Source organism: Diceros bicornis, chromosome 15 (assembly GCF_020826845.1).
Source record: "Diceros bicornis minor isolate mBicDic1 chromosome 15, mDicBic1.mat.cur, whole genome shotgun sequence".
In the NCBI taxonomy this organism is placed as follows: Eukaryota; Metazoa; Chordata; class Mammalia; order Perissodactyla; family Rhinocerotidae; genus Diceros; species Diceros bicornis.
Genome location: NC_080754.1, coordinates 51,504,285 through 51,565,232, shown reverse-complemented (window position 1 = coordinate 51,565,232; position 60,948 = coordinate 51,504,285). Strand labels below are relative to the sequence as shown.

The 60,948-nt window shown below is 39.1% G+C and overlaps 2 protein-coding genes across 3 annotated transcripts; both read left to right on the top strand.

Annotated features, from left to right (window-relative positions):
* The first annotated feature begins 245 nt into the window (after window positions 1–245).
* SKIL (SKI like proto-oncogene) lies at window positions 246–27,214 on the top strand. 2 transcript variants are annotated; one of them, XM_058556364.1, is made up of 7 exons: window positions 246–445; window positions 2,073–3,850; window positions 16,316–16,413; window positions 17,938–18,170; window positions 21,384–21,625; window positions 21,921–22,145; window positions 22,802–27,214. In XM_058556364.1, the coding sequence occupies exons 2-7, from the start codon at window positions 2,753–2,755 to the stop codon at window positions 22,958–22,960; spliced, it is 2,055 nt and encodes a 684-aa protein (XP_058412347.1). In that variant the 5' UTR covers window positions 246–445; window positions 2,073–2,752; the 3' UTR covers window positions 22,961–27,214. The 2 variants fall into 2 exon arrangements, with proteins under 2 accessions (XP_058412347.1, XP_058412348.1); XM_058556365.1 differs by lacking the exon at window positions 246–445 and adding an exon at window positions 1,036–1,326.
* A 16,483-nt stretch (window positions 27,215–43,697) lies between these two features.
* Window positions 43,698–58,298, top strand: CLDN11 (claudin 11). Its single transcript, XM_058555589.1, has 3 exons — window positions 43,698–44,102; window positions 47,675–47,839; window positions 57,026–58,298. Exons 1-3 carry the CDS (start codon window positions 43,874–43,876, stop codon window positions 57,256–57,258), a joined length of 627 nt encoding a protein of 208 aa, XP_058411572.1. The 5' UTR covers window positions 43,698–43,873; the 3' UTR covers window positions 57,259–58,298.
* The last annotated feature ends 2,650 nt before the right edge of the window (window positions 58,299–60,948 follow it).

The following is a 60,948-nucleotide window of genomic DNA, read 5'->3' as shown; positions in this document are numbered from 1 at the left end:
CCGCAGACAGCACCGCGCGCCAGCCGCCCAGACGGCGCGCGGGGCCGGGAGCGCCGGGCGCGCGCCTGGGGGGTGGGGCGCGCGCGCGAGACGACGGGGCGGGGGGAGCCCGGGGGAGCCACAATAGGCCAGACGGCGCGCGCGTCCCTGAGGGACTGGGAGCTTCGAGGCCAGGGCGGAGACGGCGACGCCGGCGGGCCCGCGCGCGCGGTGCCGCCGCTGGCTCCGTTCCCTCCCCTCCCCTCCCCCTCCCGCCGCCCTCGCTCTCCCCCGGGCGGCCGGAGACGGCGGCGGCGTCTGCGGGAAGCCGTGTGTCTCCGCAGTGACGTGGGCGGGCCGAGGGCTCGGTGACGTCAGAGGGCTGTGTGTAGCGATGTGTGTGGGGTTCGGAGCGGCGCCGGCACAGCCGAAGGGAGCGGGCGAGCGGCGGCGGCGGCGGGCACAGGTGCGGCCCGGGCTCGCGAGGGGGACGCGGCGGGAGGAGAGGGGCGCGGGGCCCCCCGGGAGCCCGACGGCGGCGCTAGGGGCGGGTGAGGAGTTAACAAAGCTCGTCGAGCTTCGCCGGGAGCGGAGGCCGGAGTCGGGGGTCCGGATGCGCGGGTCCCGGGTGGGGTCGGGGCCACGGGCGGCGCGGGGCGGGGGTCCCACGGCGGATCGTGCCTCGCTGACCCCGGGCGGTGGGCGCGGGCAGGGGAAGGGCGCTGCACTTGACCGGAGCCGTCGGGACCCCGGAGACCAGCACGCCCGTCGCCGCCTCCCCCACCTCCGGCGCCGGTCTGCGCTCGGTGGGGATGCCCCGAGCTCGACCTGGTCGACCGGCGCCCGGCGGCGCGGGGATCCCGGCTCGGGCGCCCCACCCGCCCGCTGACCCCTCTCCCTTCTGGCTCCGGGCGGGCGGGGGGAGGTGCCGTCTTAGGGGTGCTGGGGTAACACCCGAAAACTTCCCGGGGAGAGGGTGCGCGGGGGATTTCCACCGTCCTCCCCGCGGCCCCCGCAGTGGGGCCGTGTTGCGAGGGCACTTGGGGTTGTCGTGAGACTGCGGGTGGGGGTTGGGGGATTCCTCTTCCTGCACTTCCCACTCCCCCCTTGCACACCCCAAGGCGTCCCGGGTGCCTTGTCTTCGACTCTTCCCCTCCCCCTCGGGTTTGAGATGGGTGGGCGGCTTTGCGTGGGCCGAGGATTTCAGGGTTTGGGGGGCTCCCCGGTTCTAGGTCATGCCTGCTGCCCTCTTCCTTGGCCTGCGTTGGCTGAGGTGTTCCTGTGGTGGGCGAAAGTCAGTACATTGGCTACTGGCCTTGGTCCTTAACCCTTTGGGTCTGTTTTAAGGTAAATTGCTGGGAGTTTGGGAGGCAAAAATTTCTATTTATTGGATTTCTTTTGGATTTTTCTGTCAAGAAGGAAGTGGAAGAAGAATCTTTTCTTTTTCCCTCTTCCTCCATTTGCATTCTTTGTGAGGTCTGTCTGCCTTGTGCTTTTTGTCCCGGATTAGTCTTGTTCAAGGATGGAGATTCCCAGGAGTGGAGTCTCTAGCTTTTGGCTTCCATTAAGCAAATTCGCTAATCTTTTAAAGGGAATGTTAATTTTTGCCTGCAGTCATTCCAGAAAAATAGCATAAACTGACCAGATGAATTGATGCACTTAAGATTGTAACTTAGTTACATATGGTAGATATGTTAACTCGTGTCTGATTTTTTTGGATCAAACTGGTGTTTTTTTTTTTTTTAAATTAGGAGATGAAGTAATGGATTATTTTAGTTAAAATGGCATAACTGAGAAAGCCTCTAGTACTGAGTTTTGGGTGAGATGATCTGTTTAAGGTTCTTCCAATTCTGAGTTGGGGTAGCCCTCACCCTCTTAAGGGATATTACTGCTCTCTTTACCCATTCTCCAAATTGCTTTCCTATTTGAATGAAGGTTCTTCTAGTTAACTGGTGTTAGATTTAAAAAAAAATGAAGTGTCACCTTTGGTAAAGTGAACTTAGTTTAAGATTAAGAAACTAGTTTCAAACTGAGCCTTTGGCCTCTGGAGCAAATTCAAATGTAACTCTTCCCCCATCCCCATTCTCTTCCAGATTCATTAAAAGAAGAATGAACAGTAATCCTTGAAGATAACTGGCCAGTTTTTCTTTAGGTATCATTTTTAACTGTAGAAGTTCAAGTGGAGTGAGAGGCTCTTGCTGGTGTGAGGATTTATTCAAGTCTTCAGGTTGTCGACACAGACCAACAGATCATTGTTTTTAGAGAAGAATTTTTTTTCTTTTTTTGGTGTCCTTGGTGCCAAAAATTAAATTTGGGTGCATCATTTTGACTTGTGTTTGTGTCTAGGTTTTATGATACAGTAATCACATAAACTTTTCATGTGTTTTGCTTAAAACCAAACCAAACCATTGCATTGAACCTGGACATCTTGAATTGAGAGGATTGGTAACTTTATTTTAATACGTATATCCGAAGAATTAAAAAAGAAAAAAAAAAACTTCCTCAGAGGTGTGCCTCTTCAAATCATATTCTTTATTATTAAAGACAAAACAAGGAATTTTTAGCATTTGTAGTGAAATTATACTAGAGTATAAGCAGAACCAAAACAAAGTTGCAAAATCTATTCATTAGGGAGATCTCTCTTTGGAAATTTAAATTTTCTATGAGAGTAAATTACCATAAGTATTGGTGTATATCGCTTTTCTCTCTTCAAATAAGCAACTAAATAACAATGCAAATCTCAGACTTACTTATTTAACCGTAGTTTTTAGCAATGGAAAACCTACAGACAAATTTCCCCTTGGTTCAGGGTTCCAATAAAAAACTGAATGGGATGGGAGATGATGGCAGCCCTCCAGTGAAAAAAATGATGACAGACATTCATGCAAATGGAAGAATGATGATCAACAAGATGCCAACAGTAAAGAAGGAACACTTGGATGACTATGAAGCGCCCATGGAAACTAATGGAGAGCATGTCAAGCGAACCTGTGCCTCCGTGCCTGAACCTTTGCATTTAAATCCCAGTTTGAAACACACTTTGGCACAATTCCACTTAAGTAGTCAGAGCTCTCTGGGTGGACCAGCAGCATTCTCCGCTCGGTATTCCCAAGAAAGCATGTCACCTACTGTATTTCTGCCTCTTCCATCTCCTCAGGTTCTTCCTGGTCCACTACTCATCCCTTCTGATAGCTCCACAGAACTCACCCAGACTGTATTGGAAGGGGAGTCTATTTCGTGTTTTCAGGTTGGAGGAGAAAAGAGACTCTGTTTGCCCCAAGTCTTAAATTCTGTTCTCCGTGAATTTTCACTCCAGCAAATAAATACAGTGTGTGACGAGTTGTACATCTATTGTTCAAGGTGTACTTCAGACCAGCTTCATATCTTAAAGGTCCTAGGAATACTCCCATTCAATGCCCCATCCTGTGGGCTGATCACATTAACTGATGCACAAAGACTATGTAATGCTTTATTGCGGCCACGTACTTTTCCTCAAAATGGCAGCATATTGCCTGCTAAAAACTCATTGGCCCAGTTAAAGGAAACTGGCAGTGCCTTTGAAGTGGAACATGAATGCTTGGGCAAATGTCAGGGTCTGTTTGCACCCCAGTTTTATGTTCAGCCTGATGCTCCGTGTATTCAGTGTCTGGAGTGCTGTGGAATGTTTGCGCCCCAGACATTTGTGATGCATTCTCACAGATCACCTGACAAAAGGACTTGCCACTGGGGCTTTGAATCAGCCAAGTGGCATTGCTATCTTCATGTGAACCAAAAATACCTAGGGACACCTGAGGAAAAGAAACTGAAGATAATTTTAGAAGAAATGAAGGAGAAATTTAGCATAAGAAATGGAAAGAGAACGCAATCCAAGGTAAGTTTTTTTTTTTTTTTTAAATAGCAATTTTGAATAACGGTAATGGTTTACTTTGAAATCAAAAGTCTATTTAGAATGTAACGTAACCTGTGTGTTAAACTGTTAGTGCTCATATAACAACAACAAGAAATACTGATCTATGTGATATGTTTGTTTAACACATTTTAGGCTATAAAGTGCTTTCCTGTGTGCGTTCTCATTTGATCTTCCAAACAGCTTAGTGAGAGAAGTAGAATTATTCCCATTTTACAGGTTCAGAGAGATCAAGTGGCTTTCCCAAGATTACATAGCCAGAGAGTGGAGGATTTGGGGCTTCTTTCTCAAGTCATGTACTCTTTTTCACGCGTCCTCCTTTTTGATGACTATATTGGTTGTTTTCCTAGGAGTGAAGATAATTTACACTTCGGTGTTATTTCCATTTGCAAATGGTATAATAGCTAGCCAAAACAATTCTGGTGGTGGGCTCCTCACAGCATTTTTTCAAAGGTACATCTACGATTTCTGACATTATTTCTATAGTTGGATGTTTGGCCTTGATCAATATTAGAAACAAATGGAAAAAACAGATGTATCTGAAGAATTTGTGATTCTTTTTTTTTTTGTGAGGAAGATCAGCCCTGAGCTAACATCTGCCAATCTTGTTTTTGCTGAGGAAGACTGGCCCTGGGCTAACATCCGTGCCCATCTTCCTCCACTTTATATGGGACGCCACCACAGCATGGCTTGACAAGTGGTGTGTCAGTGCGCGCCCGGGATCCGAACCGGCGAACCCCAGGCTGCTGCAGCGGAGTGCGCACACTTAACCGCTTGCGCCACCTGGCCGGCCCCTAGATTCTTTTTTTAAAAAGGAATAATTTTAAAAAATTATGACAGATAGAAAAAAGAAAAGATTATTTTAGACTAAGTAAATATTAATATAAAAATGTATCAGTAGAGTGATCTTAAACTTACTATTTTTCCCACTGCATTTTCTGGTAGGCTAAACTAATATCTTCATTCTAAGAGTTTGAATGCCTGGGTAATAGACCAGATTTGGGTTATTAAATATTCAGTTTATTGATCTGGTTTTTAAATATATTTTCCTACTTGTTTAAAATCATTATAGTAACGAACACTAAGTGTTTAAAATGTGGCAAGCATTATTCTTGAGCAGTTTTACCTGTATAATTTTATTTGATTCATAAACTAAGAAAAGGTTGGCCATGTTTCATCTTAAAAATCGAATTTTTCTGCTATTAGTTTTTATTCCTTGAAATAATCTCTGCCCTTTCTACTTCACAGAAGAAAGGAATGAAGTGTATTAAATGACCGAAGGTCATTCACAGCAACGTTAGAGCTTGGGCTAGAACCTAAGATTTGGTGTCCTGTGCACTGTTATGGTGCCTTTAAGGTTTTGAGGGAAATTTAGTTACAGCGTAGTTTTAGACGGTGATTTGCTTCTGAAGCCCAATGAAGATAATTTTAGACTCTAATTCAGGGTGGTTTGCTACTTGCTGCTTCCAACGGGTCAGCACTTCTTTGAAATTCCTTGCCTGTGGCTACTGGATAAGTTTATATTGTTCAGGTGCAGTTATTAACTGATTTTGAAGCAGGATTGACTTTAAGCCACTTCTCAAATTGCTAGACTGGCTTATAGCTGGGCTGGTCCCATGCTGAAGCTTGTGCTTAGAGATTATCTATATTATCAAAATGTGGAATGCCCTTTTTGATGTTTATATTTTGCCCTAAGCTAATTAGGGGCTCTACTTTACATGTCCATAGGTGGCCACGTTATTTGCCAGATACTCTTGCTCCAATCTTCATTGCTCTGACATAAGCATTTTTGGAATAAACTACTTTGCCTAAATATTCCTGCTCTGTGTGTGAGAAAAAAATATCTGAGAACCATGAGAAAGGTTAAAAAAAAAAGATGATGAATTTACTTAACTGAAACTAAATGTGCTAGGGTTTGGTTAAAATTGAAACCATCCTTCATCTGGCTGTAGTCCTTTATTGTCTCAGAACTTATTAATTTGAATTCATTTTTTGTTTGTGAAAGGTGTGAGATTTTTTCATCTTTTTGCTATGTTATTTTTTGCAATATTTGCTACAGTGTTTCTGGTGTATTTTGGTATTGTTTCCAATTTTATGTGAATTCTTGACAATTTAAGGAAATTTAAGAAAATTTCAGCAATCAAACCTTTAAGAAAAAATTTTTTTGGGTTCGCGTGTAATACATACTTGAGTAGTTGTTTTATTACTTGCCACTTCACGTTTTAAAAATTTACTCCTCAAAACTTTGTGAGGTGGTTCTTTTTTGAAGTTCTGTGAGCAGGGTTTCCCAGATGGGTCACATGCTCCTGGTTGTATAACTGGTAGGTGGGTAGAATCAGGAGTTGAATGCAGATCTTTTTACTTGAAGTCTCGTATTTTCACTACTTTTCCCTAAAGCAAACTTCGTAGCAGAAACTGAATTTGAGAAACATTAACTTTTCTTATCAACTTACCTTAATGTAATGGTTCTTAAACTTTATTAACTTGTATATAGACTAAGGTATTTTACTGGGAAGGGGGCAAGAAGATGGTCCTTGACTGGGGAACATTTTTCATTATTGTCTGTGAGTCACTGAGTTGGTTGCTAAACAAACCAAACAGATCCAGAGGATGCTTATTTTAAAAAGTCCGCAGACTTTTTTTTTAAATAAAAGAATATACTAAATGTAGTAACCTCTTATATAAAGGGCATTATGTTTAGTGTGAATACTAATGTAATTTGATGTATTTATATAGTTAATGTAGTCAAAGTATTGTTTTTGGATTTAAAAAAAACCCTGAAACTCAATAGGCAATTGTTTGGAATGTAGCAACTGTTAAATTATTTCTAAGGATGTAAATCATATTAGTAATGATCGCTAAACCATTTGCATAGCTAATAGCTATATTTAATTTGCATAGTTAGTAAGCTATGTTTAGATGAGAGAAATCAGTGGTATAAGGTCAGTGTTCTGAGTGAAGAACTGATGCTGTTCTTTGTAGAAACTAAAGGTATGTTTTGAACTCTTTCTTACTCAGGTCACCACAAGAAATACACTTGATTTTAGATCTGCCTAGGTTGCTTTGCAAGATGGTGTTACCAAACTATTCATATCTTCATATCATTTAAGCTTTTTGTGCTTTTTATTAGAAAAACGGTTATTGTATTTTACAGTGCACAAATATATGCAAGAGTATTATATTTCTGATTCTTTTCCAAATCTTCAGTGGGTATTATTTATTTTATCTAATTCCGATTTTGTTGAATGTTACGTTTCTGTCTATGGAAAAAAGGTTGCTAAGCAAATTGATCATTTGTAAATAAAATTTGAAGAGTGATGTTTACATAAGATTATTTTCAAGCACACTAGAAAAGCCCATTTGTAGTCAATTGGTAAGGTAATTGTAGGAGATTCTTTACTGTTACAGCATTTGGCTGACAATCTCTACTAAGTTAAAGATGGTGTATGCCGTTATAAGTGTATTTTTTTAAAAATTAAAATTTAGATTTCTGACATTCAGACTTGGCTACTCTTAGTAAGTAAAATGATACAGTTTTTACTCTGCTTAGAGAAAAAAAAAAACCTATAGATTATCTGTGATGCAAATAGATGACCTAAAGATGTCAACTTAAAAATTTTCCTCTTAAAGCCCATTAGGCATTTCACTGTTTTTAGTTTTGCGTTTTCCTTTTAGTTTGTCATTTCTGCAGAGGTCGTTCGGGTAATAATAATAGTACAAAACATTTCTCACCTCTTGTAAGCTATTTTGCTTTTGTTTAGGAAATGTGTTTCTTAGTGCAAACCTAGATGAGGTAAGGAAATATACTAGAGAGAATGGGCAACTGCAAAGAGTAGTGTTGGGACAAAATGTGTTCCAGTAATGATTGGAGTAGATTTGGTGTAATTTGTTACATCAGTGGTATAGTTTGCATTTTGTGATTAGCATAAATTTTGATCAAGTGGGGATAAGGTCAGAATCAAATGAAATATTTGTGCTTGTATAAGGGACCAGTATGAATATTTTTGTCTAACTTTCTAAAATTAATAACTGTCCTTGTGAGTTTAGAGACTATCTTTCTCCTGTTTTCCCAGAACATAGTTTAGTGCCTCGCATGTCAAAGGCAGTCAGTGAAATCTTTTTCTTTTTAACTGAACAGATTTTTGAAAAACCACACTACATTATATTTTAGAATATTTGGGATTTTTTTGAAAAATGATGCTTTAAGCTTTAATAAACACATGTAATTTGCAAATAAACTGTTGAATAAGATAACTATCACATGAGAGAATACATCTGAAAGCATTTTGGAAGTGAAGAGTCTAGGAATGTAGGATAGTAGTACTTCAAACTATTACTGAAATATTTACTAATTGTATTTGGGAATTTTTCCTTTCTTCAAACATTTTGTTTACTTATCTAGAGTTATGTGAAGATATTTCTAAAACAAAATAACTGAGTATTGGGTTCAAATGTATCTTGCTCTTTGTTGTTTGTACACAACAACTAAGTATACCAATGAGTAATCATACTAGTTGGACATTTGTTTACTTACTAAAACGAAGTATACAAGAAGAAAGCGTGAAACAGGTTTGTTATAAGAATTATGTTATAAGAACATTTCAATGAAATCTTTAGAATGGCTTTGGGAATAGTGCCCCCTTATGGTTTAGGAAATACACAGTCTTTATTCATTTTTACCATTAAAAAATGGTAGAACATTTAAAAATGTTAACCTTTTTAAAAAGGCTTCTGATAGAAAACTTAGAAATTTATCCTTTTGGTCTGAGAAATGGGAAAAAATTAAGAAACTTCAAGGAAGAAAAGAAGAAGAGTAGGCCTGAATCACTGTGTAGTTAGCCTATAGTGTTCTCATAGCTGTGCATACATTAGTTTATGCCACTGGGAGAACAAGGAAGTAATCAAGAATTGGGTTAATTTCAATCCCTTTAGAATTCTGGGAGTGGAAAATGATTGTGGGGCCAGAACTTAACCTGTTCAAGAAAAGAGGTGGAACTAGTTTGGGAATATCTTTGGGGATGGCTTGAAACCTGTGTTTTGTCCATATGTAGAATTTTGGTCTATTGAGGGTTTATATCCATAAAATAATTTAAGTATTTTGTTAGACTATAAAAAACAAAAAGATTATATAGTTAAACCATAAACCTTTTTTTAATGTGTGGTTTGCTTCAATCACTAAGTAAAATATTACAGCACATGCTAGGCAGAAAGAAGAATGAATAGGCAAGATAGAAAATTAATTTAAAACTCATTTTGATTTCTAGACTGCGAAGTGGGTCACAGAAATATATATCTAACGACTAGTTGGAGGCCCTCTGGGGCAGGAATTTATCTAGTTTTCGAATCTAAAATGTGGTAGATGCTTAAAAAAGGTTTGGATAACTGAATGAAAAGTCTTAGTAGCCCTGTAAAGTTACCAGTGATTTTCGATGAGGAAAACAGATTTAGTTTTAAGGCAAAGTAATATTTCATTTTTATTTGTCAAATTCAATTTGTTTGGAGATTTCAAATAGCATTTAAAGTGCATATTTTGTTTATCTTACGGGGACAAGGAATAAAAAAGTTTAAGAAACTTACTAAAGACCGTTTTGGTAGGACTAGGACTTTTATTCCATGTTATAAAAGTTTTTTGGTGTGATTATGAAAGCAATTTAGACCCATTGTAGTAAATCCTAAAAAGTGCAAAGAAGAAAACAAAATTTACTCATATTTTCACCATGGAGTGATAATTACTATTGAAATTTATTCCTTTACATTTGTAATACTTTGTACATCTGTTTGTGCAAGAGCATCTGTAGAGTGCACAAGTGTTAATTAATACCGGGCTAGTTGTTGAAATAATACTTTTGGACCATTTTTAAGACAGTTCACTTAGAGCGGTGTTTTTCAAATTGCACTTTGTCACCCGTGCAGCCTTTCTCACCTGGGGTTCCATGAGAGGAGAATGAAGCCCTACAGAAAATGATTTGAGTGATGGTTTTGTCAGTTCTCCCAAGGATGGCGTATCGTACCATTCTCAATGCTTTGAAGAGAAGTTAATTCATTGCGTACAATGGATGCCTCGGGGCATTTGGGCTCTTGAGAACCCCAGTGGAGAAGGGCCAGGGGGTCATGAAATCAATTTAGTGGGTCACCAGCATTTAAAAAAACATGAAACAGAGTAAAATAAAAATAGAGTACATTGTATATAGTAAAACTAATTAATCTACAATTTGTTATTATCAGTTTACATTAGTTGAAGGCCAAAGTAATCCGAGATCATAATTTTTTTAAAGCATATATGCTGAAATGGGATAGAAAAGGAAAGCCTTAGATTTATATAGATTAAAACTTTTGACAACAAGTGTTTTAGTGAAAAGATATATATGACATGGAGATTTCCAGGTAATTGCAATATTAAATGGATAGGACACCATAGAATTCCAGTATAAAATTCCAGTATTTTTTAACAGTCCCAGGAATTGACAGGATTTTTTATCAGTTTGTTCAAAGGAACAAGTTGTAAAGGGAGTGGCATCATACTACAGACTTCACATGGCTTTGTTTCCATGAAGGATTTAAGATAATAGTTGCACGTTATAAGAACGTGAGCCTTTGCTTTTCCTGTGAAGATTTCTAAGCACTTTAAACTTAAAATTGGCACTGTGAGGTAGGTGGTATGATCTTTCAGTGTGGGGGCATTGCTCTAACTCCTGAAGGTCTGTCTTTAATAAGTTAGTGGAGGTGCTTAGATTATATTGTTCCAGTTTTGCTTTAGGTCGATTAATTCTAATAATTACAATGAACTGAGGCAGAAGACTAAGCCTTAAAATCTCTTAAGTAGCTATTTGCTACCTTGTAACACTATTCCTGTTTCAGTTGTTGAAACATTGATTCACAACATGGGGGAAGTTTTGAGGAAACCTGATCCTGTACTCAGAGATTGAAGTTTCTTTCAGTAAGAGTTGTTGGCAGCTGTCTGGTACAGTGTCTTTTGTGTCCTTCTGAAATCATTTATTGACCACTTGAATGTCCTAGTGTTATGCACAATAAAAAGACCCTGACAGGTATATTCACTTTATACCTAAGGAGTTATTGCTTAACTGTATTCAGTTATGTGTTTAGTAAGATTGCTAAGGATTTATGTTGGGTTCGTACAAAGTAATGTGTCTTTAATATGCATTATATTTTATTTCTTGTGTAAGCACACCACTAGTAAGATAGACTAAGTTTACCAACCTACTAGTCCTTTGTATGCTTACTGTCTTATGAATACCAAAACGTAAAAATTAATCTTTATCTTTCATAGCACTTTCTAAATTCAGTTTTTAGAAATAGTTTTTTCCACTTTTTTTTTTTAATTTGTTTATTTATTTTTCCCCCAAAGCCCCAGTAGATAGTTGTAGGTCATAGTTGCACAACCTTGTAGTTGCTGTATGTGGGACGTGGCCTCAGCATGGCCGGAGAAGCGGTGCGTTGGGGCGCACCTGGCATCCGAACCTGGGCCGCCAGTAGGGGAGCACGTGCACCCAACTGCTGAGCCATGGGGCCGGCCCCCACGTTTTAAAAAGATTTAATTCTGGGCCGCGTCCCACATACAGCAACTAGAAGGTTGTGCAACTATGACCTACAACTATCTACTGGGGCTTTGGGGGAAAAATAAATAAACAAATAAATAATTATTAAAAAAAAATAAAAAAATAAAAAGATTTAATTCTGACTTTTGGGGGGATTTTGGAAATCCCACTGATATTTTGAGGCATTGTCTTGATTTCTTTAGTTTGTCAATGTTTGTCATTAGGACTTAATTGAGGATCATAATATTAATCTGATACTGTAGTTAAAAACTAGATTGCCAGGGCCGGCCCCGTGGCATAGCGGTCAAGTGCGCGTGCTCTGCTGCTGGCGGCCCAGGTTCTGATCCCGGGCACGCACAGACACACTGCTTGTCAGGCCATGCTGTGGCGGCGTCCCATATAAAGTGGAGGAAGATGGGCATGGATGTTAGCCCAGGGCCAGTCTTCCTCAGCAAAAAGAGGAGGATTGGCATGGATGTTAGCTCTGGGCTGATCTTCCTCACACACACAAAAATAATAAATGTTTTAAAAAAATAAAAACTAGATTGCCACCTAAAAGCAAAGTTTATTATTGAAGATAAGCCTAGGGATTTTAAAGGGTTTTGATTTTTTTTTTTAGTACAAATTGGAATGTTTGTATATGAATAGTGCTGAGTGGGTGGAATTGCTTTTGTATCTAGAAAGTGGTAACAAAAATCCTTATTGGTTTTTTTGTAAATGAAATCAAGTTCTCTAAATTATTTGTCATTGTGAGACTAGTAAGCATTGTACTACCAAAATACAAGGGTTCTTTATTAGGAAATCTGATTATCAAAGGGTCATGTATGTATAACACAGTAAGTTGAAATTTAGAGAAACTTTCATGAAACGTTTCCTAATTTTTTAATAAGGAAATTATTATTTAAAATTAACTTTTAATTTAACCTAATTTTAAATAACCTAATTATTTAAAATTAACTCTTTACGTTTTGGGATTGTTTAAATTTTGCTTTCATAGACGTTATTTGTTGTTTTATGACTTAGAGAAAGAACCTTTGGAATGAAATAATATATCTGAAATTTTTCTTATGTGTTTCAGATAAGATGCCATCTGTTCATTTTGTGGTAGATAATGGTAGGGAAGTTGGGCGATAAAAGCATTTTAAAATGTTAAGGCTCTAACTTAAGCTACTAAGTGATCTACTTCTCTCCTTTTCCAAGTAATGTAATGTATTTTATTTTAATGTTTAAATACACAAAGGAAATTAAATTATTCCCATATTGAAAGCTAAGATAAAAGACAATAGATGCTCATATCACGGTATCTTATTTTTATTCTCGATCAGTACTTAGCATTACTGCTGTGCCATTTAATTATATTGTTCTTTTTTTTGAAGACCTAATTTGTATGTTGACACAAATGCAGAATGGATGAGAAAATCTGGCATGCCTGTGAATGTTCTGTTGAGTAATGTGTGCTTTTCTTAATTGTTTTTAACACGCAGTTAGGATAATTTGTTATAAATGTGTTTATGGCTTACCACAGCGTAATAGGTAAAATTAACTCCCAACATTTTATCATGGTTATGTTGTGCATTTCCCCATCGTTTGTATTATTTAATTTGTAGATCTGATCTCTAAAAATAGATTCCAGAGACTGTTGGGCTTCTTTGGTACTTCATGGAGTAGAACGGTATTGAACGTGAAAGAGACTATCCTTGTGAGTTTTGTGGTAGCAGAGTAACCTTATAAAAGGCGACCCTGGGTATTAATGAGCTGTGCTGTCATTCAGAATTCATTCAACAAATATTCATTGAGTCCCTAGTATATGTCAGGCATGGTGCTTGGTACGAAAATACAAAAGTAAGAAAGTCCTTGATCTCAAACTGCTGTTCAAGCAGAGGCTGGATAGCCACTTGTCAGGATTTCGAATAGGGATTTCAGACATTGGCTAGAGGACTGCACTGGGTGATCTTTAAGGGAGGTTTTTTTTTAGAACTCCTTGTCTGTGACTCTGTTAGTGGGATGGTGCAAGAACAGGAAATAAAATAAAGGACAGAAACTAGAGAAGAATGGATGTTTAAAAACAAATGAATGTGCTAGCAATTATTTAAGGAGGCATCTGAAGTTTAGAGACATCATACAATTAAAGATACACTGAGTTTGGATATGAATAAAAGTAAAACTTAAATCAAGCCTGTAGAGTTTTGAAGTGAACTTGATTATCAAAATTAAGTCAGATTTCAAGTCAAGATCTTTGGCTGAAGAAGTTTAGAATTTGCTATTCTCATGGGCCGGCCCTGTGGCTTAGTGGTTAAGTGCATGTGCTCCGCTACTGGCGGCCCGGGTTCGGATCCCGGGCGCGCACCGACGCACCACTTCTCCGGCCATGCTGAGTCTGTGTCCCACATACAGCAACTAGAAGTGTGTGTAGCTGTGACATACAGCTATCTGCTGGGGCTTTGGGGGAAAATAAATAAATGAATAAAATTAAAAAAAAAAAGAATTTCCTATTCCCAAGATTTGAGATTCCAGATCGTCATAATAGGGAAAACTTTTAATATGTAAATAAATTTTAGTAATTTTAGTTAAAAAAATCTGGAACGATTTATTGGGCAGTACATCCAGAATTGTTTCAGATATAAAATTGATTTAAAGTGGAGCTTTATTTTCTAAATCATGAGTTTAACAAATAACTTCTAGAAAAGAAATTCTCATTTAATTCAAGCTGATTTTATATTTCATTGATTTGTTACAGTGAGCTTATCCATGCTCATTAACACCTCTTTTATCATACAGTGTTGGGGTGAAAAATGTTCTGCCTACGTGAATTTTCTAGATACTAAAGCTGTTCTTTTCAGCACTGTGTTTTTTAAAAGTAACCTTTTTCATGAATTCTAAAATATCTTAGTTTTCAGTCTTTCTAAGTGGTATATAGTATGGTATATATGTATATGGTATACTATTTATATAGGGTATAACTATAGAACATAGTTTAACTATGTCATGTTGACTCGAGACTTTTTTTTTTTGTGAGGAAGATCAGCCCTGTGCTAACATCTGCCAATCCTCCTCTTTTTTTTTTTTTTTTTTTTTTGCTGAGGAAGACTGGCCCAGGGCTAACCTCTGTGCCCATCTTCCTCCACTTTTTTTTTTTTTTTTTTTTTTTTTGTGAGGAGATCAGCCCTGAGCTAACATCCGCCAATTCTCCTCTTTTTTTGCTGAGGAAGACGGCCCTGGGCTAACATCTGTGCCTATCTTCCTCCACTTTATATGGGACGCCGCCACAGCATGGCTTACCAAGCAGTGCGTCGGTGCGCGCCCGGGATCCGAACCAGCGAACCCCGGGCCGCCGCAGCGGAGCGCGCGCACTTAACCGCTTGCGCCACCGGGCCGGCCCCATTCCTCCACTTTTTTATATGGGACGCCGCCACAGCATGGCTTGCGATGCGGTGCGTTGGTGTGCGCCCGGGATCCGAACCAGCGAACCCCGGGCCGCCGCAGCGGAGCACGCACACTTAACCGCTTGCACCACCGGGCCAGCCCCAAGACTTCTTAAATTTCAGTTACTATACTCTGTTATGATGAGGGTAGGGGTCAATTGAGATATATTAAATTATTTGCCCTGGCCTATAAAAACCCTCAGATTGTCTTGCTTTTTGAATCAGTTTTTATGTTTGCATCTTGTAATTCTCTCTCCTTACGCTGTCAGCTGTCACCTGGCAACTATCATTTAGTATTTCTGTTGCCAGCAGTTAGTTCCTTTTCTAATTTACTGGTAGAACTAAACTGTAGGCTGAGAAACTATGTAAACAAGCGATTTGTTTATTTTATAAATAAACAATTGATTTTACCCCAGATTCTGAACTTCTTTAGAGTATTTGATCAGGATTGTGAGGTTTTAAAAAACATTCTACTCTAGAGGCTAGAGGCCCTCACTGAATACTCAAGTCTTAAATCCTTTCAGAATATTATTATTTTCCCTATAAGCTTGTGGTCTTGTTAGTCTTTCAGATTCTTTTCCCAGTAATTCTTAACAAAAATGTTGATTTCCCACCAATACAAGTTACTGTATTTTTATTTTTGGCTTTTAATTGGCCTTAAGTCATCTCCTGATTGATAAAGTTGTGTAATGTGTGCTCCAAAAGCTGTTTCCTTTCCATTTTCAGTCCATTTTGTTGGGGCAGTGGGTTTCTTGTCAGGACTCTCCTGCGTTTCTTCATCCTCATTGGTTTCCTCCATTGGTGTGAGCTCCTTAATTAAATCATGGACAGTTTATGACTTTTTTTTTTTGCATATTTTAATGACTTTTAAAAAAAAATTTTTGTTTATTGCAGTAACATGGGTTTATAATATTGTATAAATTTCAGGCGTACATCGTTATACTTCTGTTTCTGCATAGATTACGTCATGTTTACCACCCAAATACTAATTACAACTGGTTTATCACCACATACATGTGCCGAATTATCCCTTTGACAGTTTATGACTTGATTTTGCTTTAATCACAACTGCTTCGCGTCTGGAGATTTGTTTCTGTTCCATTTTATCTAGTTTCTCGGTTCTGAACTGGAATATTAGGACATCAGGTGAAATAGTTTTCCGAAGATTTTGGCATTTAGTGGCGGTCCCCTGAGTGTAGAGTAGTAATCAGATAAGGGTGTCATTCCCCACACACCTTGCCTAGTTGCAGAAGGGAGTGGAGCCTCTCAGAGATAGGGTTATAGTACTGTAAGGAAAGACTGCCTTCTTAGAAGGTGACTCTTAAATAATATAACTCTTCTTTATTAGTCAGGATTTTCCAGAAGCACCCTATGGCCCTGTAAAATTGACACACAAAATTAACCGTCAGAGCTTCCCTGAATAAACTTTTTCCCTCTGCATTTTTCTACAGATAGATACACCATCAGGAATGGAATTACCATCATGGTATCCTGTTATAAAGCAAGAAGGTGACCATGTTTCTCAGACACATTCATTTTTACACCCCAGGTGAGTGGATATTGGCTCGTTTGTTCATTATTCATTCATTCAACATCTATATGTCAGGTACTATTCTAGTTCCTGGGAATTTATTATTTAGTTTTAGGCTTTCTTGTTAATCAGTGAAATGAATTGTAAATTGTGTTGAGTATTTGAGAACCTTTTCTTGATGTTATGTTTTTTCTAGAAATAGGTCATTTCCCTTTTGCCCCAAAGTAAAAAATGAAAGTTTTCTTTTAATATCCTTGCTTCCCATTAAGAGATAAATGAACTCTTTAAGAGTTTGGTGTGCAACTTTGATATTTTAAAAAGAAATTTTTTTTTTTGAAACTTACAAGCTTTCATAGTAGCCACACCCCTCAAAATCAAGTTTTCTTATTTTCGATAAAAGTGGACCTTAGATTATAAACTTTTTATTTATTGAATCCTAGATTTTTGTCTGTTGCTGTAAATGTATATTTCCCCCATGCATAGTGATGAAGAGTCTCAGTCTTATTTACATTTACACAGTTCCACCATTCCTATTGAATTTGGAGTAAGTCTTTGGAAGGTATTAAACCTGTCAGTTTTCTTAGCAGAGTACTGAGTTTTCATCCTCAGAATTCAGGTTATTGGTAAAGAGGAACAATATAGATGTCCTGTACAAAGAAAATGAGATGTAAGAGGAGGTTATTTAGAGTTTAGGAGATGAAGTGTTTTATCAGTTAAATTGTTGCATCTTTTGGCTAAAGGTTACTTATGCAAATTATAGGTAATAATATGGTACCTAAAGATCTAGCTTAAATTTGTCCCATGAGTCTCTCAGATAATTGACTGAACAATTTTATGTGAGTTTTGAGCAAAATTGGTAGTTATCCCTTCAATCTTAGTTTTGCATAATTTATTATTGCTGTTTTATCAAGTAGGAAGTGCTAAAGTATTTTAGGCAGATTGCTCTGTGGGGTGTGACACAAGAAGGACTGCCCAGTAGCTGGGCAGCCTTCAGAATGCCTGTTCTCTCCCTGAGCTATGTAAGGAGGGCCCTGGGAGCTCCTCATTGGACCTATGGCAAATCAGGCCATAGCCATGAAGTGTGGGGCTGGATCAGCCTCACCATAACAAAAAGCTAGAATTTCTTGCCTTGGAGGAGTAGCGGGCAAGAAAACGGTCCTCCAAAGTAGCATATCGTCTCTTTTCTTTCTAGCATAGACTTACCTACTCAGGGCTGTTAAACAGCTCTGGAAAGTGCTTCATGCTTTTAGTTCTCAGGTGGTTTTGAAGGAAAGAGGAGAGACTATGATTTTTCTTTCCCAGTGAGTATCATGTTAGTGTTTAGAAATTACTTTTTGCAGAATAACAAAAGTTCCTCCTGATTTTGCTCTTACTGCCTAAAGTACTGACTTTTTCAAGAATTGTTTTCTATGACTTTATTTTCTGAGTTGTTATGTTGTCTGTTTTGGTAAAAAAATTGTTTAACCGTAGAAATAGATGTAACATATTTTACTTTTTACCTGAATGTAATATGTGTCTTATTTTGCCTTTCTTTGTTTTCAGTTACTGCTTATACATGTGTGATAAAGTGGTTGCTCCAAATGTGTCGCTTACTTCTGCTATATCCCAGTCTAAAGAGGTCACAAAGATAGAGGCGAGTAGATCTGTACCAAGACAGTCAGAGAAGCCTCACAGTGGTGGGAAACATCAAAAAACAGTGTCTTATCCAGATGTCTCACTGGAGGAACAGGAGAAAATGGATTTAAAAACAAGTAGAGAATTATGTGGCCATTTAGGTAAGTATTCAGAAATTATTTTTTTTAAATCAGATATCTAATGAACACATATATTCAGCATTTTCAAAGAGGATTTCTATTTAAGAGAATTGTCCAAATAATTGAAGCTTTTATCTTAAAAAAATGCCTCCTTTCAAAGCTCTGAGTAACTATTTTGAACCTCAATTGCTGTATTTTCTAAAATGGTGATAGTTCTAGAGGCTGATGAAATAGATACATAGGCTACATGGCTTCCTACTGTAAGTGATTTTTGTCTGATTATTTTTTACCCTTCCTGCCTTTTATTTGCTGTCAGATTTCTTCAGAAGGTCCTTGTTTTTCTTTCTAATGTGCCGTGAACTGAAAACATTTAACTAATAATGCTAAGAAGTATATGTAGGAGTAGTTAGGTATAGGACTCAGGGAAACTTAGTCATGGAATAAGCAAGAATTGAAATCTCATAGCTGTGGGAGCAAGGCAAGTGGCATAAATGCAGAATGCTTGCTAGACATGTAAAAAAAATTAGCTACCTAGTTACAGTGGCTTTTAAAATACCGTGGAGCAAACAAGACATGTCCACTGAAATGCTGCCTATATTACCCTCTATATAGCAGTAGAGCTTTTCTTACAGCTTAGGCAGGTGTGATAGTTATTCAGCTTTCTCGCAACAGTTGAAGAGTCCTCTAGTCATTTAACTGTTTTCGTAGATATTTGAGATTCTTGGGGGATTTTCTGTACTTTAATTTTGAGATTTTAAAAACTTAGTTTTCTTGGGATTTAAATTTGTAAACAGTAAGTAGTAATGTGCCATTATGTCCTATTTGCGTTATATTTTATTTCCCATATTAGTTAAGGTCTAGTGACTTTTAAAAATTGTTGTGATATAATTCATATAAAATTTACCCTTTTAAAGTGTACAATTCAGTGGTTTTTAGTAAATTCACAAAGTTGTGGGATGATTCCAACTATTTAATTTCATAAAATTTTCATCACCCCAAAAAGAAACCCTGTAATCCATTAGAAGTTACTCTTCATTCTCCCCTTTTCTCAAACTGTCAACTACTAATCTGTTTTTTATCTTTATGTATTTGCCTGTTCTGGACATTTCATATCAAAGGGATCATATACTATGTGGCCTTTTGTGGTCTGGCTTCTTTCATTAAGCATAATATTTTCTCAGTCCATGTTGTAGCATGTATTAGTATTTCTTTCTTTTTTATGGTTTAGTAGTATTCTACTATGTGGATATACTATATTTTGTTTATTCATCAATTGATGGACATTTGGATTGTGTCCACTTTTTGACTGTTATGAATAATGCTATGAACACTTAGGCACAAGTTTTAATGTGGACACGTTTTCATTTCTCTTGAGTATATATTTAGGAGTGGAATTGCTGATTCATATGGTAACTCTATGTTTAACATCTTGAGGGACTACTAAACTGTTTTCCAAAGCAGCTGTACCATTTTCATTCCCACCAATAGCTTATGAGGGTTCCAGTTTCTGCACATCTTTGTCAACACTTGTTATTGTCTGTCTTTTGATTATGGCCTTCCTGGTGGTTGTGAAGTGTTATCTTGTGGTCTCGTGGTTTTGATTTGCAATTCTCCAATGACTGATGATATTGAGTGTCTTTTCATATTTTTATTGGACATTGCAGATCTTCTTTGGGGAAATGTCTAATTAGATCCTTTGCCCATTTTTAAATTGGGTTGTCTCTATACTATTGAGTTGTAAGAGTTCTTTATTATTCTGGATACTAGACCCTTATCAGGTATATGATTTGCCATTCTGTCAGTGTCTTTTCGCTTTCTTGTTAGTGTCCTTTGAAGCACAAAAGTTTTAAATTCTGATGAAATCCAATTTACTTATATATTTTTTTGGTTCCTTACTTTAGGTGTCAAGTCTAAGAAACCATTGCCTAATCCAAAGTCACAAAGATTTACATTTAAGAGTTTTAGCTCTGACATTTAGATCTTTGATCTATTTTGAGTTAATTACGGTGTGAGGTTCAAGCTCATTCTTTGTATGTGGATACAGTTGCCCCAACTGTATTTGTTGAAAAGGCAATTTTCTCCTGATTGAATTGTCTTGGCACCCTTGTCTGTTGCTCATAAAAGCAGTTGCTCATAAAAGTATGGGTTTATTTCTGGACTCAATCCTTATACCAGTACTACACACAGTCTTGATTTCTGTAGCTTTATAATAAGCTTTGAAATGGGGATTGTGAGTCCTCCAACTTTGTTATTCTTTGTCAAGATTGTTATGGCTATTTTGGATTCCTTGCATTTCTTATGAATTTTAGAATCAGCTTGTCGGGCTGGCCCGGTGGCTTAGCGGTTAAGTGCGGGTGCTCCGCTGCTGGTGGCCCGGGTTTGGATCCCGGGTGCGCACCGATGCACTGCTTCTCCGGCCATGCTGAGGCCGAGTCCCACATACAGCAACTAGAAGGATGTGCAGCTATGACATACAACTATACACTGGGGCTTTGGGGGACAAATAAATGAATAAAAAAAGAATCAACTTGTCAGTTTGTGCCACAAAGTCAGCTGGGATTTAGCTAGGGATTGCATTGAAAAAGTAGATCAGTTTGGGGGAGTAGCACCGTCTATTGTAGTCCTTTTGGGCTGCTATAACAAAAATACCACAGACTGGTGGCTTAACCACAGACATTTATTTTTCACAGTTCTAGAGGCTGGAAGGTCCAAGATCAAGGTACCAGCAGATTTGGTGTCTGGCGAGGGCCTGCTTCCTGGTTCATAGATGACCATTTTCTCACTGTGTTCTCACATGGTGGAAAGGACGAGCTCTCTTGAGTCTCTTTTATAAGAGCATAAATCACATCAAGGGGGCTCCACCCTTATGGCCTAATTACTTCCCAAAGGCCCCACCTCCTAATGCCATCACATAGGGTTTTAGGATTTCAACATATAAATTTTGGAAGTCACTAACATTTAGTTCATAACACCATCTTAACAGTGTTAAGTCTTCCAGTCCATGAATATGAGATGCCTTTCCGTTTATTTAGGTCTTTAATTTCCTTCAATGATGCTTTGTACTTTTCATTGTACAAGTCTTGTACTGCTTTTGTTAAATTTATTCCTAGGTATTTTATTATTTTTTATTTCATTTGTAAATGGAATTATTTTCTTAATTTCACTTATGGATTGTTCTGGTGACTTTTTAACAGTGATATTCATACTTTGTTACTTCATTTTTGCCTCTCAAAGATCCATCAGTCTCAAATAATTCTACAAGTAAAAAGAAACCTGAGTCTACCACTTGCAACTTAGTCCGAGACACAAGCAAGGCGGGAATTGACCATGATGCTCTAGCTTCATCTTCACTTCTTGTCAAAGATGTCATTTGTGAGGATGATAAGGGAAAAATCATGGAAGAAGTAATGAGAACTTACGTAAAACAACAGGAGAAACTGAACTCAATTTTGCAGAAGAAGCAACAACTTCAGATGGTAAAATTGTTATCTAAATGATAGTCCATTATGAAAAGATACTTTTGCATATTCTTAAGAAAAGTCAAGATGAGATGCTGCAGATGTATTTAAGATTGTTCAGACTTGTACACTGATAAGCAATTTTAATATACTTTTAAATTTTTAGAGAAAATAGTTTTTCAGTATAATCACTTCTGTATAGAACTCATGATAGCTGAATTTTAGATATTTTCTGTCCTATTTTTTCCTGAATTGAAATTTTTAACATGATGGAAATAAAGTAAAAATGGTATTGTGATTCTTGATATTACAGGAAGTTGAAATGTTGAATAGTTCAAAAGCTATGAAGGAACTCACTGAAGAACAGCAGAATTTACAGAAAGAGCTCGAATCTTTGCAGAATGAACATGCTCAAAGAATGGAAGAATTTTATGTTGAACAGAAAGACTTAGAGAAAAAATTAGAGCAGGTAATGAAGCAAAAATGTACCTGTGACTCAAATTTAGAAAAAGACAAAGAGGCTGAATATGCAGCACAGGTAAGAATTACTCAGTTTGTCTGTTGTTGCCCTTTCAACATGAAAATTGAAGCCGCCTTTATTAAATTACTTTTCGTCAAGCTCATTAGGCTATATTTCAAAATAGATAATTCTGTTAAAAGAATTTTATGCCATACCATCCAAGATGATTTTTTGACCATGATTGCTTTATTACTTTAAACTTTTATTGAGTTTCTGTAGTTCAGTTGCCCATATTGCTAATCTCTAGCTATGTGAATATCAAATGTTATATTATTTTAATGTAGCATATGGGCTTTCAAATCAACAAATTAGCAAACATGCTCTGTTGCCTACTATCTTCAAAAGCACTAGAGCAAAAATGCATGGTAGCTCACAACTTGGGGAAGGTGAACAAATAACTCGTAACAGGAGCAGGCTGGGATGAGAGGTGTACTAAAGCTTGGGGCATAAGGAAAGTGCTCTAGGTGTTCAGTTCTCTTGACCCTTGTTTTTCCCTCAATTTAATGTCATGTTAAAGTTAGGTTAATATTATTAGATATTCAAGAGATTATAGTATGCATGAAAGTAGTTCATTTTGTAAAAAGTAACTTGAAAATAGGTCTTTACCGTGATGTGAGGAGTACATGGAAAAACAAAACTGAATGAAAGCTGACACAGTCTTTTAAATCACACAGTTGGCAGAACTGAGACAGAGATTGGACCATGCTGAGACTGATAGGCAAGAACTCCAAGATGAACTCAGACAGGAGCGAGAGGCAAGACAGAAGTTGGAGATGATGATCAAAGAGCTAAAGCAGCAAATTGTGAAATCATCAAAGACGGCTAAAGAATAGAAACCTTTAAAGAGATTCATCTGTGTATTCCCAACAGGGTTTATTTTTGTTTGTTTGTTTGCTTTGGTAGTTGAATTCTGAACAAGTTATCTGCATGAAGATTACTTAGCATTCTATCCATTTGTAGATCAGAGAAAGTGAAGAGATTATATATTAGTACATAAATTTTTACATTTTTCCAAATGAATGAAAATGTATGTTTCTTTGTACTTTTTTTTCAACCAGCTTAGTAACAGTACTATATGGTTTCAGCTATTAGATAATCTGCCTATATTTCTAATACAAATTTAGCAGTCGTATACTTTTTAAAAGCTGCGTTATGTGATGGAAAATAGTTGTGACCAGTTTTGTTATCCGTATCTCATACTCAATTTTAGATACAGTAGTAACTTCATGTTTCAGATATATAGAGCTATTCAAGGAGTTGAATCTCCATTTTTTTCATTAACATAATCTCCTTTCTAAGTTGATATAGTATGCTCATTATTATATACAAAATTTGCTTTTATTTTGTTCCTATTGTGGAATGAATTTTCATCAGTTCTCTTTAGTGTCTCCTAAAAGACGTTTTGTCAGAAGAGGAATTTCACTGACGAGGTTACAGCACACCCCATGGGCATAGTGGGGAAGGATAACGTGTTTTGTTATACACTGCTGCTAAACACAAGAAGCAGTTGTAATTTGTTTTTTGGTTTAAATGTGGTTATAGTTAGAAAAATTTTTTTATGTAGCAACTTCAGAAGAGGAAATAAAATGGAATAATTTTTGAACTTTTGTTTATGTTGTTAATAGTGGTGAGAAAACATTAATGTTCTTGAGGAAAACTGATAACCATTGATGTACATCAGTTTCTATACAATCCATAATCCTCCTGTACAGTTTTTATATGTAGTTATGGGTCTTACTGAAATTTATATAATGGATTTGTTTTCCTTAATGGATTTGTTTTCCTTTAAATTGTAAAATATTAAACACCTTGAAGGTTATTTTGGACTTTTGTATGTTTAAATGTTAAGTCTTACCAAATTTGCACGGATGGACCATTTTCAATTACTACTTAATATCAAAATCAGGTATTTACAGTCAACTGATAGTGTATGATAGGTTAATTTAGGGAAGTTTAGTTATCTGCTACTAAAAGTTTTTAGATAATTTTTAGAAGTCAAAGGAATTCCATAGTTTGGGGTAGGGGCAACATCTTCTGCACTTTTTTTTTTTTTTTTTGCACAGAAAAGTCTATCATTCTTTAATGGCAAATTTCATATTAGTTAATTCTTGGCTTAAAAGATGTTAGGTAAAATTTCCAGTGTGCATTTTTTAAAGGAAGTTTTCTGAAGCTACCATTAATTGACATTATTATCCCATGAATTTTATGTCTATGTTCTCACATAAGGGACTGTATGAAATTAGTTGAGAGCTAAATTTATATTTAAAATAACTCAGCTACCGTTAAGGTTATAGTCCCAGCATAGATGATAGAAACTTGAATGGTATAGAACTTCAAAAATCAGTGAGTTATCTATCATTTAGCCAGTTATTTCCATATTTTGCTTAATGGTACTTACATGTCCTAAAAGAATTTTTGTACTTCACAAAGTATAGTTTCTTTGCTAGGGTGTGATCTAAATGTGTGTTTTCTATTTTTCATTTAAATGTTACTGTATTAACCCTAAAATTTAATTTGTTGATTCTTGGAATCTCCTTAAGGAGGAACAAATGTTAAAAATAACATACCCTCCTAATACCTTTTATTTAGATCCAGAGAAAGAAGAATCACAAAGACATTTTATGATTGATACAGTTTCATTTTAGTTGTGAATTAGTTGTGTTACAGCTAAGCTTTTTGGGAGACAAACTCAAGCCACTATAATTTCACTTATTTTTCTCATTCACTCAAAATCTTTCTACTTATGTTATGCAGTGAATGGTAAGCCAAGTTCAACCCAAAACTTCTAAAATAAATTGCTTAAACTTTGAAATATGTTATTTTAAGATTTTAAGCAGTTCTTAAACACCTTTAAATTATCATAAACTCTTAATTTAGAATTGAGTAAAGGAATATTTTTTCTAGTCCTTCACGTAAGGAAAACTTGCGACGTGAAATTGTAGTCTTCATTTTCCAGAAGATACGTTGATGTGCCATAGGTTTCTGTCTAACTTCCTTGGAAATAGTCTTTTAGTCCATTGTAAATATTATACCTATTCTAGCTGAAAGTAATTTTAAGTTAAACTGCACCACATAGCTTGAAAATATAGAGATTTTGTATACTTTAAAAGTGACCTCTGCTAAAAAAGCTTATCCATATAAACTTATTCTATTCTTTGCATGCTCATTTTGAGTGTTGGTTGCTAGCTTAAAGTTTGTTTTGGTGTTAGTTTTTGTGTGCCAATTCATTAGGCAAGGAGATTTTTCCTCAGACTTTGTAATATTATTCTTTTTAGAAAAAATATAAAAATATTTACTTTAAAAAGCTGCATAAAAGGAACAGCCTATGAAAAGTGCTAGAGCATCTTTAGAAGGAAGAAAAGATAGAATGTTAGCTTACTGGGTGATGGGTGATGCTTAATTTGGGTGATGATGGTTTCTATACTCTAAACTTGGTGAGAAAAAGGTACCAAATCTGTCAAGGTAGTAGATGTAAAACCTGCTGTCATTGAGGAAGCTCTGAACCACCCTGATTTCACAGTTGCAACTTATAACACTGTGAAGGGATGTGACCAACAGCGTAAGTTTGGCTTGTGTTTTAGTTTTGTAAAGCATATTTTTTTGCTTGAATTTCTGTGTCCATGAGAGTTAGGATGTTTTATGCTTCTTGAACTAATTTTATAACATATTTAATATATTACCAGTTGAGATATAAAATCATTTGTACATAATTGAATTAAAAACCAGTTACTAAATAGGTGAAATAGACTGAGTACAATGATATTTACAGGTTAGCCATATGTTTTGGAAGTCATGACAGAATAATTTATTTGCACATCTATGACTTCTGTTTGAAGGAAAGTAAAATAAGGAAACTCCAGTAATAGGAAACATGCTCAAGGTATTTCCCTAAAATTAATGGTAAAGCTGGTGCTGAAGGTTTTTGATCAGCTTCTAAAATTTTCTTCTCAATGACTTACGTTTTGATTGCTTAGGGAAGAATCCACATTTTTATTTGCTCTATGCATTTAATCCTCACGACAGGACGTTAAAAATTACTATAGTGAAAAATTGTGCTCATACTGTACATCTATTTCTGTGCTTGGAACTACTTGTTAATAGTTTTTATTGGAGCTGTCAGCAATAAGGGACACATTACTGCTGTATTATACATTGCGGGGTTGAATAATTTAAACAGAGCTTAAATTTTTTTCTAGTATAGGATACTTCAGCATTTCCATTATTGGAAGAAATTTGTATGGGTATTCTATATTGCATCTTGTTTAAAAGGACAGTGTTTTTTTTTTGTAAAATCTTTCCATTTTAAATGGCTTCTAAACTACATAATGCAATTTGGAGCCTGTTTCTTTAGTAATAGAATTAAGCGTCTTATATAGTGCTACTGTTTTTAAATTACAAAGCGATCAAATGTAAAAACTGAAATTTAAAAATTAAGCCCAGAAAACAAAATAGTGTATTTAGTTGAATGTAAAAGGAATTTATAAGATTTTTTCTTCAATAGAGATACCTCACTTGAAAATAAAGCACAGCGTACTTAAAGTAGTTCTAGAAAAAAAAATCCTACAAAAAGAATTGCTAAATCTAGGACAACTTTTGGGAAATTATAGATTGGGAGAAATAAAATAGACTTGCTTTTAACCATCCTGTGAGAAGTATTTGTTTATCCCGATAATTTTAAGCCAACACAATAGTCTTAAATTATTTCTGAATTTCCAATCTGTGAAGGCAGTAAATATCTGTTCTGCAACTGTTGAAATTGTTGACTACATTGACCATAATTCAATTTAAAATTTTGCCAATGATGTACAGTTTTATGGTTAAAATTGCTGTGGTTGGTTGCATTACATGACACACAAAACTGTCCTCTACCTCACGTGAAATAAATATTTTATATGGTTTTACTATAAAACAAGACTCATCTATCTGGTCACTTAGTTTACAAATTTTGAATTATATTTATTGAAATATGACATACTGTGCTCTTAGCTTATACCTCAATTGTATTTTGTGCTGTTTTCCATTTTCATGCCTTGTAAATAACTTGTATAGGTTGTGGATTAAATTCCAAATAAAAACTTTTAATGCCAATGAAATTGGTTCAAGTTTTCTTAGTATCCTGTGTGAGCTCAATTTTCTTATCCCTTAAGATTGACATTTTCTCCTTTTGTTCCTTTAAAGTCTATTATTCATTACACACTAAGTGATTAACTTGAGAAACCTTTTTTAAATTTTAAAATGTGAAATTTTATGCAGTATTTCAGTTGATGAACATACTAGCATTTTGTGATTATTCTCTTTCATGATACTTGGAATCTTGCTTCAACATCTTTGCCTTACCCTGTACCCCTACCTCTGGTATTAGTTATCAGTGTGTAACAAATTACTCTAAAATTTAGCAGCTTAAAACAACAGATAACTCACACAGTATCTGGGAGTCAGAAATCCAGGAGCAGGTTAGCTGAGTGATGGCTCAGGAGCTCTTAGAAGGGTGAAGTTACAATGTTACCTGGGGGGAAGCCATCTGAAAGCTTGACAGCTGGAGGATTTACTTCTAAGCTCACTCACATGGCTGTTGACAGGCGCTCAGTTCTTCACTCTATGGACCAGTCCATGGAACCTCTTCACAACATGGTGGATGGCTTCCCCCAAATGAGTGATCCAAAGGAGAGAAAGAGAGATGCCATGATTTCTTTTATGATCTAGACTTTAAGTCACATACTGTTACTTTTGCCTTATCCTATTTGGTAGAAATGAGTCACTAAGTCCAGCCCATACTTAATTGGAGGGAATTACACAAGGGTATGAATACCATGAAGCAGGGATCATTGAGGGCCATCTTAGAGTCTGTTTATGACATCCTCCAAATTTTTATTTTTTTGTGGCAAAATATGTGTAACAAAATTTACCATTTTAACCATATTTAAGTGTATAATTCAGTGGCATAAATACATTTACAATGTTGTGTAACTATCACCACTATATCCAGAACTTTTTCATTATCCCAAACAGAAACTCTCTACCTATTAAATAATAACTCCCTATTCCCCCCCTCCCCAGCCCTTGATATCCTCTATTCTACTTTGTCTCTGTGAATTTGCTGTTCTAGTTACCTTGTATAAGTGTAATCATAAGATGTTTGGTTTTTTGTGTCTGACTTCTTTCACTTAGCATAATGTTTTCAATGTACATCCGTGTTGTAGCATGTATCAGAATTTCATTCTTTTTTATGGCTGAATAATATTCCATTGTGCATATGTACCACATACTATTGATCTGTTCATCTGTTGATGGACATTTGGGTTGCTTCCACATTTTAGCTACTGTGAATAATTCTGCTATAAATATTGGTTTACAAGTATCTATTTAAGTTCCTGTTTTATTTTTTCCACCCAGAAATGGAATTGCTGGATCATATGGTAATTCTATATTTAACTTTTTGAGGAACTACCAAAGTTTTTCACAGCAGCTGCATCATTTTACATTTCCACCAGGAATACATAAGGGTTCCAATTTTAAATATCCTCACCAACACTTATTTTCTATTTTATTGATAATAGCCATCCTAATGGATGTGAAGTGTTATTTCATTGTGATTTGATTTGCATTTCTCCAGTGACTAATGATGTTGAGCGTCTTTTCATGTGCTTATTGGCCATTTGTATGTCTTTGGAGAAATATCTATTCACGTGTTTTGCCCATTTTATTTTATTTTTTAACTTTTTGTTTATTGCAGTAACATTGGTTTATAACATTGTATAAATTTCAGGTGTACATCATTATACTTCTATTTCTGCATAGATTACATCATGTTCACCACCCAAATACTAATTACAACCCATCACCACACACAAGTGATGAATTATCCCTTTCACCATCCTCCCTCCCCCCTTCCTCTCTGGTAACCACCAATCCAATCTCTGTCTCTATGTGTTTGTTTATTGTTGTTGTTATCTACTACTTAATGAGGGAAATCATAAGGTATTTGACCTTCTCCCTCTGACTTATTTCACTTTGCATAATACCCTCAATGTCCATCCATGTTGTCACAAATGGCTGGATTCCATCGTTTCTTATGGCTGAGCAGTATTCCATTGTGTATATATACCACATCTTCTTTATCCATTCATCCCTTGATGGGCACTTAGGTTGCTTCCAAGTCTTGGATATTGTGAATAACGCTGCAATGAACACAGGGGTGCATGTATCTTTACGCATTGGTGTTTTCAAGTTCTTTGGATAAATACCCAGCAGTGGATAGCTGGATCATATGGTAGTTCTATCCTTGCTTTTTTGAGGAATCTCCATACTGTTTTCCATAGTGGCTGCACCAGTTTGCACTCCCACCAGCAGTGTATGAGAGTTCCCTTCTCTCCACATCCTCTCCAACACATATTGTTTCCTGTCTTGTTAATTATAGCCATTCTGACCGGCGTCAGGTGATATCTCATTGTAGTTTTGATTTGTATTTCCCTCATAGTTAATGATTTTGAACATCTTTTCATGTGTCTGTTGGCCATCTGTATATCTTCTTTGGAGAAATGTCTGTTCAGGTCTTTTGCCCATTTTTTAATTGGGTTGTTAGTTTTTTTTGTTGTTGAGATGCATGAGTTCTTTATATATTTTGGAGATTAAGCCCTTATCAGATGTATGGTTTGCAAATATCTTCTCCCAATTGTTAGGTTGTCTTTTCGTTTTGTTGATGGTTTCCTTTGCTGTGCAGAAGCTTTTTAGTTTGGTGTAGCTTTGCCCATTTTAAAATTGGATTGTTTGTTTTTTGTTGTTGAGTTCTATGAGTCTTTATATATTCTGGATATTAGTCCCTTATCGGATACATAATTTGCAAATACTTTCTCCCATTCTGTGGGTTGTCTTTTCACTCTGAATAGTGTCATTTGATGCATAAACGATTTAAATTTTGATCAAGTCCAGTTTATTTTTTCTATTGTCTGTGCTTTTGGTGTCATATTCAAGAAATCATTGCCAAGTCCAATGTCATGAAGATTTTCTTATGTGTTTTCTTCTAAGAGTTTGATAGTTTTAGCTCTTGCATTTAAGTCTGTGATCTATTTTTAGTTAATTTTGTATATGGTGTAAGGTAAGGGTCCAATTTCTTTCTTTTGCATATGGGATCCAATTCCCAGCATCACTTGTTGAAAACTGTCCTTCCCTGTTCAATGGTTTTGACCTTTGATGAAAATCACTGACTGTATGTGAAGGTTTATTTCTGGACTCTCTGATTTATTCCACTGGTCTATATATCTGTCCTTATGCCAGCACCACGCTGTTTTCACTACTGTAGCTTTGTAGTAAGTTTTGAAATGAGGAAGTGTGAGTCTTCCAAGTTTGTTCTTTTTCAAGATTGTTTTGGGTATTTGAGGCCCCTTAAGATTCCATATGAATTTTAGGATGAGTTTTTCTATTTTTACAAAACACACCATAGGAATTTTGATAGGGATTGCACTGAATTTGTGGATCACTTTAGATAGTATTGTCATCTTAAACAATATTAGGTTTTCCAATCTATAAACATGGGATGTCTTTCCATTTATTTGTCTTCTTTAATTTCTTTCAACAACGTTTTGTAGCTTTCAATGTACAAGTTTTGTCCTTGGTTAAATTTATTCTTAAGTATTTTGTTCTTTTTGATGCATCGTAAGTGGAATTGTTTTCTTAATTTCCATTTCAGACTTCATTGCTAGTGTGTAGAAAATGCAATTGATATTTGCATGTTAATTTTATATCCTGGAACTTTGCTGAATTCATTTATTAGCTCTAACAGGTTTGTGTGTGTGTGTGTGTGTGTGGACTCTTTAGGGTTTTTTACATATAAAATCACATCATCTACTAACAGGTAATTTTACTTCTTTTCCAATTTGGATGCTTTTTATTTCTTTTTCTTGCCTAATTGCCCTAGCTAGAATCTCCAATACTGTGTTGAATAAAAGTGATGAAAGCAGGCGTCCTTGTTTTGTTCTTGACCTTAGATCGAAAGCTTTCAGTCTTTCACCATTGAGTATGATGTTAGCTGTGGGTTTTTGTATATGACCTATTTATCTTATTGAGGTTCCCTTCTATACCTAGTTTACTGAGTGTTTTTATTATGAAAGGATGTTAAATTTTGTCAAATGCTTCTTCTGCATCAATTCAGATGATCATGTGGCTTTTTCCTTCATTCTATTACTGTGATGTATTACATTGCTTGGTTTTCCTAAATTGAACCATCTTTTGCATTCCAAGAATAAATCCCACTTGCTCATGCTGCATTGTCCTTTTAATATGCTGTTTTGTATTTATTTAATTGAAATATATTTGACATATAACATTGTATAAATTTAAACATTGTGTACGTGTTAATTTGATACATTTATAAGTTGTATAATATACTGAATTAGGTTTGCTAGGATTTTGTTGAGGATTTTTCATCAATATTCATAAGGGATATTGGTCTGTAGGCTTTTTTTTTTTTTTTAGTGTCTTTGGTCTTGGTATACGGGTAATCCTGGCCTTGTAGGATGTGTTAGGAAATGTTCCTTCTGCTATGATTATTATTTTTTTTTTGTGAGGAAGATTAGCCCTGAGCTAACATCTGTTGCCAATCCTCCTCTTTTTGCTGAGGAAGATTGGCCCTGGGCTAACATCAATGTCCATCTTCCTCTACTTTGCATGTGGGACACCTGCCACAGCATGGCTTGATAAGCGATGTGTAGGTCCATGCCCGGTATCTGAACCCACTAACCCTGGGCCGCTGAAGCAGAGCATGCAAACTTAATCACTATGCCACTGGGCCAGCCCCCCTCTGCTGTGATGTTTTGGAAGAGCTTGAGAAGGATTGTTGTTAATTCTTCTTGCAATGTTTGGTACAACTCACCAGTGAAGCCATCTGATCCTGGGCTTTTCTTTGTTGGGAAGTTTTTGATTACTGATTTAATCTCCTTACTAGTTATAGGTTTATTCAGATTTTCTATTTCTTCATGAGTCACTTTTGGTAGATTGTGTGTTTCTAGGAATTTGTCCATTTCATCTAAGTTATCTAATTTGATGGCAGACAACTGTTCATAGTATTCTCTCTCTCTCTCTCTCTCTCTTTTTTTGCTGAGGAAGATTCACCCTGGGCTAACATCTATTGCTGATCTTCCTCTTTTTTGCTGAGGAAGATTTGCCCTGAGCTAACATCTGTGTCCAATTTTCCTCTATTTTGTACGTGAGCCACCACCAAGGCATGGCCACTGAACAAGTGGTGTAGGTCCGCACCTGGGAACTGAACCTGGGCTGCCGATGCAGAGCGCACTGAACTTAACCACTAGGCCACTGGGGCTGGCACCACAATATTCTCTTAAAATATTTTTTATTTCTGTAAAATAGGTATAAATGTTCCTATTTTCATTTCTGATTTTAGGAATTTGAGTCTTTCATTTTTTTGTTAGTCAATCTAGCTAAAGGTTTATCAATTTTGTTAGTATTTTTGAAGAACCAAGTTTTGATTTTTTTGATTTTCTCTATTTTTTTAATCCTCTATTTTGTTTATTTCTGTTATAATCTTTATTATTTCTATTAGCTTTGAGTTTAGTTTGCTCTTCTTTTTCTAGCTCCTCAAGGTTTACAGTTTGGTTATTTATTTGAGGTCTGTCTTCTTTTTTAATGGATGCTTTTATAGCTATAAATTTCCATCTTAGCACTGCTCTTGCTGCATCCCATAAGTTTTGATATGTTATGTTGTGTTTTCATTTTCATTTGTTTCAAAGTATTTTCTAATTTCCCTTGTGATGTCTTTTTTAGCTCATGGTTATTTAAGGTTGAGTTATTTAATTTCCACATAGTTTTGAATGTTCCCATTTTTCTTCTGTTATTAATTTCTAGTTTGATTCCATTGTGGTTGAAAAAGATACTTTGTATGATTTCAATCTTTTTAAATTTATTAAGACTTTTTTTGTAGCCTAACATGGAGAATTCCCATGTACACTTGAGAAGAATGTGTCTTCTGCTATTGTGGGTGGAATGTTCTGCACATGTCTGTTAGGTCTAATTGGTTTGTTGTGTTGTTCATGTCTTCTGTTTCCTTATTGATTTTGTCTTGTTGTTTTATCCATTATTGAAAGTGGGGTATTAAAGTCTCCAACTATTCTTGTGGAGCTATTTCTCCCTTCACTTCTATCAATGTTTGCTTCTTATATTTTGGGCTCTGTTCTTTGGTGCATATATGTTCATAATTCTTATATCATCTTGATGACCCTTTTGTCAATATATAATATCCTTCTTTGTCTCTTGCAATAGCTTTTGACTTAAATTGTGTTTTGTCTGATATTATCATAGTCACCCCAGCTCTCTTTTGGTTACTATTTGCATGGAATATCTTTTCCCATCCTTTCACTTTCAACCTGTTTGTGTCTTTAAAGTGAGTGTCTTGTACACAGCATATAGTTGGATCTTTTTTACATCCATTCTGCCAATCTCAGTCTTTTGATTGGAGAGTTTAATTCATTTACATTTAAAGTAATTACTGATAAAGAAGGCCTTAGTATTGCCATTTTGCTGATTTCTGTATGTCTTATAGTTTTTTTTGCTCCTTTATTTCTTCCATTATTGCCTTATGTTATATTTAGTTGAATTTTTTGTAATGAAATATTTTGATTCCCTTCTCATTTTCTTTTGTGTATTATTCTATAAATATTTTCTTTGTGGTTACCATGAGGCTTACATTTAACATTCTAAACTTAAAATAATGTATTTTAAACTGATACCAACTTAACTGCAATTGCATACAAAAACCTCTGCTCCTATGCCACTCCATTCCCCCCTTTATGTTTTGATGTGACAAATTACATCTTTATACATTATATGCTTAATAACAGATTTATAATTTTTAATGCAGCTTTTTAAATCACATAGAAAATAAAAAATGTAGTTACAAACCAAAATTACAATAATACTGGCTTTCATATTTGCCCATGTATTCACCTTTACTAGAGATCTTTATTTCTTCTTACAGCTTCAATTTACTGTCTAGTGTCCTTTCATTTCAATCTGAAGGATCCCCTTTAACATTTCTTGTAGGGCAGGTCTAGTGGTAATGAACTCCCTCAGCTTTTGTTCATCTGGGAATGTCTTAATTTTTCCCTCATTTTGGAAGACAGCTTTGCTGGATACAAATTTCTTAGTTGAAAGTTTTTTTCTTTCAGCACTTTAAAATACATCATTCCACTGACTTCTAGTCTTCAAGGTTTCTGCTGAGCAGTCTGCTGATAATCCTATTGAGGACCCCTTACATGTGATGAGTCACTTTTGTTTTGCTGCTTTCAAGATTCTCCATTTGTCTTTGTCTTTCAACAGTTTGATTATAATGCGTCATGGTGTGCGTCTCTTTGAGTTTATCATATGTGTAGTTCATTGATCTTGTTGGATTTGTACGTTCATGTATTTCAAATTTGCAAAGTTTTCGGCCATTATTTCTTCAGTTAATCTTTCTACCTCGTTCTCCCTTCTCCTTCTAGGACTCCCATGATGCTTCAGAATTTGGTTTATTTTTATAATTTCTATCTCTTTATTGATATTCTCATTTGTTTATAAATTGTTTCCTGATTTCCATTAGTTCTTTGTCCAGATTTTCCTTTAGCTTTTTGAGCATATTTAATACAGTTGTTTTGAAGTCTTTGTCTAGTAAGTCCAATGTATGGGCTTTTTCAAGGATAGTTTCTGTCAATTTGTTTGTTCCTTTGAATAGGTTATATTTTCCTGCTTCTTTGTATGCCTTGTGATTTTTTTTGTTGCAAATTGAGCATTTGACAGTTATAATCTGGTAACTCTGGAAATCAGATTTTTCTTTTCCCCAGGGTTTGCTATTTTTTTTTTTTCTTTTAATTGTTGAAGGCGGTGGTAGTCCATTTGTTTGAAGGCTTTTCCACACTATTTTGCAAAGACTATTCCTTATTGTGTGTGGTCAGTGAAGTATCTGTTCCTTTAGCTCATGTTCAGCTAATGTTTTGACAGATTTCCTTGATGCCAGGAGCTAAACAAACAAAACAAAATAACAACAGAAAAACTCACAAAAAAATAAAAAAAGAGAAGCAGAAAATAACAACAAAAAATATGACCACTTCTCCCAGTCTTTTCAGGGTTGCTCTGTGGTGGGGCATTCCTTCAACACTTAGCTAGGCTTGCTCTGATCTGAGGAATCAGCCCAAAGTGAAAGCTAAAGCCCATCTCAGGTCTTTTCTGGGCATGCATCTTGCCTGGACATGTGTGTGACTTTCTAAATTCCCCCACATATACAGTTGCTTTTGAATGTCTTAATTTCCCAAAGAATCTCATCCTAGCTTCTCCTCCAGTCCTTAGGCAGTCTCTTGATTGTTTCCACCCATAATCTCTTGTCCCAGGCATCTGTGAGTTTGTAGTCCAATTTGCAAGCAGTGCAAAAGTGGAAAAGTGGGAAACTGCTTTTTCCACTTAAGTTCCAAGTTAGGCAAATTGAAGATGAGAGCTTTGTGTTCATAGTTCAAGCATCCCCAAACAGGTCAGAACAGATGTACACTATGATTTTCAAATAAGGTCTGCTCTGCTCCTTCTTGTTCAAGGGAGGGAACTCGGAACTGGGCTGCTGCTACTTCAAGATCAAGACTGCTGCTGCACTGGGAAAGGGAGGCAAAAAGTGAATAAAATGCCCCAAACTTTTCTTTTGAATACGGCCTTTTCTTGATGGGGTATTTTGCTTGGTTGCTAAAAACCTTTGACTATTTTCCAGAGCACCGACAAAGTTGGTCCCAACAGTGTCTTCTTTTTTTAAAAATGTTTCTGTGATAGAATGAAAGCTTGGAGCCTCCTAGTTCATCATTTTGCTTACCACGCTCCTGTTTTGCCACAGTCTTTTTATAACCTGATCTTGCAAGTGATATACCATTGCTTCTGTCCTATGCTGTTGTTCATACAGACTCCCCCTGGAGCAGTGTGGGAGGTCACTACGCAAGAGCGTGAATACCAGGAGGTGGAGATCACTGGGGGTCATCTTAGAGGTTGCTTACCACAGAACAGGACCAGAATTTTCCTCCAAAATGATCTTGGTTGAAACCACAGAGTTTTATTCATTAAAGCGAGAACTTTCGTTTGAAAAGCTTTAAGAAGGGATGGTTAGCTCAGATAACAATGCTTACTGTTTGCCCTGGCCTGACACTGACACTCTGCTAGATACCGGACTTTCCAGAATGAGTCAGGCACAGCTTCCGCCCTTGAGGAACTCCCAGATAGATGAACAGATAATTTCAAAGCAGTGTTGCTCAAGTTCTATACAGAGGGCTTGGGGAACACAAGAAGTACACCTAGCTCAACCCGAGGGTGAGGAGTATTCCTCTTCCAAATGACACCTGAACAGAACTTTGAGAGATGTGAGTTGGGGGAGGGGGTGTGGGGCTGTGCTGGGAAGCATTCTAGGCAGAAGGATCTGCATGAGGGTAGGTTGGGGGCTAGGAATGAATGCAAGGTTATAATTTGTGAGAAAACAATTCACACAGTTAAATTCGAAACTAAACAGTAGAATATGGGTAATTTATGTTTTGATAAAAGTATACATAAGGTGCTATGGGAACTCTTCAGAATTTCATAGGAAGAGGCAGGAAAATCCTATCATAGAAGGTTCATTAATTTTGGGTGACCGGAAAGTAGCTAGGTGGAGAAGGGCGTTTCCTGCAGGATGAGGGCAGGTGTAAAGCATAGAGGATGAGAAAGTGCGCTGTTCCTCTATGAAGAACTGCCAAGGAGTTCATTGTGACTGGTGTGGACATTGCTTGGAGGGGAGGGGTTGCTGAGAGCGTTGTGTCATAAAAGTCTTGTGTGGTCTTTTATCCTCAAGGGTCTGAACTATGTTCTGAAGGTGAAGAGGATTGCCAATGAGGTAGTGACATAATCATCAGGATGGTCACATAGCGTAAAGGGACATGAGTGCTCTTTATAGACCCTTATAATAATGAATACTTAAAAATATTTTCAATTAAAAAATTAAAAATTTTTTCTCATATAAAATCAGCTTATGTTTATTATGGAAAATTGGAAAATGCCTAAAGAACAAAAGAGAGAAAAAATCCTCAATTTCACTAACCAAAGGAACTGCTTGTCAACGTTTCAGTGTATATTTTCCAAATATATTTTTATATATTTAAAAACCAATCTCCAACTGTACAGATATTTTTAAATGAAATTTAGCAATTTGCATTTTGAAATTTATATTTTATAATATACATCTCCTTCTTAATTGAACACTTAATTGAAATGTAAATTGAAAAACTTGAACACTTTCATAATTTTCTTAGGTTTTTAGAAGCTGGTTCAAAGAATATGCATATTTTAAATCCTTTTGCTATATATTGCTGAACTGCTTTTGAAAAGGGTGTATCAGTTGTGTTATTGGTATTTTGTAATGCTCATTCTTTGTGTTAGTTATTTTTATCGAATCACTTTTATATAGTATTAATGAGAGGCTGTGAGAGCCCTCCAGTGGCCAAGCTAATTTCTGGAAAAATATTATTATCAGTGGAACTAAAAGGAGTCATATCTAGTTGTTAAATCTTAACGGCAAAAACAGGGGAGTGGATAGAAATATCTTCGCTGTTAAAAAGGCCTTATCCTGTAGCTAGGGAAGAGATGCTATTTGCTTTTCTTCCAAATTCTTTTTCATGCTCTACCAGATTATGAAATGTTTTGAATTTCACTGCTATGTAACATGAAGGTTAAGATTATGTTGGTTTCAAACAGGTTTATAACCAACTGAGTAACTATTTTTGGTATAAAAGCTAATATTTATTGAGCATTACTATGTGTTAGGCACTGCTCCAAGTCTTACATACAGTAATGCATTAATTCTCATGGCTATTACGAAATAATTCCTATTTTTAATATCATTTTACTAGAAGGAAATAAAATATTAGTTACTAAACAGAGTTATTTAGTAAAAAGTTAAATAACTTGCTCAAGGTCACACAACTAGCAAGTAATGGAGCCAGGATTCTAACCCAGTGCCCTGAACCACCCTGCTCTAACGTCTCCCTTGGGTCTTGGTGTCCAAGAATGTTCCCATTCAGGATAATTTCATAAAGTAGAATCTTTATTCATGTAAGAAACAAAGAAACAGACAAATAAAGAAAATAATTGGTATGATTGAGACATAGGCTTCTCTTCTAGCTATTTTTCTATGGAATAGTATATTGTTGATAATATAGTTTATGTTTTATGTGATATTAATATTATATATAGTAAATAACAAGAGGACAGATGATAGTTTTGATCACTTTATAATTCATACATTTTCAGTAAAAGACAAAGTTTGACAAATTATATTTTGATATCCTAAGTAGCAAAATGGAAACACCACCTTCTAATTTCTAAGAGAATTTAATAGTGTGCCTTTGTAGTTAATTTTCTTATTTTTCCTTTTAGTACTTATATACTTTATTACTATTTTATTTTTAGAAAATGTGATCTTCAGTTTGAGCTAAAAATAAGGACTTTTACTGCTCTTCAGGAAGTATGATTTCATAGGTTGAATTAGACATGATATCATCCAATGTATTCTGAAACTTCTGGTAGAGAAGTAGATACATAGAATTGGCTGTTGGACACAGAAGAGAGAAAATGTTCTGGAAAGCACTAAACTTAACACTCCAGGTACAAACTTTTCATTATTTTGCTTTATCTCCAAGCAGAAGGAGAGGAAATTGGGAATAAAATGGCTTCTGAAGGAATGGTATTTCATTGCACCATAAAGGCCAAGAAATGGGACCCCGAAAAGGTAATTTTTTCCCTAGTAGCTGAATTCGAAAGTCTAGATGGAAGTGAAGGTGCTCTCTTCTCTTGATGGAGATGCCTTGACTGAGGCCAGCATCTCTAGGTAATCAAAGATTTTCCTGCTTGAGGCCTGAGCAGCGCACATCCCTTCTATTGCAGAAGGCTGTGCTTTACCAAGGGTAGCAGATGGCTGCTGAGACCACAGAGTGACTTCACTTCTTCTCTTGCCCACTCCCTAGACCTGTTCTAATCCTCACCTTCTGATTGCTCCTGCGCCATGTCTTCACATTCCCATCTGCTATGAACTGAATATTTGTGTCACCTCCCCAAATGCATTTGTTGAAACCTAATCTCCAATGTGATGGTGTTGGAAGTGGGGCCTTTGCGAGGTGATTAGATCATGAGGGTGGAGCCTTCATGAATGGGATTAGTGCCCTCATAAAACAGAAATGTAAGTGCCTGTATGTGTGCCAGGCACTGTGCCACACTCAGATTTCAGTGATCAACAAAATAGACAAAACCCCAAAACTCACAAGGCATTTCATTTTTCTAAGTCTATGTTTGATACATTTGTTTACACTATGAATTTGTGTACAGTTGTGTACTACAATGTTTCTAAAAATGTATGTGTATATGGAATTTTTGTATTACCAAATAGTAAAATCCACCAGAGGAATTTATCCTTTAAAAAGGTATTATTAAAAGTACTTTATTTTTGAATGAATAATCTCACCTAAGTAATTTCATATATGTCCTATGTTTTCATGTTTGGTTTCCTAAAGAATGCATCTTTTTTAATATATGAGGAAAGCTTTCACAGAGAAATGTACATTCCATCTGCGTCTAATGAACACACATTTGGAATGTGGGAAGCTCTGGTCAATCATGTTTCTCTGCAGGTCATGGGTTACACAGACGGCGTTTTTTACCAGTCATGCAATGATAAAAGACAACCACTAGTAGTCGCTGCGAGCCCACTCCTTTGGCCCAAGCTTTGCTTTCAAGGTGGGCTTTTGCTGCTTGTCAGCAGACACATTTGCCACTGCAATACACTTTAACGCTCTAACTGAATCACTCATTAGTTTGATTGACTATTTTTTAGTGTAAATGGTAGAAGAACAGTTAACCAGGCCGTTTCTTTTGTTCAGTACACATCTAGGGTTTAGAGCATTGACTGGCTCTCTAGTTCTCCCCTTTAAATATTTTCTAATAAGAATAAGATTAAGGAACTTATGCTCAAGCCATAGGGAAGACTCTTCTTATATTTTTCATAATGGGAAGAATATTGGACTTAGGGTCAAAAGGCCTGGAATCAGATTTCAGCTATACCTTACTAGTTCTGTTACATACTATAGAAATGTGAAGAGATGGCATGGCAACATTTCCCGAGAGAAGTGTAACTAGAAAGGCCTTTGCCTGGGAGAAAAGTAATTAGACCCACTGTTGACACTTATGTGGGGTGACTGGACCCTGAGAGACTGACTCTCACAGCTAAAAGGGTACCTGGTGCTGTGGTAGACATGGCATGTCAGATTATCAAGTTACACTACACGGGAAGTCAGAGTCTAATCACAAGGAGGGCTTGGTGCGTAGAGGCACAGAGGAGTGTGGATGATTTCAGGAAAAGTTCCTCAGGTAAGACAGCTTGAGGGGCCTCTCCACTACAGAGGGACCACATCCTCGGAGTCTGTGGGCCACTACGCCATCTCTTGTGGATAGTAGAGGAGGCTCATGGCCTTTCTGTGCCTCTTGGCACCCAGTTCCCTGTGCTTCCATGGCTGCCCTACTTCCTTTCCAAAGGGACACACTTTCTCTATTTATGGCTAATTCATTCAAACAGGTTACACTTTGCTGGCCTCCCTTAAGTGGCCTTTTGTACAACTGTGCTGTGATCGTTTAGACATTCATCTTAGGATTTCTCTTCCATTAATAGATAATGATAATGATAACCCAATTATTTCAGCTTCAGTCCCTATCAAAGGTAACTCATATTTCCAATCGAACTATATTGCCTATGCATAATACTAACAGTAGCTAACATTTATGAGTGCCCATCCATGCTGGACACTGTGCTATGCACTTTGTGTCAGGTATCTCACTCAGTCCTCACAATAATCCTAGGAGGGCCTCTGCTATTCTTACTTTATATATGAAGACCCTGAGAGTCATATAAGTTAAGGGACAGCCCAAGTGATGAAGTTGGAATATGAACTCAGGAGATTCCTTCTTAACAACTTGACAACTCTTTCTACCATTTAGTGCCTGAGTTCTGAAATGTGGCTTTCCAAATACCTCTGTGTGTGTGACCTGTGGGTGATGTGGGCATTGCTGAATTCTGAGCGGTTGAAATTTTTATTGTTGGAATGTCGAATGCTAGTGGAGTCACAAGAATGCAGATTTCATAACTGTTTTTTCAATGACTTGGTGTTGCTTGGATTTTATATTTTATATCATGCATCATACTTAAAACAAAAGTGCTCTCTCTCTCTCTCTCTCTTTATGTTATGAAGAAATACCTGAAAACATGCAGGTCAATAGACCGTAGTGATGAAATGACCTCAAACATAATGGCTTACTCAAAAAAGGGACATAGGGGGCCCGGCCCACTTTGGTGTGGCCCAGGATCACGGGTTTGGATCCCAGGCCCGGACCTACTCCACTCACCAGCCATGCTGTGGTGGTGTCCCACATACAAAAAATAAAATAGAGGAAGATTGGCACAGATGTTAGCTCAGGGCTAATCTTCTTCAAGCGAACAAAGAGGATTGGCAGCAGATGTTAGCTCAAGGGGAATCTTCCTTGGCAACAAAACAAAACAGAACAAAACAAAACAAAACAAAAAAAGGGACATATGTCTTAAACTGTGGTTTCCACAAATCAAACTTGTACCAATGCAAGAAGAATACATAAGAGGGCAGAAGCAAGAGTTTTGAATCATCATGATAATAGCAGCCCAGGTTTATTGAGTGCTTACTTTGAACTAGACATTGTTTTAAGCTCTATATGTGTGTTAAGTCACATAATCATCAAGAAATCTCTGAGGTTTAGGCACTATTTTCATCTCTGTTTTACAAATAGGAAAGCTGAGGCCTACAGAGGTGAAGTAACTGGGTCCCACCGCTGGTAAGTGGTGGAGCCAGGATATGAAGCCAGGCAGCTGGGCCCTCCTTGCTGACCACTGTGCTCTCCTGGGTGATTACTGTGGCTCTAGCGCTTGACACTGTGTCATCTATACGGAGCCCTTTCTCTTTGTGCACTTGATTCCTTTGGGGTCTCTGGAGGCCCATCTTCCCTAGAAGATGTGGTGATTTGCCCTGACACCCAGTATAGATATGGGAAAGCTTAGTACCTGTGATTTATGATCCATATCTTAGACTGAGAGTGTTGAGTAGGAAGTTCTGTGCTTGCTGAAATCCTTCGCATCTTTAAATCTCATGATTCTTGGTAGAGGGATATAACAAGATAAGCAAAATGTATCAAAGGGAGTTAAAAGTATTTAATGTAAATAGAGCCCAAGGAGGACTTCTCTACATGATAAAAAAGTGCACATAATGGGTCTTCCTTGAATGCAGGGAGAGAAGGTGGCTTAATAATGTTGATGTTGGCCATGACAGCTTACACTTGCAGACCACTCACTCTAGGTGAGGGAGTGTTCTCAGGAGAGCAGAGATATTCACTTATTTACAATGAGCCGGAGCTCTCAGCCTAGCTTTTTTTATAATTTTATTTATTTATTTTTTTTCCCCCAAAGCCCCAGTAGATGGTTGTATGTCATAGTTGCACATCCTTCTAGTTGCGGTATGTGGGACTCGGCCTCAGCATGGCAGGAGAAGTGGTGCGTCCGTGCCTGCCGGGGATCTGAACCCCGGGCCGCCAGCAGCGGATCGCACACACTTAACCGCTAAGCCACAGGGCCGACCCTGAGCCTAGCTTTTAATGTGTCAAAAATGGGACACTTGAACCCTTGAGGAATTTTCAGAAAGTGATAATCAGGACAGCTTCCCAGGAATGGTGGGGGGAGCGGGGTGAGATGGGTCCACGGAGTCTACCCCTTCCTAGCTGTGTGAACTCAGGCAACTTAACTTCTCTCATGCTGCCGCTTTGTGCTTTTACGTGTAAACAATTGTCCCTACCACAAAGGGTTGTTATGAGAATTAAATGAGATAATACATAAATATAAATGTATGCACATAGTACACGACACAGCTGGTAAGTGTGAGTTGCTATTGTTGTCACCATTATCACAGCCATGGCCCCCTCTGATGATTTTGACCACAGGAAAGGATCACTTTCTTTCTACCTGTAGCTGTGGTATGCTGAATGCTTCGTCTATTCCTTAGGGCAATTCCCAGCTCATCAGTTACAATACTGGGCCATGGAGGAACTGTGTGTCCTCGGGAGAACCCCGGTCCAGCTGTCGGGCCTGGAAGAAGGAGCGAGTGGGGAAAAGTTGAGGAGGGATGGAGCAAAGCGAAGACGAGAGACAGAGATGAGAGAGGGGCAGGAAGGAGAGAGATAATTCGCAGCAAAATAGAACGCGCCTGACGCGGGCCCTCCTGTCGTCTCCACTTCTTGGACCGGATCGAACTATTTTACTTCCAACACCGACCGCGCGACGGGGCGGGCCGGGCAGCAGGATCGCTCCCCTCCCCTCGTCACCCCTCCGGCCCCGGCCCTGCGATTGGCCGGCCCTACCCAGGGCCGTGGCCGATTGGCGCTCGCCGGCGGGGGCTGCGGGGTTTAAAGAGGGGGGCGGGGGCGCGCTGCCCAGCTGAGCTGCTGTCCCCGCCGTGCGCCCGCCGGGCCGTCGGAGCTGCGCCCGCAGCCTCCTGTGGCCTGTCGCCGCTGCGAGCATCCCGCGTCGGGCCGTCTCCGGCCAGAGGCTCGCGAGCGCGGGAGAGCGAGGACCGGGGCAGGCTCAGTCCAGCCCGGGGCGCGGATACAGCTTGTGAGGGGCGAAGCGCAGGGGCGCCGGCGTGGCCATGATGGTGGCCACGTGCCTGCAGGTAGTGGGCTTCGTCACGAGCTTCGTGGGTTGGATCGGTATCATTGTCACCACGTCCACCAATGACTGGGTGGTGACCTGCGGCTACACCATCCCCACCTGCCGCAAGCTGGACGAACTGGGCTCCAAGGGGCTGTGGGCCGACTGCGTCATGGCCACCGGGCTGTACCACTGCAAGCCCCTGGTGGACATCCTCATCCTGCCGGGTAAGGACCCCCGCCTTGCAAGTGGCTGTCCTAAACCCTTACCCTCGGGGCAGACCGGGGCGGGGGGCATTAGAGGACGTCCACAGAAACATTTTGGGGGCTGGAAGTCATTTAGGCACATTTTTGACACCTTTAGTTCCACCTTGTAGAGGAATTAGGCAGCTCCGAATCTAACCTCTCTCAGCCTCAGTTTTCTTATCTGGAATTTGGGATGATAGTGGTGGCCACTGGCCGAGTCATCCTGAGAAGTTAATGAACCAAGACATAGACACATAGTCGGAACTCAGTCCATGTCGTCCAATTACCGTCGCCCCACCTGTCCCATGCTCCCGCCATAGGTTGGCCAGAAGTACTTTATTCCCTGGCCCCGGCCTCCCCCTGCAGAGGAGAGGAAGACAGAAAGAAACACAAGCATCCCAGCGCTCCGAAAAAGGCACAGCCTGTTTCCCCGTCCTCCTGGGACGGACGAGGCGTCCTGGCCAAGTTAGGGTTCTTCTAGCTCCGCCGGGTCTGTTCCCGCAGGGCCCGGGGCCTATCTTGTTTCCCCCACCCCTTGTCCCCGCAGTGGGGGCATCGGTCCGCGGGCCTGCCTTGATCCCTCGCCTCCGCACCGCTCGGTGGGATGGGGAAAGCGGGCGCCCCTCGGAGGGCCGACTCTCCCTGGGAGAAGACGCGCCTCCGCGGCCGCCCCCTCCCCTCCAGCTGCGTCTCCGGGTTGGGGGAGGAGGGAAGGACTCCCCCCACCCCTCCCCCGAGGCCGACGCCGGCCGGGGGCCCCATCTTCCCTTGCTGCCCCGTTGAACAATTCTGGGCAACGGTTTCAATTCACATTTAAACTTTGAGTCAGTTGGGTGATTGGTGAGGTGGCGGGCGCCCCTTGGGGCTTTCTGCTGGGAATCTGTCCTGCCAGGTGGGGTTTCTCCCGGCCCTGGCCTGTACGCGATTGCCTCCTGTCCCGCTAGCCTTTGAGGATGGTGCGCGTTTAAAGGCCTATTCCGGTTTCTGAACAAGCGGAGTAACTCTGCCCGAGGCGCCAGTCTAGGAGCCTTTGGCTTGGTGCCTTCTCCCGGATGAGCCTTTCGCTTCCCGGAGACTCTGCTCCCCCTGTAAGCCACCCCCCCCCCCACCTCGAGTGCCTCCTGTCTCCCAGGCCTTGTAGTTGGAATCAATTCCCCCTTCCTCCTTGCTGTCCTGGTATTTGACTCTTATCCCCATCAGGGCACATTTCGATTTTTTGTTCATTGTTTGTGAGTCGAGTTCTTCTACCACATTTTAAATTCCTCAGAGATATAGATGGCGTCCTACTCTCTTTGCATCTTCCCAGGGACCCCGCATTGCCACTGGCCCACCGCAGGTGAGCACAACGCATGCCAGTCCTGCGGTTCGCAAGCCTTTTCTCCATTTTGGACTTTCAGAGTGACAGAAGTTGGGGTGACCCAGATTTGGACCCACCTTCCATTAATGCTGTTGTTAGTAGACCTGGGTCAGACCCTGGGTCCAGTGTTTACAATCTGGGTCATTTGGAACAAGTTATGAACCTCAGTTGTCTTCTTTTAAAAATTAAAATCAAACAACCACCTATCTTTCAGAGTTGTTTTGGGGATTAAATGAGATGAGAAATGTAATCCTCCTTTGATGTAGTAGATGCTTCCTAAATGCTAGCTATAATTTTTTTATTAAAAGCTGGGCATGGTATCTGTAGGAATCTTTGACTGAAGCATAAAGTTACTCTCTGCTTCTTTCCCCTGAAATTAAATTTACTGAGCACTCAGTGCCAAGTGGTTTCTTTTCAGAGAACACAGAGCATCCCACAGATGGAGTCCATTTTAGGGAAGGCCTAATCCTTCCTGCTGTCCTCCTCCCTCACACTTTGGGTGGGTACAGGGATAGGTCTGAGTCTCCATGTTTTGATTTTCACACATGGCCTTGGCACCTGGCACGTGGACAGCCTGTGCTGTGAATTTCAGAGCCTCAGTTGCTAGGCTGAGGAGACTGTCTCCTTTATGTCAGCCCTGGCTCACCTACAAGCCTCCGGGGCACAGGGCTGTGCTCAGAGGTCCTGCCTCAGACCTCCTGTAGCTCCTCTCCGGGGGTCTTCAAGTCAATAGATACTTGATTGATTGATTACCTGTAATTCTGAGGAAGCTGAGACGGGCAGTTGTTGGAAGAGTGCCCTTGTGAAGTCTGAATTCTTGCAGAATGTATCCTGCTAAGAGACAGTGCTGCTGGTGGGTTTTGGTGCATGAGGCATGCTGGCCAGATTTGGTGTGAGGGTCCTGGCATGTGAGGCAGAAGTTGGGGCCCGTTTTTGGCTTGGCCATGAACTCTACCTCCTCCAGGCCACTAGCTCTAATTCCCTCTGAGCAAAACAGGGAGAGCAACAAATACAGCCCCCCTGCCCCCTTTTTTTGGAGGAAGGAGAGTTTTTTAATGAGAAACAATACATTTAAGTCTATCGTATTCTTGTATCTTGTCAGATTTATTTTATGTAGTATATCCAGTATCCAGTATCTTGTCACATTTATTTTATGTAAATATTGCACATATTGTAATCTGTTTCTTAATAAAGTTGTTCCCTGGCATTTTATTTGACAACGTATAGTTCAGGTAGTTTTGCTCCTCTCTTGTTATTCAGCTCACTCATTCCTTCATTCATAATTGTATGTTTACATCATCTGTTGTGGGCACTGTGTTAGCTCCATGAAGACAGAGGCAGGTGTCTGCCCTCCAAGAATCCTCAGGGCTGGAGAGATGCTTTTAAAGCAATAACGGACCATTGCGGAAGCATGCCCAGGGCGCTGTGGGTGAGGCAGGAGATGGAGCCTGACCGTCTATAGGGGCAGGGTTCACGAGCACGGCAGCCTGTGGGGAGATATCAAGAGAGGAACCCTGAGTCCTAGTTAGGGCCGCATGCTATTTACACACAACGTGAATGACAAACACATGGTTAGGGACAAAAGCACTGAGTACACTTAGAGATAAAAGTACTGTGTGACACAGAGTAACACCAGTAACAATAGCTGACCTTTTTGGAGTACTTAGCGTGTGCTAGACACTGTTCTAAGCACTGCGTGAATTAACTGATTTCATCTTAGTTGAATTCTATTAGAGAGATGTAGGTACTGTTATTATTTTTACTCTGTAGATGAGGAAGGTGTCAAGACGCAGCAGTTCAGTAACTTGCCCGAGATCACACAGGTAGAGCATATCAACAGCAGGCTGGAACCAACACAGCCCATCACAGAAGACTCCTTGAAAGATTTGAGTTTTAATCTGAAGTTTCACAAGGTGATGTAATAACGTGATGGGCTCTTGGCCCCTTCATCCTGGAAGCTTGGACCAGTGGTTTAAACCAGGGATCCCCATTCAGTCTCTCCAGCCCTGAACCTCCTTTTTTTGTCACTGCGTCACTTTAAAAGTTGGACATGTGAAGTGATCCCGGACAGCATTTAATACAGTCTAAGTCCTGGGATGAGGCAAGAGGGAGGAAGGTAGATGGTGCTGAATTCTCGGGGGACAGGATCCGAGGGGACCCAGGGCCTAACCCACCCCCTCTCCTCTCTCGTTTCCAGGCTATGTGCAGGCTTGCCGGGCCCTGATGATTGCAGCTTCGGTCCTGGGTCTGCCGGCCATTCTCCTGCTGGTGACGGTTCTCCCCTGCATCCGGATGGGACACGAGCCTGGCGTGGCCAAGTACAGGCGGGCCCAGCTGGCTGGCGTTATGCTCATTCTTCTGGGTAAGACAGCTTTCTGTACAGCGCCCCCACTCTGAGCAAACCTGATGAATTGCAGATCTTGCTGCTGCTTCCTCGTATTCAAGACACACGTGAAAGGAAGTCAAGTGAATCCACGGCAGAATAGTGCCCCCCACAATGTGTATCCCTTTATGTTTCATGGGCAGTTTATATATTAAAGGAATGTCTGCGGGGGTCACTGAACATGAAAATAAGTTAAAAAACAAAAAGAAAGAACGGATTTTGAGGATACCTAAGAGAGAGACCAGAAGGACAGAAGAGAGTTACATACACAGTGGCTCTCCACTCAGGCTTCACAATGGGATTCCTTTTTGAAAACACCTTTGCCCAGGTTCCCCCGCAGGTCAACTGAGCCAGAATTTCTGGGTATCAGGTCGGGCAAAGATATTTTTTGAAAGCTTCCCAAGTGGCTCTTATGTGCAGTCAGGATCGAGGACTTCAGTTCACATATAGAGAAAGAGGAGGGCAAGAGAAAAGTAAGATGTTGAGGGTGGGAGATCACTGGTGATGATTCAGTCTTTTATTCAGTAAGCATTCATCCAGCATCTGCTGTGTGCCAGGCACTGTGGGAGGCATTGGGGATACTGGGGAAGAAGAGGCGGTCTCTGCTGTGAGTGTACTCGGACATCTCAATAGAAAATGCTGTGTGCTCATCTAAAAAAGGTATGCGGGCTGTGCACACACATAGGAAGGCACCTAAGCTGGACCGGAGGAGTTTTGCAGAGCAGAGGACCCCAGCAATGAGTTTTGAGAGTCAAAGAGAAGGTAGTCAGGTCATAGATTGGAGAGAGGGACCGTCCAGGCCAAACAAATGGCATGTGCTCATTCAGGTTTCCTGATTTTCTGCACCGGGAGGGCTTGATTTAACAACCCAGGGAGGATCCTTCTAGCTCTGTTCTCTTCAGTGACTTCATTTCTCTCTGTTTTTTTCTTGACTGCTAATTCTATCAGCACATTTTAAATCCTAATAGAAGACATGAATTTTAAGAACAGCAACTCTTGCTGCAGAGTGTACTGATACGTCAGTGAGGAGACGCTGGTCTGCATATGGGTTAGGTGCAAAGTCAAGTTCTCCTGGGACAAGGAATTCCCATCCCCAAACACATATTAGACCCTGTGCTTAAGGGGTAAGGGTAAGGGGTCAGGGTTCTGTGTGGGTCCGTGCCACTTAGTGATGGTCACCCACAGTGACACCAGTGGGGTGAGGGGATGTGAGAAGTAGGGGTACCATTTCACAAGATTGCAAAGGGATGGAGGTTTTCAGGGGCTTGTGAAGCCACGGAGAATTCAGAGGAAGGGCTTGTGTGTGTGTGTGTGTGGTGACAGGAGTGAAAAGACCAGAAGACCACTGTAATTTCCAGAAAAGAATCTGGGCATGGGCATTTTGGTTCCAGCCACAAAGAATTTGTGTGGGAGCGCCGCATGGAGCCCACAGTCAGCATCGCACGCTTCACCTAACTCGCAGGGTCCCCTCTTGTAGTGCTCTTTGGCCGTCAGGTCCTTGTATCTGAATTCCCTTTCCAATGGGTTGCCAGAGCTCCGCGAGTAAACTGGTTTGCGGAACCCAGGTGAAACCCTTCCCATCCTAGACATTTGCTGTTGTTTATTACTATCCTCACTTCTTACAGAAGCCCCAGACAGCTCTCTTTGGCTCTGAGGATGCCAAAGCCAAAGGATGGGTCTGTTGCGTTAGGTGTTCATCTTTAGAAATTCTGGCCTTCCGTATGAGAGTCACAGAATATCCACAAGTGAGAGAATACGTTAAAAACAAGCAAAACCAAACCCAAGCCCTGTGGAAAATAAAGATATAGAAGCAAAGTACATACAGACAAATAAGTATGAAAAAAACCCTAAAAACAAATGAATTGTTGTTGAATAACAGAGTTATTAAAAAAATAGCAACCAGTTGTTTGAAACTTCCTAGCTGAATTAGACGAAGTTTTTCTTTATTTTTTTCAAGGGGTTGGTGGCAGTAGACAGATTCAGAGAGGAAAGCGTGTGATGTGAGTCCCTCAGTCCCTGTCGCTGCCTGGAGTGAAAGGAGGGAGGGGGCGTTGAGTGATCCAGCCCCCAAGGAAGGCTGCACTCTTCTGGCCACACGGCCTGGGGTGGGTCGAGGGCGGCGCTCCCTGCCCTCTTGTAGCCTTGCACTTTGGTGTTACCTGGTTCTCTGATTGCTCCTGTCCGGATTTATTTCTCAGCGGGCCACCACTTGCCTTTGGGTTGGATGTTTTGACTGGAACGAGCTGGCTCTGAAAATGTAAAGCTCATTGTCTCAAGTGTGGCACCTGTTGGTCTCCTCTGTCTTCTCCCCACGGAGCCCGGGTGCCTTGTTTCCCCTATTGGCAGGGGGTGGGAGGAGCAAGAGAGACTGAAGGCTCCCTTTGTGTCCCTCTGCACTGGCTTCTGTCGCTCTCCTGAGAGAAGCCAGTGCTGGGCTCGTGCTAGGTCCTAGGGGTCACCGATGGTGCTCTACCTGAGGTGTGGTCACTGACCAAAGGGGACTAGGCCACACTAGGGTCTGGGGGCTGGGAACTGGAAACAGTGTCGAAGCTAATCTTTTTTTTTTTTATTTGTGAGGAAGATTGGCCCTGAGCTAACATCCATGCCAATCCTCCTCTTTTTGCTGAGGAAGACTGGCCCTGGGCTAACATCTAGTGCCCATCTTCCTCCACTTTATATGGGATGCCGCCATAGCATGGTCAGTGCGCACCCAGGATCCGAACCCGGGCTGCCAGCAGCAGAGTGCATGCACTTAACCATGCCACAGGGCCAGCCCCATCGAAGCTAATCTTGATATGGAAACTGTAGGCGCTATTAATTAAAATCAGTTCTTCCTGACCCTGAAAAGCTTTAATTATTTTTCTGAAAGCTTAAAAAAATTATGTTTGTTGTATAACAGCTTTATCTTCTCAGCAGTCTAAGTTTAATGGTGTGAGGATTTGGTTCCTGCTGTGGGGGAAGGAATGGGAGCCCAATGCTGCTGCCTTCTTAAGCCAGATGAGCAGCTCAAGGAGCAGCAGGCACCTCAGATCTGGGGTGGATCTGAGGCGAATCTAATCTGTTTGTGGCTTTTTAAGAGCCCCTGCCAAGGCAGGAGGTACTTGTGCCCTGAGTTGCTTTATCTTATCATTTGGAGTTAGACCAACTGTACTGAATCTCAGATCTACCACTTTCTAGCTGTGTGAACTGGGGCCATTAATGTCTCTGAGCCTTTATATAAAATGGGAACAATAATGCCTACTTCTGAGGTTGGTAAGAAGTGCAATGATGTATGCAGGTTATTTAGTGTGATGTCTGGCTCAACAAGTAAGTGCTCAACAAATGGTTGCTATTATTATTGCTGTCATTGGTTAGAGGAGATAGAGAGCTAGCCCAGAGGGCAACTGGATAGTCTTCTGATCTTGTCTAATTTCTGCAGGGTAGTCTCCATACATGGAGCTGGTAAGGAGAGACAATGAACTGTTCCTAGAAACACTAGGTCGCATCCTGGTCTAATGGAAATATTTCTTTTGTTTACTTTGTAGAAACCAGAGTGTGGGGATCAACAGTTAGAGTTTTTTGCTTATTCCATTATAAAAAGCCACATTAAGCCACCCAACCAAAAATGCTCAAGCTTAGTTCCGATTCAGTCTAATTCTCACCTCGCTAGAAGTTAGAAAAGTACTTGATTTGGGTGTTTTTTGGGGAGATGGGGTAGGGAATGGAAGGAAAGGAAATGTATTTTCCTTCCTAAGTGGAATCCTTTCATCTTCTCTCTTGGTTTTTAAAAATATGGCCCCAGGAATCCTATTTGTATTGGAAAAAAGCTGTTTTAACTTGGAACTTACAAGTTAATAATGAAATTGCAGTAAAATGCAGGGTGTGTTCAGATGTGGAACACATTGAGCTTGTCATGTACACAGAGTCAGATGTCCTACAGGGAATCCTTGGGTGTGGAATCAACAGGGATGCCCTTAATCCCGGGGTCTTAAGGGAGTAGTTAGGAAAAGTCTTCTTCCAACTCATTAGCTTTCTGCAAACAAGTCCCTAATCTAAGTCAGATTTCATATGGATAGTGGAAAGGATGTGGCATCTTAGTATGTTTGTGGCTTAAAATGACCTTATCACTAAAATTGGAGGAATTAACTGCTTTCTGAAGTCTCTCCTGTTTCTAAATTCTGTGACTTTAAAAAAAAAAATTAACAAATGATCATGAGACTAGCTTTTAAAAAAGGTTATAGGAAAAAAAAAAAGATGATGCGTGGAATAGAAATAAGGGAAAAAATGTTGAAAGCAGGCCAGGAAAATAATGTACTCAGATATTCCATTGACCTGATCATTGTTGTAAGTATTAGATTTTCATGAAAGTCATCGGGTAAGAGGAGTATGTCCTTTGGCAGCAATATCTTCTTAAGTCAAAATTTAGAGAATGACAAATGAGAAAAGAAAAACAAAAACTTTTCTAGTTTCACATTTTAAGGAACAAAAAATAAATATGACTCCAACCAGCAGCTCATTAGAAATCTTGTTACTTGTTGCCTTGAGTTAACTGGCTTCTTTGTGAAAAGCTAAAGCTAATTGCCATTTAGATCATGTGTTAGAATAGCTTCGATTGTAGAAGACAGCGTCAATGCATTGTAAAATGTTAAATGGAGGGGGATTTTAAAAAAAGTTTTTATTGTGGAAAATTTGGGAAATACACAAAAGCAGAAAGAACAGTATAATGAACCCCCATGAACCCAAACTCATTTTCCATAATGATCAACTCATGGCCAATCTGCTTCATCTATGTACTTCTCCTTTTCTTCCAATCCCCAGATTTTTTTAAAGCAAATCTCGGTTATAATATCAAGGAAGATTTTTTCCAGTATGACTAATATACATCAGAGTAATTTAAGTGATTTTAGTGAAAATATTGCTTTGTGCTAGAAATGATGCTTTTAAAAGTCCTTTCCATGCTTAGTACTGAAAGTGACAAAGCCTGAAAACAGAGGAGTTCGTTAGAGGAAGGAAGGAATGTCAGGGTCTGGTGCTCTTGTGCCTTTCTGGGCCTCTTTTTCTGTCGGTCTGTCTGTCTGTCTCTAAGTTTCTCTTGGTTTCTAAGTTGTTACCTCCACAGACAAACACACTTGTACCAATTTTATTTAATTTCATAGCATTAATCACTCCATATATTATCATATGTCATCTAATCCCTAAAGAAATTAAAAGCTACGCATACGTTTCATTGCTCTAAAATTGTCTTTCCAAATATTTTCTTTGTTTGGCTACATCAAGATCATTCTCAATTTTAATTAGAGTGCATTCTATCAACTAAAGAACACGTTGTATTATATTATTTAAAAGTTATCAAAAGAGGCAAATAATTTTATTCTGTGAAGCAAGGAATTCTCGTGTGTGTCTCTTTACGAGTCCAGATGGATTTCTATCTACGCGGTGAAGCTTTCCTCTCTTCTCCTCTCCTGCTTCTTTTGTTTTGTTTTGTTTTTGCTAAGAATGTCCCCCGTTTTCACTTTCTACTCCCCTGCAAATGGCAGATTCCCTCCTCCAGCTCCCCGCCTGTGCAATTCACTGTTCAAGTTCTGAGGGTGGAAGAGGAGAAACTGATTGAAAAATGTGAGTGTTAAAATTCTCCTGTCTTGTTCTCAGAGCCTTAATTTAAGAATAAATTCTGATGACATAAAAAGAAAAGCAATGAAAATTCCCGTTATTTTTCTTCAATTTTCTTTACCTTATAGGTAACTGTGACTTCCTTAGAAAAGCATTTTCTGTATTTTCCCCAGATAATGGAGAGAACCGTTACAAACTCTTTTTGAATGTGTGTGTGTGTGTGTGTGTGTGTGTGTCTGCAAATAGAAATAAATCCAGCAGGCCTTTTCTGTCTTTAAAAAAGCCCCACATTATTGCTAATTCTATTAATACTTCACATTTGTAAGTTAAATAATGACTTGACTTGCACTTTTAACTCTGTTGGTCAAAACATATCCCTTTTCCCCCTCAAACCATTGCTGAAATTGAGTAAATTCTCCTTTTTTAGTTTCTAAACATTCTTCACTGTGAGTTCAACTGAAGGTCACTGTTTCCAGCGAACCCCTCATTTCCCTTCATGTTGTGTGGCGGTCTGTCATCTTTTGGTGGTTTTGATGTGGTTCATTTTTGAGAGCTGCAGGAATTCCACCCAGAGTTCATTTATCTACTAGGAAATAAAGAGCCTGCTGGTGCTCATTTGCCTTGTTTGGAATGGGTTATAAAAGAAGGAAATCTTTAATGAGGTAAATCATGAGTGTGTTACATTAAGTGTGTTGAAGTCACATTAAGGCTTTACGATTTTGGAAGTCAGTTTTGGTGTGTATGAAGTGGAAAGTAGAATTGAAATGAGACCATCTCTCATCCATTCTTCTATCTGTCCATCCATCCATGTATTCACTCATCCAGTCCTGTAGGTTCATTATTTCAATATTTAGACATTTTTCTGATTTTTCCTTTTTCTGGTGAATTATATTGGAATAAAATCTAACAAAATCCGTAGAACACTCAAAATCAAGACTGATGGTTACTTTTGGAATATTAAGCCTGATTCTTTCCTTATGTGAAGATAACCTTCTTTTATTGCTTTGCTTAGGAAGAGGGGAAGAATTAAATGAAATTAGAGGCAACTTTTTATCTTATTCTATAGCATCGAAACCAAATCTGAAAGTTAGATTTACATGAAATGTGAGGAATGCTTTTGTGTGTGTGTATGTTCGTGTTGTATATATAAATACAAAGTAATTGAAAATATAAAACTTAATTTGAACCATAAGCTGTTCTGAGACCATTAATTGTTTATAAGAAAGATCGGTTAGATTGAACCAAATCAGTTATTTGGGAATCAAATCTTTTTTTCCTAGGGAATTCTGCTTTTCACTCCCACTCTTTTCCTCTAAACAAGGCTGGGTGTTTGGAAGCCATTGCTGGGTTGCTGTTTTTGTCCATAGCAGAACAAATGCCCACTTTTGGGGTCTTGGGGTGTGTAGCTGGATTGTGTATTGATATGGAGAATTTATAGCAGTTCTCTCTGGCTGAAACACTCTAGAAGAGGTTTCTGTCCCTTGTCCTGATAGAGAAAAAGCTTTTCTCTGTGCCTCGCAGAGAGTATGACTATGGCAATAGCCAAGTGGTTCTCCAAGAGAGCCTGGTTTGGCTTCCATGGCCAGAGGAAGAGAAAGAAAAAGACTTTTCCCTGTATCTGAGGTTTCCCTGGGCTGGAAAGGGAAGGTTTGATTAACACTAATCTTCTTGAACATCCTTTCACAGAAGGAAAATACATCTCCTCATGGTATCTCATACAAAAATACTACAGAAGCTGGCATGATTGTGCTGACTCTTCAAGAAAAATGAAGCCCTTAGCATATGGATAGATTTTAGCTTCTTAGATAATCTATATAAACTCCTTAATTATGTGAATAGTTCACAATTAATGGAATGAATTTAGGCTATTAGAAAGCCAATTTGGGCAATTCAGAGTCCCCAAATTCACTTTCTTCCCTCTGACTTCTCCTTGAGATCTATACTTTTTAAGGATAGGAATCACTTCTATTTATGTATATTTATACCCAGCTTGTGGGGGTGGGCTTAGTCTGTTGTCAACAAAAACCTGTGTTACAAATTACACAAATGCAATGAGATAGTTTAAAAGGTCTTTCAAAATGGGTAAGTCTTAAATCTTTTCTTTAGTTTAAAACTAATGTTCGAGGCTGTTAAAGAAAAATTATATTTCTTCTCTGTGGGCATAGAGGTAAGTTAGAAAATAATTCAGTATGAGCAGAAATCAGAAAATGCTTGCACCTCAGGTCGCAAACAGCGGACTGGCATTGCAATGCTCTGTCTTGAATTTATTGAGGGTGTTATGACTAATGATTGGAAACCTCATTATTTTTTTTTAATGTCTGTCCCCTTTAAAGTGCCATGCCAACTGAAAGCTTTATCCAAAACTTCTGTCCTACTTGTAGTTGTGAGAAATCAGATGATACCCAAGGAGGTTACAGAGTTACTTTGTCTAGAGCTGTGTTGATAAGTACAGTAGCTGCTAGCTGCATGTAGCCATTTAAACGTAAATTAATTAAAATTCAGAATTCATTTTTCAGTCTCAATAGCCTCATGTGAAATCTTCAATAAGTCCATGTAGCTGTGGCTACCCTACTTGACAGGGCTGGTCTCGAGGTTTAAAAATTGTTTTAATTCTTTATAGGCTCCCGCCTGCCCTTGTTTGGTTACTTCGCTTAGGCGGAAGGGAAGAACTAAATGATTTAGAGGCATTTCTTACATTATTCTCTAAACTCTAATCCAAATCTGAAAGTTAGACTGGTCAGTACAAGACCATAAAGTTCTACCCTTGTGACCCGTTACAACAAATATCATCACTGTAAAATCCTTGAATGGGTAAATTCTTTTACTCCAAGAACTGTTCATTTGTGTGTTGAGAGTTTGTGAGTGTGAACAGCATACCACAAACTCAGACTCTTAGCTGATCCTCCACTTATGCCTAGCAATAGTCACCACGGCAAGAGAATTTTCATAGCTTCTTCAGGTCTTTGTAATGTGAATTCACCAAATTAAAAAAACAGAGTGGAAAATTGAAGTGGGCACCATCTTGTTTCTCATTTCTGAATAGCTCAGGTCATTCAGTCATGCAACTACTATACATTGAGCACATAGTATATACTCAATGGTAGTGAACTAAATGCTGACTTTGCAAACATCAGGTAGAGATGGCACTTGCCTTCAAGGAACTCAGAACTTGGAATGGGAAATAGACATGTAAAGAGATAGTTATAATACAATAGGTAAGTGTAATAATAGAATTATAACAATAGATATATAAGGTCAAGATATATAAGTAAATAAAAATAAATATTTTTGGGCTTAAATGATTTATCTCTAGGTTTTTACATCAGAGTTCTTTTGTCTCTGCGACCTGTCGAAAAAATAAGGACCCAGCAGTTTGACACAAGCTTTTGATCAGCTTATTCTACAGATGCAAACCTTCAGGTTCAGATTGCCAAGGGAGCAGAGCTGTGTGTATCAGAGTTTTTTGGCGTTGGTTGGAAGCCAAAGGCGTGTGTCTGTGGAGTGAGGGGGAGCCTGCCCGCTGCTCTTGGTGTGTGATGGGTATGCCCAGTCACAGCCTTCTCCATGTCTCCCCAGCTCTCTGCGCCATGGTCGCCACCATCTGGTTCCCTGTGTGTGCCCACCGTGAGACCACCATCGTGAGCTTTGGCTACTCCCTGTACGCGGGCTGGATCGGTTCCGTGCTGTGCCTCGTGGGTGGCTGTGTCATCGTCTGCTGCGCTGGAGATGCCCAGGCGTTCGGTGAAAACCGTTTCTACTATTCTTCGGGCTCCAGCTCCCCCACTCATGCCAAGAGTGCCCATGTATGAGAGAGGCTGCCCGAGGAGGTGCTGTCGATGCTGGGCCCATGGCCCCGGGTTTGCTCACCCCAGGGACGGGGAAGCCCACTCCTGTGCCAGTCTCCAAAGCCAAAGGTCTAGAAAAGCATCCTGTCTGGCATTTTATAGTCTTAACACCACCCTTTTTGTTGCCTTAAAAGAAATCTTCAGCTCAGATAATGCCCACATATTTTTCTCATGGTTCTGCCCCCCCATTAGCTCTTTTCTTGGGCATTCCTTTTTTTTTTACTGAAGTATATATATATCTTATATATATATATATTTGTTGGCTTGTTTTTCTCTCTTTAAATTTTAAATATCTTGCAAACATTGCTGACTTGGGTGTGGAGGAGAGAAATAAAAGACACTTTTCAAACTGTACAGATGACAATGGGAGCCTCATAAGATGCCTCTCTGTTCCCTCGCTGCTCCTCAGCTCCAAGGTCATTTAGTTATAAGCGATAGAAAAAGATAGAATTGGGGACATAGGGTGGGGAGGGAAAGGAATAGTGGAACTTTCTCTCCATGGGAAAGTTTCTCTTTTGTAAGTTGAGGGCAAGGGATGGGGATATTTTTTAGTTTCTGATTTTAAATTGATCTGTACATACTTTTTCAAGATTGGTCATTTTTATAACCATGGTTTTCCTGAAATCCTCAATTCATCAATATGAAGGAAATGAACCAAATAGACTTTAATTATGCGATAAATAACAGTATAAGTGAGTATAACTCTGACATTCCGCAAAACATTTTTGATTTCCAAGTTTGTGTGATGTAGTTTTTAATCCTACGCTTGCATATGCTTCAACTTAACACATTTTTAAAGCTTTTTTTCCTTTCTCTCTATTTTCATTTTGTTAGCTACCTTGAAGTGACATCGTTTAACATAAACTGTACTGTTGAATTTGGCTCTACGGGTGTAAACACTGATGGTGTATCAGTATCTGAGACCCCAAACTCTCCAAACTTTGATGGTGCGTTTTGTTCTTTAAGTGAAATCTGTGCAATAAAATAACATACTGTCTGCAAAACTGGCCTTTAATATTCTGTTATATCCAGAGGTATTGATTTTAAAAAATTTCATTAATCTCTACTAGTAATTTATAGGGAACCTGATCAGTGATTCAAGAACAAGTCATTCTGCACTGCCCTGAATAATTAACAAGTTATATTTTATTCACTACAGTGTATCGTGATGGTAACGTGTAGTCATAAAAGTGTGACCTAGATGCTCTCTAGGTTTCTTAGGCGGAGTGACAGTATGGCATCTTTAAGTCATATATAAATGGGCAGCAGTGCTTGACACTTGGTTTCTGATTGCTGCCCATTTATATGTGACTATATATATAAAAACTCCTTTATCTACTTTGAACACTTAGTAAAGGAATTGGCTAGGTATAAAGGGAAGTATAAAACAAACCCATTGTATTGGGTCTTTAGGTAATAGTATCTAAATACATTTCTTTCAAACATGTGCATATAAATGTTGGGAAATTTTGGACAAAGATAGACGCATTGAGTTGATTTTTGTTTGTTTTCTACTCCAGAAACTCTGTCAAGTTATGAGCCTACTCTAGAAAACAGATTACAATCTATTTTGTTTGTATTTTTCCAAAAATACCAATGTCACTAGCTGATAGTATAATAATTGGCAAACATTTCCTCTTTGGAAATATCCATTTGGGCTGGTCATTTTTGTAGATATTTGTGTATGTTAGGAGATTATAACCTGGTGGAAACTATTTCTAAATTACTTAGGCAGAAAAGACAATCTTCATGTTGATCAAAATATTTGCTTAGTGATGACACAGTTTTGTAAGGACACAAGTCATGTGATGACATTGGAGGACCCTCCCTTCCTCATAAACACTTGTCACGGTGTAACCTTTGTGCACATGAACGGAGCAAAAGGCAGTCGGGGGTGGACAAGTAAGGCTTTGAGTCCCCAGGCCCCCTCTTTTCACAACCACCAGCTGGAATCAGAAGTGTCAAGTCATTCTCCTCTCCTCTTATGGATGTAAGTACCCGCTCGCCCACCTCCTTCCCCGAGGCTGCTTTCTCATGTGAGGGGGTGTGCTACATGAGCACCACTTTGCCCTGCAGCAGGAGAAGAGACACCCCAAACCTCTCCTAGCTGACTGCTGCCTTCCTAATGGGGAATTCCATTTTGTCGGTCATAATTTCAGTGTTGGGTTTTCTCATCAGTGTGAGGGAGGGAGGGTGGGGTAGCTGTTCCTCTAGGACAGCGCTGTCCAGTAGAAATATAATAGGAGGCACATATGTAATTTAAAATTTTCTAGGAGCCATCTTAAAAAAGCTAAAAATAAACAAATGAAATTAATTTTAGTATTTCTATTTAATCCACTACATCCAAAATATTATCATTTCAACATGTAACCAATTATTAATGGGATATTTTACGTCCTTCTTTTTGTATTAAGTCTTTGGATTACAGTGTGTAATTTACACTTCCAACACATCTCAGTTCGTACTAGCTACACTTTAAGTGCTCAAGGGCCACAGAGGGCTGGTGGCTATTGGATTGGGCAGACAGCTATAGAATAACAGGTCAGCCTCAGAAATTATCCAGAGGGGTTCAGTCTTGATGATCTTATTGGCTCTCATTAGAGCTCTGTTAGAGTCTGGCAATTAAGTGACAATAATTATCATCCAGGGCAAGACAACGACCCCAATCCCAGGTGAAATGGCAGACCTCCAGGGTTCTACTTGAATGACAGGGAAAAAGGAATTCATGCTCTTGAAACCTGTTTGTGCCAGGAACTTCACACATTTAATGCTTCCCACAGTCCCTATCATACAGATGAGGACAATGAGGTGTAGAGAGTTGAGGTTATTTGTCAAGGTCAGATAGCTACTGTGTGGAACTAAAATTGGATTTAAGTCTGTCAAACTCTATAGCCCTCATTCTCTAATTTAAGAATCATTACTAGGGAGTCAGGTAAAATGCAGATTCTCTCTCTTCACCCACAGACACCGACTCTGGGTTGGTACCCAAGAATATGCATTTTTATTGTGCACTGCCCACACCCCTCCCAGAGACTCTGATGAGGTGGTCCCCACGCCACACTTTGAGAAACAGTGACGGGAAGGGCCTCTTGCTCCTGCCTTTCTGTAGAGCAACTAATCCCCTCCCTCGTCCTCTTTGATGGTCCTCGGAGACGAGATGACTTTGAGAGGTACACCCAGCTTCCCCCTCTCTTTGGCCTAGTCTGAAGAGACCACGTGCAGGGGATCTTTGGTTTGAAATGAACCAGTTCAGCTCACGCTTTCCAAGAATTTGATAGAAACCAAATTACAGAAAGAATGTTTCAAGGAAATCTCTGAATCTAGGGATGCTAGTTATACCGACAGCAACAAAAAAGAGAGGACCGTGTCTTTAAAGAATACAAGCTACACATTTGTGCTGAATTGGTGGTTTGGGATAACAATAGAACAAGGTTTGGTTGTATCTTGCCATATGTGTGTGTTTTTTTTAAATTTCCAATCTGCATGTCAGTGTTTCTCTATACAATGTACACAATGTGAGCGGCAGCGTCTTAAATGTTTGGCAGGACGTTCACGCTCATGACATCACATACGAGGAGGACAGGGAGGCCACTGTCGGGCTGGCCCGGGGAGAGGCGGCATCAGTGCTGCCATTGAGATGTCTCCACAAAAGAG

Bases quoted from the DNA above. Each gene is read 5' to 3' on its own strand.
- SKIL (XM_058556364.1), top strand. From the start codon at position 2,753: ATGGAAAACCTACAGACAAATTTCCCCTTGGTTCAGGGTTCCAATAAA. The intron at 18,171-21,383 runs GTAAGTATTCAG...TGCCTCTCAAAG, and splicing joins AGAATTATGTGGCCATTTAG to ATCCATCAGTCTCAAATAAT. The intron at 21,626-21,920 runs GTAAAATTGTTA...TTGATATTACAG, and splicing joins AGAAGCAACAACTTCAGATG to GAAGTTGAAATGTTGAATAG.
- CLDN11 (XM_058555589.1), top strand. From the start codon at position 43,874: ATGATGGTGGCCACGTGCCTGCAGGTAGTGGGCTTCGTCACGAGCTTC. The intron at 44,103-47,674 runs GTAAGGACCCCC...TCTCGTTTCCAG, and splicing joins GGACATCCTCATCCTGCCGG to GCTATGTGCAGGCTTGCCGG. The intron at 47,840-57,025 runs GTAAGACAGCTT...ATGTCTCCCCAG, and splicing joins CGTTATGCTCATTCTTCTGG to CTCTCTGCGCCATGGTCGCC.